The sequence below is a fragment of the Cucurbita pepo genome, chromosome 13, assembly GCF_057944985.1.
Source record: "Cucurbita pepo subsp. pepo isolate OVF chromosome 13, ASM5794498v1, whole genome shotgun sequence".
In the NCBI taxonomy this organism is placed as follows: Eukaryota; Viridiplantae; Streptophyta; class Magnoliopsida; order Cucurbitales; family Cucurbitaceae; genus Cucurbita; species Cucurbita pepo.
In genome coordinates, this window is record NC_141810.1 from 4,273,720 (window position 1) to 4,345,808 (window position 72,089).

At 37.1% G+C, this 72,089-nt stretch overlaps 1 protein-coding gene, 2 non-coding genes and 1 pseudogene across 3 annotated transcripts; 2 read left to right on the forward strand and 2 right to left on the reverse strand.

Annotated features, from left to right (window-relative positions):
- The first annotated feature begins 33,575 nt into the window (after positions 1-33,575).
- LOC147789681 (putative polygalacturonase) lies at positions 33,576-35,636 on the forward strand. Its single transcript, XM_087117021.1, has 5 exons — positions 33,576-33,954; positions 34,081-34,201; positions 34,367-34,541; positions 34,673-34,743; positions 34,826-35,636. Exons 1-5 carry the CDS (start codon positions 33,682-33,684, stop codon positions 35,530-35,532), a joined length of 1,347 nt encoding a protein of 448 aa, XP_086973147.1. The 5' UTR covers positions 33,576-33,681; the 3' UTR covers positions 35,533-35,636.
- A 681-nt stretch (positions 35,637-36,317) lies between these two features.
- Positions 36,318-36,389, reverse strand: TRNAF-AAA (transfer RNA phenylalanine (anticodon AAA)). Its single transcript has one exon. It is a non-coding gene; the product is annotated as a tRNA-Phe (tRNA).
- A 2,212-nt stretch (positions 36,390-38,601) lies between these two features.
- LOC147789683 (putative polygalacturonase) lies at positions 38,602-40,764 on the forward strand (annotated as a pseudogene).
- A 731-nt stretch (positions 40,765-41,495) lies between these two features.
- On the reverse strand, positions 41,496-41,568 carry TRNAF-AAA (transfer RNA phenylalanine (anticodon AAA)). The gene has a single exon. It is a non-coding gene; the product is annotated as a tRNA-Phe (tRNA).
- Between the last annotated feature and the right edge of the window lie 30,521 nt (positions 41,569-72,089).

A 72,089-nucleotide genomic window follows, 5' to 3' on the forward strand; every position in this document is an offset into this window, starting at 1 on the left:
CATGGTCTCCATGGCACCATACCAATTGAGGTTTTGCACAACCTCAATATTCCAACATCAACACATTTTGTCAACATGTTTGCTGGATTCTTTGCACCCTCTATCTTCTCCAAACACATCACCATCTTTCACTAACCTGCAAGTGAAATGGTATCGTCTTCTGTGTTTTCTCTTTAAATGATAGATCGGGTTCCTTTGCCAACTGTATGACACTCTGACTATCTCTATAAAGAATATCTTCGTGCTACTTCTTGCCCATTCTTCCAGATAGTCAGTCATCCATATCGTCTTCTTTCCAGCTTCAACTATTGTCACGTACTCAGCCTCAGCACAACAAATTTTTGAAGCCTAGACGTCCCATCATCCATGGCTTGCTCCTACTTGGTTGTATCCTCCAACTGTAGGGCCTCATCAAAAGGCTCTGGTTCCCTTTCATCAGCAACAGATAGTGTAATGAAGGTACATACATATCTGGTACACTGATAGTACAGGATGATCTTCTCAACACCAGTTCAGGTGTCACTTGCTCCACTGCTGATTCCTCAGCAGCAACCTTAAGAGTTTGTTGAGTATCTGCTACAAGATCACTTGGTGATTTTCTTCGCAACTCAACTTCAACTCTCACTTGGTTTGTTGTCTTGGAACCTTGCTCCACATCTGGTTCCTCAGCAGTAGTCTCAGGAGTTTCTTGAGTATGCTACAACATCACTAGGTGAGTTTCCCTGCAACTCAAGCTCAACTCCCACTTGCTTCGTGGTCTTGGAACCTTGCTCCACATCTGGTTCATCAGCAGTAGTCTCAGGAGTTTCATGAGTATCTGCTACAACATCACTAAGTGAGTTTTCCTGCAACTCAAGCTCAACTCCCACTTGTTTCGTCGAACCTTGCTCCACATATGGTTCCATTTCCAACCGCACTTGCTTCAATTCTCTGGCGGTCCTTGTGAAGCTAACTCGTTTCTGCTTGCTCATAACGTAGTTCTCACAACGACCCACATCAACAGATTTCAGACCTTCTAAAACTCGTTTCGCAGCCAGCCTCTTCATTCCTTTCGCGCTCATAGGTTCAAGTCTATTGTGCCATAGACTTGAATTTGAAGCACTCTCAGCAACAGCAACTATGTTCATACACCCTACAGTGGTGTATAGGGTTCCAGATTTTGAGCCACGTGCTACCACCATAGCACCCTTCATAATCTTCCACGAACTCTTCCCTAACTTTGTTGCATAACCTGTGCTGTCCAACTAACCAATAGAGATCAGATTCTTCTTGAGACTAGGAATATATCTGAAATCCTTTAATGTCCACTGATTTCCTGCCGGAGTTTTTATGCATACATCTTCTTTTCCTTTAATCTCCAAATCTTTGTTGTCGGCAAGATACACCTTCTCAAAATTTCCAGACTTGAAATTCCGAAACAACTCTTTATTTGGAGACGAATGAAAAGATGCACCTGAATCCAAAATCCAGGATTCAATCGAATTGTCCACGTTGAGGACTAGAGCATCTCCAATGTCTTCTGCTGAATTTATAGAATCATCACCATCTCCAGATTTGTGATTCTGCTTCCTCTTTGGTCTTGTACAACCTGTCCGAAAGTGACTTTTTTTTCCACAATTCCAACACGTTACGTTTGGAGATTTTGCTCGGTTCTTTGATTTTGATCGCGTTTTGCTTGGGCCCTTCGATTTACTTCTTCCCCATCGATCAACACTGAGAGCATTGCCTGATGAATATCCAGTTTCCCGTTTGCGAATACTTTCGCTAAGAACTACATCTCGAATTTCACCAAACCTCAGTTTATCAGATCCTCGAGAACTGCTAATTGCGGCAACAACAGTATCCCATGACTCGGGTAAGAATGACATCAAAATCAACGCTTTAATTTCATCTTCAAAATTAATTTCCACCGAACTCAGTTGACTTATGATCATATTGAATTCATTTATATGATCAGCAACAGGTTCACCTTCAGACATCTGTAGATTGAACAATCTCCGCATCAAATACACCTTGTTCATAGCCGATGGTTTTTCATACATATTTGACAGCGCCTTCAATAGATCTGACGTTGTCTTCTCTTTGATGATGTTAAACGCCACGTTTCTGGATAGCGTCAACAGTGGATCAGCCCCAAGGCTTGTTGATCCTTGAGCTTCCACTGTTCCGTGGTCATGGTATCTGGCTTCACCCTCAACAGAGGTTCGTGAAAATCATTCTGGTACAGATAATCTTCAATCTGCATCTTCCAGAAACCGAAATCGGTTCCATCGAACTTCTCAATTCCAATCTTTGAACTTTCCATCTTCACAGATCGTGGTGAATTTCGTCTAGCTCTGATACCAGTTGTTAGGATCGCACAACAACGCACACGCTCGATCTAGATGAACACAAAGAAAAGGGTAGAGAAAAGTGCAAGGAGAACTTTGGCTAAAAGAATTTTTTCTTGATGACTTCTTCAAGTATGTACAGTAAGAGAGAATTACAGAGAATAGAAAGTACATTTCCAAAGCTCTACTGGACGGGATATATATATTATCCAGTTTACTATATATAGTTTTACCAGATTTAACCATCTACTATATATAGCTATTTACTATATATAGCTATTTACTATATATAGCTTTACCCAATTTAACCATCTACTATATATAGTTATTTACGATATATAGCTTTACCGGATATAGCTTTACCAAATATAGCTTTACCAGATAGACCAAGCTATAAATAAGCAGCAGGCTCCATAACCTAACAAGGAGCTCTCAGAGATCCGCTTTAAGGACGGCGAATCCGTCGATGATTTTTCAATGTGGATCACGGGGCTCGTCAACAGCATCACCACTCTCAGTGGCAACATCAGCGAGATAGAAATCGTGAAGAAGATGTTGCAGGTCGTCCCCGATCACCTCGAGCAAGTCGCAATTTCAATCGAGACATTGCTTGACGTGAACGACTTAATAGTGGAAGAGGTGACCGAAAGACTGCGTAACGTCGAGCAGCGGAAGAAAAATACTGCTTCAGCTGTCGACAAGGAGGGCCGTCTACTCCTCACGGAGGAGGAATGGCTTGCACGCCTAAAGCTCCGGGATAACACCGGTGAGAGCAACGGGCCCTCCAGCCGTAAAGGCGGTAAGAAGCCATGGAAGTCCCACGGGCACACGCGCAAAAAAGATGGGGATTAAAAGAAGGAGTCGACTAATGGCAGGCCGATCCAGTGCTCGAACTACGGGAAGAGAGGTCACCTGAGCAACAATTGCTGGAGCAAGCTCAGGAATAAGGAGAATCCCGAGAAGGCCCATGTGGCTCAATCCGAGGAGGACAAGCCAGCTCTTTTCATGGTAAGTGCATACGTCCCCAATTTCGATTCCAAATCCATGGAGGTAAAGGAAATCGATGACGATGTCGAACTCGAGGAAGAGCTCCAGCTGGGCGTAGCAAAGGCGGCACCAGCTGGGGATCCAATTCAACTTAAGGAGGAGCGACTGCTAGCTCAGATCGGCGAGAGGGACGAGCAGCACGAGCAACGACGATGGATCCTCAACACAGGGGCAACAAACCATATGACCGGGGCTAGATCTGCGTTCTTTGAGCTCGACTCGAAGATTCACGGGACGGTGAAATTCGGCGACGGCTCCGTCATCGAGATCGAAGGGCGCGACACCATCCTGTTCGTCAGCAAGGGAGGCGAGCACCGCAAGCTTACCGACGTCTACTTCATCCCGAGGCTCAAGGCTAACCTTGTGAGCCTGGGTCAACTCGTTGAGGCAGGCTGCTTCATTTCCATCGAGTGCGGGCTACTCAAAATCTGCGATGATCGACGACGGCTGCTCATGCATGTTCGGCGCACGTCAAACCGTCTTTACATCCTGGAGTTAGAGATAGAGCAACCTGTCAGGCTCTCGGCCAAGACCGAAGAGGTATCTTGGAGGTGGCACGCAAGGTACGGGCACTTAAACTTTCCTGCTCTAGAAAAGCTACAGAAGGAGGAGATGGTGCATGGTTTGCCGGCAATCAAAGGCGTGAACAAGCTGTGCGACGGGTGCCTCATCGACAAACAGAGGCGCACACTCTTTTTGTCTCGAACATCCTACTGCATCGATGAGCCATTGGAGCTTGTACACGGCGATATCTGCGGGCCCATCAAGCCAGTGACCCCAGGCGGTAAGAGTCTCTTCCTCTTGTTAGTCGATGACAAAAGCCACTTCATGTGGCTGACCCTGCTACAAGCGAAATGTGAGGTGGCAGAGGCGGTTAAGTGCATTAAAGCGCGAGCGAAGGCCGAATGTGAGAAGAAGATGCGAGTGCTGCGCACAGACCGAGGTGGAGAATTCACCTCGGCAAGTTTCGGTAAGTACTGCGACAAGTTCGGCATACAATGGCACCTAACGGCGCCCTACTCCCCCAACAGAACGGAGTGGTGGAGCGCCAAAATCAGACCATCGTCGGGACAGCGTGGTCATTGCTGGTGACGGCTGGGATGCCTGAGAGATTCTGAGGAGAGGCGGTAATGACGACCGTCTATCTCCTCAATCAGTCACCAACCCGAATCCTTGACGGGAAGACGCCATATGAGGCCTGGTACAACAAAAAGCCAGCTGTACATCATCTCCACATGTTCTACTGCGTCGCATACATGAAGGTAACGCGTCCCCACCTCGCCAAGCTCGATCCTAGGGGGCTAAAGGTCGTCTCATCGACTATGAACCTGGGAGCAAGGCGTACAGACTCTATGATCCTGTAGGGGGGCGAGCTCACGTATCTCGTGACGTCATCTTCGACGAAGGCACCTTCTGGCAGTGGAACGACGTGATCGAGGCAGACCACAACCCAAATCAATTCACGGTGGAGTACCTCGTCACCGAGCCGGAAGAAGGAGGATCCCAGCATCAGGAACCGTCACTGCCGCCAGCAGGTGCACCCCCTGAACCAGTGGAGTTCGCAACACCACGGACTGCGGATTCGACGCTGGATGTCGATCATGATGATGATCTGGTGGCCAGGTACCGAAGGATGGACTGGCAGCGCGCGAGCTCGAAGAAGTGGCCAAACTGCATGCCATAAGTGCAGATGAACCGAACACCTTGGCCAAAGCAGAAAGGAACCCGTGCTGGCTGAAGGCAATGCAGGAGGAGATGACATCCATCATCGAGAACCAGACGTGGAGTCTGAAGGATATGCCACTGGGACACCGAGCTATAGGGCTCAAATGAGTCTTCAAACTGAAGCGCAACGAAAAAGGATAAGTTATGAAGCACAAGGCCCGTCTGGTGGCGAAGGCCTATGTCCAAAAGCAAGGAGTGGATTTCGAAGAGGTATTTGCGCTGATGGCAAGGTTAGAATCCGTCCGTCTTTTGCTGGCAATTGCGGCACATTACTCTTGTTAGGTTCACCATATGGACATGAAGTCTGCTTTCCTTAACGGAGAGCTGAAGGAGACCGTCTATGTCCGACAACCACCTGGCTTCCTGGACAACGACAACCCCGGTAAGGTACTGCACCTGCATAAGGCACTCTACGGGCTTCGACAACCCCACGAGTCTGGAACGCAAAGCTCGATAGTACCCTACTGTCACTGAAATTCAAGCGTTGTGCCTTTGAGCATGGCATGTACACGCACGGCCATGGCAAGCAGCGACTGATCTTGGGAGTATACGTCGACGACCTCATAATCACTAGAGGCGACATGGAAGTCCTCGGAAGGTTCAAGAAGGAGATGTCAAAGAACTTCAAGATGAGCGATCTCGGCGTGCTCAGCTACTACCTCGGTATCGAAGTGCAAAAGAATTCTACTGACATCTCCATCTGCCAAAGTGCGTACGCGAAGAAACTGCTGGACACAACTGGACTTGTGGACAGTAATCCTACAAGGACGCCAATGGAGGCCCAGCTCCAACTAAGGAAGGCCGGCACTACGACGACAGTCGACTCCACCAATTACCGCAGCATTTTCGGGAGTCTGCGCTATCTGGTAAACACTCGTCCTGATCTTGCTTATTCTGTTGGATATGTGAGCAGGTTTATGGAAGCACCTAGGGAGGTGCATCTAGTGGCTGTCAAGCGCATCCTGCACTATGTAGCCAGAACTAGAGGCTGGGGTGTAAGATACTGCGCAGGGAGAGGAAAGGAGAAACTCAAGCTGGTCGACTACAGTGATAGTGACATGGCCAGTGACGTTGATGATCGTAAGAGCACCAGCGGAATGATCTACTTCCTCTCAGGCGGCGCGATCTGCTGGCAATCAACAAAACAGAAGGTAGTTGCTTTGTCTTCCTGCGAAGCAAAATACATCGCCGCTTCGATGGCAGCAACATAGGGGGTCTGGCTTGCGCGACTAATGGATGAACTCATCGGGTAAAATTTGAAGAACTACGCTCAAAGATTGGAGTTCAAATAATAAGGTAGATATAGCACAGCTTTTAGAAGGAGATTATTAAATAAAAGCTATGGTCCTCCTTAAATTTAGTTGTTTTGACCTTTCAAAGTTCTGAATTCACGCTAATGGAAGAGTGTAAATTTGGCCGGCCATTTTTGGCTAACTTTGGGAGAAGTTTTAGCCCACTCTTTCTATTTTTGTAATTATGTTTGTTATTTAAAGAATTCAACTGATGAGAAATAAAACATCGAGTCTTCAGCAAATCTCTCCCTCTCTCCTTTTACTTCCGCTATTTTTTCTTTCGAAGAAACCTTCCTTCGGCCAGTTTTTCGTCGACGTTTTTCCTCCGAATTGCCAGAGTCAACAAAATAATCATCAATAAAACTGATGAAATATTCATACCCTCCTCGTGCTTTAACATTCATTGGACCACAGAGATCTATATGCACGAGTTCTAAGGTTTCTTTGGCTCTATAACCTTTTTCGAAAAAGGTCGTTTAGTCATTTTACCCTCAAGACAGGACTCACATGGAGGTAAAAAGTTGTCTTCTAACTCATTTAGAAGTCCTCTTTTAACCAAAGATAGGTATTAGGAGAAATCTTTTGTTGTTGGTTTTGAGTTTTAGCTATTTTCAACATCTCGATATTTAAAATAGCTTTTGTTTTGCTCGGTTTTAACATATTGTTTTCTAGTTTTGCAGAACAAATATGAATACCTCTTTTGAAAATGAATACTTCATTGATTTCAAAAGATATTTTATACAATTGTTCTAATAAACAAGAGATAGATATTAGATTTCTTTTCATTCTAGGAACAAAAAGTACATTATCTAATATAATGAATCTATCTCCGAAAAACAATTTTAAATTTCCTACTGATCTTGCTGAAACAACTTCTCCTGTTCCAACCCTGGTGTTATCTTGCCTTCCGCAAGTATTCTCAAGGAACTAGTTTCCTGAGTGAAAAGAACAAATATGATTAGTGACCCTTGAATCTAGTATCCAAGTTGAGTGATCATACTCTACTAAACATATTTCTACAACTAGTAAATCATATTTACCTTGTTGTGCCTTTTCGGCTTTCTTCTCTGCAAGGTATTTTGGGCAGTGACTTTTCCCGTGCCCGTTTTCATTGCAATGGAAACATTTTCCATTATCTGCATTTTGAACCTTGCATTTTCTGTTAGTAGGAATCTTATCTTTTCCCTTACCCTTTTTGTCATATGCATCCCAAACTGTTCGGTTTGCATTTGAACCAGGGTTTAGGGGACATTCCTCAATTAAATTAACAAACCTCTAATCATCATTTACAAGTATTGTGTTTAGGTTTGATTTCCTTGCGTAATTGTCGCCGTTTAATTACTCAGAAGCAAGTAATTTTACTATTGAGCTTGACATGCTGAGATTTAAAACAAATTCTATTAGTGAATTAACTTAATACTTTTTAATCCAATCAAGTTTGACAAATGTAATAATGTACCCAAAAATTATTAATTTTCAATGATACTTTAGTGAGTTAGAGCAACTGCTACCGAGGGGAAGTCAATCACTCCTTCACTAAACCAAGACATTCTTGACTTAAATACTAATCCCAGAATAACTCTTATTCCTGTAGTGTTTTAGTTATCGCCACTTTGGTCAAGAATATACTAACTCTTAGTAATTCTTCGTAAGTGTGACCCGCCATTTTCAGCCCTCAGAGATCGGCCCCAACAATGTTATCGAATGAATAAGCCAAAGTTGGGAATGGACCTAAGAAATCCTATCCATTTTTGGAGTTTGCGTTGTTTCGGCTCCCATGTTATGACCCTTCGAATGGGTAGTTGCTCTAGGGCAGCATGTAGGTGGAACATGAGAATCTCACGGTGCAACCTAGGGGTGGAGACCATAGAATGTGTTGATATACTTCCTTCTCCCACTTACTATAAATACTTTCTCTATTCACCTTGTTATTGACTCATGCAAATACCTTCTGGATGGAGGCCGCTCCCAGGGCGACACGAGACTGAGCATAAATCTCACGGTGTGAATTTTTCAGAGAGCGTAAAAAGAAAACGATGCATCTCATATATCTTTTTCCTCCCACTAAGTATTTTAGACGGTTGGGTATACTCATTACTTAGGTATATTCCGATTAATTAAATATAACCTAAGTCTATGTGATTTTTCCAAGTATAACATTTATACCGGATTTTTACCTATGATGTTTAGGTGATTTTTCCTTTTTTTTTTTAAAAAAAAAAAAAATTCTTACATTATTCACGCATGCTCATAAAACTGGGCTAACTAAGCTCAAGTATTGGCCCGATCTCCAAGTAGCAGGTGTTCCGTAAACCGTCAACTTAAGTACCTCCAGCCTTAGACAAGATCATGCCAGGTGAGCTTTCTTGTAACCGCAGTTTTACAAGATATCGACCTATTTTAACTATTAAAATTGATCGCGCTTGGTTGTTAACCCTAAGTGAGCATGCATTTATCTTTGTTATAGATTTTAATGTCTATCTCGTTTTATGACATTGAAAATAACCTATAACATGCATCTAACATGCTTTATATAACTATTATATAATCATCCATTCCATGCAATAATATAACAATTTATATCTATCACTCATGGAACCCTATAGCATGCATACTATACATTATAACACTTACAACATACTTGTAATGCATGAAACATGCTTAGCCTATGGTGGGATTTTAAATCTATATGACATACTTTATGCATGTACATTTTCTATTTAATTAAAACATACATTCACAATGCATAATTAATTAAACACACTAAAGTGGATTGGTTTTGGCATTTTTAAAGCAAGCAATTAACTAAATTATTACATTAATAATTAAAAATAACTTGAACCGCTCCCAAGGATCACAAACCGATCGAACCAACCCTTAAAAATGTTGAACTAGACCCCAACCAGTAGAAAAACACCCAAACCGCCTCTTCCATCTTCTTCTTTGGTTCAGCTTGCTTTTGTTTCCATTATCGATCAATTACAACCTCAAATGGACTCTAATGACTCCAAAAAAATTATAGATCTTTCTTCACTCATTAAAGCCGATACACATTATTAGGCCAATTACAATAATTGTATCAAATGGAAGCATAAAAAAAATGCCGAAACCATAAACATCCACTTTAGAAACCACAAAATTTCATTCATGAAATGGTACCCACCATGCTCAAATTAATATAAATAAAGTGCCTAAAACCTGGCTCTGATACCAATTGATGGTGTTAATTATAACAGTGCGGAAACAATTTCGATCTTAGGCACTCTAAGTACATCAATTATAGTAAATTAACTAGCATGTTCATAAGTTAAAACTCAAGGAGTTTGAGTACTAACCTTTTGTAGTTCAAATTCCTTTTTCCTCACGAACCCGTTTCGAACCACCACTAGTGTCTTCCCTACTATTCTCCAGCCTTAGAACGGGATTGTGGAATCCGGTGAATGACTAAACTTAGAAGGGATTTGTCTTAAAATTTTAAAGATTCCCTTAATAATAATTATTTATTGATAAAAAAAAAAAAAAAAAAGCTATATTAGCTAATAAAAAAAAAAGCTAATTCTAGTGATTTTAGAAGTAGTTTATTATAATTTGATTTTTATTTTTTATTCATGTTTTAAAATTTAGTAATAGATCGATATATTATTTATTTTTTATTAAAAAAAATTTTATAAAGAAGAAATATAGAAGAATAAATGGAGTTATATTTAACATGTTTAAAGAGATTTGAGCCTACATTCAACTCAACTCATGAGCTATCCTTAGTGAAAAAATAATTGATTTAATTAAGGGTTAATCAAATCAATATAGAAATATCATTCAAAACTAAACAAACAATTACTTTGGATTCAAAATGTTTAGACCTAATTTAATTTTTTAGATGGTAAACTTTTTCAATCCAATAAACCCTTATCAAATAATGAATTTGCCTAATCTAATCATAAAATATTCACCTTAGGTTGATTCGAGTTGTTCGAGTAATTTAATAAAAATAAATTGATAATTTATTTTTAAATACCAATTTAGATGACTTGGTTCTTCGAGTAACTATTTTAACACTCTAATAAGCATAAAATAATTTTTAAAAAACAAACAACAAAAACAAGATGCCAAATTTACAAAGTTCTCACTACAAGTTATATTTTTCTAAATCCCGCTAATATTCTATGTAAATCCAACCCTTTCATTTACAACCCAAATTTTAACCCTTTAAATAATAATAATAGTTATAAATCCCTTTCCTGTTTTTTATTCCTAAATTATCCTATGAAATCCTTTGTCCCCCAATCTAAAAATCATAAACTCACAAACAAAATTTATCTTCCTCCAAAACCCACCAAACTCAATGTAATTTTTCTTCTTCTTTCTCTTTCAATTTCGTTTTTTTTTCTTTGTTTTTTTTCTATTAATCTTGTGGGCTTGGCTTGTTCTTCGACTTTCATTGGTTTTTGTCTAAGATTACTTCAAATGATTATGGATTTTTGTTCAAAACCCGGAATGGTTTATTGAAGAACTTTTTTTCCGTGGATCCTTACTATTCTCGATAAAATTCGAAAATGTAACCAACAAAAAGATGAACAAAAAGAGATTGAATCATCTTCGATCTTTTTTTGATAGGTTACAGCAGCGAGAATCTCGATCGTGATCGTACTGGCATTGGTGAGCTTAGTCACCGTGGACGCTATGAATCCGCGTCTAAGTTCGAACTCCCTGGAATTTCAGGCGATCAGTTGTCGGAAACACTCGGCGTTGTTAACGAAGTTTGGCAGCTTCGACGACGGAGTAAATTCAAATACTCACGCATTCCGAAAAGTGATTGAACATCTCAGCACGATGGCAGCGGATGGCGGTGCTCAATTGGTTGTCGGGGAAATGGCTGACCGGAAGTTTTAATCTGACTAGCCATTTCACACTTTTTATCGATAAAGAAGCTAAAATTTTTGCATCCCAGGTTCGACCTATCGAGTATTTTATTTTTATAAACCTAACAACTTTGGGAGTGGTGATTTGAATTTTAATCTTTAATCCAAAATAAATGAGTTAGATTTGTTCCTCACAATTTAATGGAGCAGAATGAATCAGAATGGCCACTCGTGTAAGTTCTCCCATCCTATGGGAGGGGAAGAGATGCTCCTAGTGGACGGTAGCAGCCTCATCTTTGGAACTAATCTCACCGATGAGGTTATCACGGGTGATTATTTTTTTTCTTACCTTTTAACATTTTAATTTTTTTTAAATGGTTTGCTATCAGAATTAAATAAAAAAAAATTAAGGTAACTCAAAACAGGTAAGAAAAACATTTATAGAAAAGAAAGTTGGGTTGGTGACATGGCATAGGTAACAATGATACAATGGAACGATAGGGATCTTCTTGGTGGAAAAAGTTTAAGAAAGGGGAGCTCAAGGTAACACGGCCATATGTGATCGAGATCATGTACTCTGATCAAACCCAGATCTCGAATCTCACTTTGATCAACTCACCTTCTTGGTTCGTCCATCCAATTTATAGCAGGTTTGGCTATTTCGGTTTAGTTCCATTATCCTTATTTTTTAGGATTATGCTTCACAAAAAGTATACCATTCAAATTACTCCCGACCAAAAAGAATTTTTAATTATATATGATAATATGGGTGACAATGCAGAAATGTGATTATCCAAGGGATCACCATCTTGGCTCCAGTCACCGTACCCAACACCGACAGAATCAATCCAAGTTCCCTTCTTCTTCTCCTTTAAAACCTTACGGTTCTTTTCTTCCTTAATCCCTCTCCCTAATTGTAACGACCCAGATCCACCGCTAGCAGATATTGTCCTCTTTGGGCTTTCCCTTTCGGGCTTCCCCTCAAGGCTTTAAAACGCGTCTGCTAGGGGAAGGTTTCCACACCCTTATAAAGGGTGATTTGTTCTCCTCCCCAACCAATGTGGGACATCACAATCCACCCCCCTTCGGGGCCCAGCGTCCTCGCTGGCACTCGTTCCTTTATCCAATCAATGTGGGACTCCCCCCAAATCCACCCCCCTTTGGGGCCCAGCGTCCTCGCTGGCACTCGTTCCTTTATCCAATCTATGTGGGACTCCCCCCAAATCCACCCCCCTTTGGGGCCCAGCGTCTTTACTGGCACACCGCCTCGTGTCTACCCCCCTTCGAGGAACAGCGAGAAGGCCGGCACATCGTCCGGTGACTGGCTCTGATACCATTTGTAACGACCCAGATCCACCGCTAGTAGATATTGTCCTCTTTGGGCTTTCCCTTTCGGGCTTCCCCTCAAGGCTTTAAAACGCGTCTGCTAGGGGAAGGTTTCCACACCCTTATAAAGGGTGATTTGTTCTCCTCCCCAACCAATGTGGGACATCACAATCCACCCCCCTTCGGGGCCCAGCGTCCTCGCTGGCACTCGTTCCTTTATCCAATCGATGTGGGACTCCCCCCAAATCAAATAATTGTATGAGTTATGATGATGTGTGGATTATGATGCTTGATGATATGTGCGGTATATTCATATTTTGTTGAGTGATGCTTGATATGTTTGACGCACGTTGTGGCATTATGATGAGCATGATGATTGCATGATTTTTACCTTAATATGATGATGTTTTCCATATTGAGCATGCTTGATGATGATGAGTGCCATATTGCATCATGTCGTTAGATCGACGTAGGACACAACCCTAAGAGCATGAAAATGATATTAATATAAATATCCACGAGTATGCGTTACCTAGAGTAACAAAGAGATGATACTAGAGGGTTGTGTCAGAAGAGACATTACGATGGATTTAGAGGGACCTCATGCATTTTGTATGTTCATAAGCATAGGGCTACTTCCCCTAGAGACGATGAGTGCGGACGCGCACCTTATGATGAGCGCGAATGCGCACAAGTGCGAAAGCACACAGATGAGGGTGTTCATGAGGCGCATGACACTATGGGGTTCCGCTGACCTCCGGACGTCGCTACAGATTAGCTTGACCAGAGGGTCCAGGGGGTGTGCGAGCGCCCTGGGGACTCACACTCGCACGTGTGAGTCGTGTGTAGGGAAGTACTACACATCCAATTTGTCCGAGACTGGAGGCCACCCCTAAGATGATTAGAGATAGGTCCCTAAATCATGATTGCATGTGTTTGCATTTGCATGGCCCCTATAGCGGGGCCACTTACTGAGTATTCTTTGAAATACTCAGGCCGTGTGCCACATCATTTTTCAGGTAAAGGCAAGGCGCACTTGTACGGAGGACGGCGGCATCGCGAGCAGAGACTATGGCACGTGCATAGGGTAGATTCATATTTAAATTTCTAGTCTTAAGTTAGAATAGTTTGTTTTGCATTTCATCGTTTTAAATTATTTTGTATTTGTTTTTGTTTTCTCTAAATTTCAGTATTTCATATTTAAATACGTAAGACCATGGCTGTGTTTTCCAGAGAAGAAGTTGTTTTAAACGTTTTTTTTGAAAGTTTACGTTATCAACTATGTTCATGTAAGAGTTATATTTCCGCATTATAGATGAGCATGAGACGTTAGTAGCGACTCTGAGTATGTGGAAATTTAGGGTCGTTACACTAATTCTCCATTCAATTTATCAAATTCTTGTTCCAACACTTGAATCGAAGACTGCTACATTGTCTCTGGTGACGATTGCATGACATCAAAAGCTGATGGGACCAATACGGTATCAAGTTCAGAATGCCGACCGAGGACCTCGTCATTTGCCGCCTCACTTGCATCTCACCAGATTCTGCTGGTATTGCCCTTGGCAGCGAAATGTCCAGCGGAATCCGCAACGTCAGGATCGAAACGTTACAACAATCAACACACAGTCTGCCGTCAGAATCAAAACCGCTCGCGGACGAAGAGGTTTCGTCAAGGACATTTTCGTCCGAAGAATGTTTCTATCCACGATGAAATACGTCTTCTGGATAACTGGAGACTACAAATCGCATGCGGATGACAAGTTCGATCCCTCGGCATTGCCATTGATTAAGAATATTAATTACACAGACGTGGTGGCCGAGAATGTTAGTATGTCGACAAATTTGGCGGGGATTTCAGGAGATCCATTCACGGATATTTGTGTTTCAAATGTGAAGATTGAATTGTCGGCGACGCCTAAAAAGTTGCAATGGAATTGTACGAACATTGAGGGATTTAGTAGTGATGTGGATCCGTGGCCATGTGCTCCGCTTGCTAAGGCAGCGAAAAGCGGTGGATGTGACTTTCTCGAGGATCAGCTGCCGATTGAGAATGTTCAGTTGAAGTCATGCTCGGTTGAAACTCCTACCTTCTGGTAAAGACTTTGTTTTTTTTTTTTTTTTTTTTTTTTTTTTTTTAATTCTATGGAATGAATGATAATGAAAAATTTAATAAAGATATAGATAAAATGAGAAGTTTTTTATTTTGAAAATAAGCTATTTCAACTATATTCGTAATATTTCACTAAATAATAACTAATTGTAATTCAAAACCATAAAAATAATGGCGTAGGAATTGAATCTTCTGTCTTATTGAAGAGAGTGCATATCAGTTATTGTGAAACTATGGTCATCAGTGGCATTTGTAACCGTAATTAATTCTTCTTTAAGAACTAACCGCTTTTACTTTAGTTGTTTTTAGGAAGCTAATTAATTCTTCTTTAAAAGGATTCTTGGGAAAACCCACTCTATAAGATGGGTAATCACTAACGTTGAACCTCATGGAGTACATAAGGGAGATGAAAAGGAAGGGAAAGCTCTCTCATTCAAGAGTGCTTGCAACTATGCCAATTTTCGGTTCTTCCCCAAGCTGCAAGCTGAAGGGAGTTGGCCTCTACTTTAAAAGGGTGGCCTCTTGTTATATTTCATCCTCCCACATGAATGGTTCAAAGCCAACCATAGAATACATTTTTGAATGCTGGCAGATTCAGCTTGTGTTTGATACGCTACTACCCTTTTCTTTTAGTTTCAACTTTTTAGAAGCGCTTAAGAATAGTATGATTATCTTTAAGGTAGTTTTAATTTTTTGAGTCAAATTTAAATTTATGCAAACTTAGCTAGTTTAAATTATTAATGATTAACTTTAAATTATTTTATACTTAAGATGAGTATAAATAGAGAAAAATATATAATTTAAAATATTTAAATTACTATCCTTTTCTTCTAGCTTCAGCTTTTTAGGAGCCCTCAAGATTAGTATGACTATCTTTGAGCTAGTTTAAATTTTTTTGAGTCAAATTTAAATTTATGCATAATTAAACTTAGCTAGTTTGAATTATTAAGGATTAACTTTTTAGAAGATATTTAAATTACTATTTAATATATTAGATATATTAAACATAGAAAAGAAAAATATATTAGATACACGTGACCTTCAAATCTTCAGTCTAATTCTCTCCCAACTGAGCTATCTTCGCTATTTACTAATGTAAAAAAGCATAAGTAGAGCTATCCCCGCTACAAAGTTTAAATCATTAAGAAATATTTCACAAATGAAACATTCCCTAGATTGCATAGTCAAGTTAGGACTCTCGACACGATTGCGGTGAACATGGATCAAACACATAACACCTTCAGATCTTCAGTCTATCGCTCTCCCAACTAAGCTATCCCCGCTATTTTAACACAATAAAAATGCATAAGTAGAGCTATCTCTTCTATTTAATCACCGCTAATTAGTTGAGTTATGCTTAACTCGACAATTGATTACAATCAAAATTAATGTGTAACTTTCTATCAAAGTTTAATCGCAAAGAAATATTCACTAATTAATAGATGAAATAGTCTAATTAAGACTCCGACACAAATGCGGTGAACGTGAATCAAACACATGACCTTTAGATCTTCAGTCTAACGCCCTCCCAACTGAGCTATCCCCACCATAAGAGAACGGTAAGTGATAAAGCCAAACGAATTTTAGAGTTTTTATGTCTTGTGCAGCTTAGATTGATTGGTAAATCTATTGAGGGAGATTCGGTCAAAGTCAGAGTTGGACTAATACTTCTAGTAGTGATCAAGGAAAGCCTTCTGGACAACGGACTTTCCTATTCAAACTAAACTATCAACCAAGAGAACAGGCTAGAATTAGATTATCTCTTATGACCAAAGATCTACATGCAAGATTTGGAATCTTGTTCTAAATTGAGTCACTCCGCCATCGAACTTGATCAAGGCTTGATTGAATGGCTCAAATGCAATCTACCACAAGAATTGCGTGAAACTTAGAAATGACAAAGATGATACTCGAATTTCTAAGGGTAAAAGTCTCAATTTGATATCTCAATTTCATTCATCCGTAATCTGTCTTTTACATAATAATTTGTTGGTATTTATAGTCTCCCATAAAAGAAAATTTCAATTCTTCAAATGCCTAACCTCCTTATACAAAATTCATATCAATCAAGGGATAAGGCTAGAATTAGATTACCTCTTAAAATCAAAGATCTAGAAGCATGATTTAGAATCTTGTTCTAAATTGAGTCACTCCACAATCAAGGCTTGATTGAATAACTCAGATGCAATCTACCACAAGAATTGCATGAAACTTAGAAATGACAACGATGATGCTCGAATTTGTAAGGGTAAAAGTCTGAATTTGAGATCTCAATTTCATTCATACAAAATCTGACTTTTATATTACAATTTGTTGGTATTTATAGTCTCCCCACAAAAGAAACTTTCAATTCATCAAATGCCTACTAACCTCCTTATACAAAATTTGGATCAACCAAGAGATATATTTCTGGTCTCAAGCAGAACCTGATATGTATTGGTCAGTTGGATAGCACAAGTTATGCAACAAAGTTTGGGAAGTGTTCGTGGAATATTGTGAAGGGTGCTATAGTGGTAGCACATGGCACAGAATATAGAACCTTATACACCACTACAGGTGTAGGAAAATGGCTGCGGTTGCTGAAGTGCTTCAAATTCAAGTCTATGGCATAATAGACTTGGACATATGAGCGTCAAAGGAATGAAGATGCTGGTTGCAAATGGAGTTTTAGAAGGCCGAAAATCTATTGACATAGGTCTTTCTGAGAGATGCGTTATGTGAAACAAAAACGAGTTAGCTTCACAGAGGCTGCAACGAGTTAGCTTCACAAAGGCTGCCAGAGAATCAAAGAATGTACGATTGGAAATGGTCCATGCAGACGTTTGGGGACTATCTCTAGATTCATCACTTGGCGGACCAAAGTTCTAGGTCACCTTCATCGAGATTTCAGCAGGAAGGTATGAGTTTATTTCCTGAAACACAAGTCAAATGTGTTTGTCACCTTCTAAAAGTGGAAAGCTGAAGTTTAAAATCACACCGGCTTGAAGATCAAATGTCTGAGGTCTGACAATGGAGGAGAGTACGACAAGTCAGAGTTTATAACATTTTGTGCAGCTAAGGGAATTAGATTAATGAGGACAGTTCCTGGTAAGGCAAGAAAAAATGGTGTTGCATAAGGAATGAACAGAACATTGAATGATTGGGCAAGAAGCATGAGGATTCATTCTGAATTGCCAAAGACATTCTGGGTCGATGCTGTAAATACAGCAGCCTATTTGATCAATAGAGGACCGTCAATACCCTTGAAGTTCAAGTTGCCGGAAGGAACTCACGTACTCTCACTTGAGAACTTTTGGTTGTACTGCGTATGTTCACTTCAATCTAGAGAAAAGAGACAAGCTTGATGCTAAGGCTGTGAAGTGCTACTTCACAGCCTATGAGTCTGACATGTCCGGGTACAGATTTTGGGATGACAAGAATAGGAAAATCCTAAGACATTGGGACGTAACCTTTGATGAAAAAGTCCTGTACAAGGACAAGGAGAAGATAAACTTTGAGACTATGACGCAAATGGAAGTTAAGCTTGAGTTGCAGAAAAACTCACCCAATAAGCAAAAGCTCGAGAAACTCCTGAGACCTTTACTGATGAACCAGACGTGGAGCAAGTTACACCTGAGCAGGTGTTAAGGAGGTCATCCAAAGCTATCAGAGTACCAGATAGATATTCACCTTTATTACATTATTTATTTCTAATTGACGAAGGAGAACTAGAGTCCCTTGGTGATGACCTACTGTTGGAGGACACAACCAAGTGGGAGAAAGAAATGGATGATAGGATGTCTAGGCTTCAGACATGCGTTGCTCTTTCATCTACTGAAGCCGAGTACGTGGAAATAGCTGAAGCTGGAAAGGAGATGATATGGATGACAGACTATCTAGAAGAATTACGCAAGAAGAAGTGCAAGAAGATTCTTCAGGTGGAAAGTTAGAGTGACATGCAGTTGGTGAGGAACCTGGTCTATCATTCAAGGACAAAACACAAAAGGCGATACCATTTCACTCGGAGGTTAGTGGAAGATGGTGATGTGCTTGGAGAAGATAGAGGGTGTAAAGAATCCAGCAAACATGTTGACAAAATGTGTTGACATGTGAAAGTTGAGGTTGCGCAAAGCCTCAATTGGTACGGTGAAGTGAAGATTGAGAATGAAATTCTTAGTTGGCTGGATCAGTCTCCAAGTGGGAGATTGTTGGGATATGGAGAATGATGCCTATTTATAGTAAATATTTCGTAAAGATCTGGTAGAGATATATATGGTGAATATTTCATAAAGATCGGGTAGAGATATATATCGTAGATATTTTATAAAGATTTAGTAAAGCTTTATTTAGTAAACTGAAACGATCTATACCCCATCACGCAATGCTTTCAAGATGTACTTTTATTCATTCTCTGTATTCTGTTTTGGTGTACATGCCTGAAGTTATCAACAATACCTTTAAACAATATTCCTCCTTGAATTTTCTCTCTTCTTTTCTTTGTGTTCATCTTGATCGAGTATATGTGTCGTTGTGTGTTCCTAACAATTACTTCAATAATAATTTTGTAATTTATAATAACACAGCTAAAAAAATTATTCATAACCTTTCAACTACGTTCATGTTGTTGGGTTTTATGTCCTAAAACTCATAGTTTGTAAACAAAAACTTATTCTATTTTCAATAAAGTTATTATTGATATTTATTCCGTAAATATTGTTATTGAATAAAGTAAATTTTACGATTATTAATCTAAATCCAATAAACTAAGAATACTCTAACGATAGTATGATTACTTGAACTATATGTAGAGATATAAGAGTGGACCAAGTTCGAGTATATAGTCAAAATGATCTATAGTATAGGGATAAGGCTGAGTACCTTATCCTGGGGACACTATGGATGCGGCCCACTTTTATATATGATATAAACAATGTGATCAGTAAATTGTACATGTGGAGACATGTGAGTGGGGGCGTTCTATGCAATGAGTATTGCATAAGATCGGACCATGAAGAAAATCATTCTCACTTTATAATCATGAAATCCTATTTATTCGGAATTATCCTTATATTTGCATGGGTGAGAGTGGCTCGAGTTCACCGAATCAATAGGCCTCCCATTTTAGGGGTAAGACTGGGTGAATGGCTAGGGACGTGGGGTGCAAGATGGAATTCGCTCCTACCCACTTTTAGGGATAGTAGAGAGGTAGTTCCCTTAAGTACTAACTCCACTCCAGGTCTTGAATAAGGGGCCCTACTCTCTCATTTGCCTGAGAGGGATTCGGTTTACTGGTTGAACCACAAATCTATTGTTCATTAGAGGATCAGTGGAACATAAGGAATAAGAAGTAACTTCAGGGGTAAAATGGTAAATTGACCCATCTCTAGTTACGAACAACTTGTGAAGGATCATGTCACGACCCAATATTTTACTACGGACCATGACTAACGACAACACACGAATGCACAAGCGATTTAAATATGAAATAGAGAAAATCCTTTAATTCAAATAATGTTTTTGAACGACAAACAAACAGAACACTTAACAGCTTGGAAATAAATTTCGAAAGAATTCAAATACAAAATAAAGACTTGACTGATGCCTCAGGACAACCCATTCCTCTGTGACAATCCCCGTCTCCATCATGTCCGCCCTTGACCGACGCCTCACGCTCCTGAAAAAGGAAAACATACCAAGGATGAGTATAAAAAATTATACTCGGTAAGCTTCTACTTGTAGGCTCTCTTCGCATCCTAACTTAACAGGTTCCCACGGTCTCCTAATTCGGTTCTAGGACATCTGGTTCTAATCTTAGTCCCTTGGAGCTTGCCCCTTAGGTTTCATAGGTTCATCGTCTTTTCATTAGACACCTAGAGGTTCCTTACGCCAAGCTGATATGGTCGGTATCTCTCTATGAGGCGCTACCTCTACATGGCTATCTGGGACTACATGGTATCTAGCCTAGGGGTGTGCTGAATACCCCTAAGCCCATATAGTCCCCCTATGGGGGGGGGGGGGGGGCGCGACCCAACCCATTCCCATGCAGCTAATGGGCTGTACGACGTGGGGACACATTTCCCATGCGAAAAGGCTAAGAGCAGTAAGGACTGGTCAGGAACCCTTGGTCCTCCCACGAAGCTATAGATATCGTTCTCACCCTAGCAATCTATGAACACTCCTGAGGTACCTCGTTGTCATGGTAATCCGCTAAGTTCCTAGGGGAAGGTTAAGTCTGGCTAGAGCGACTTATCACTCCTAACAGCAATTTCCTAGGCTTATCATATAAATGGGCCCTAGAAAATAACAGAATGTGCATGCAACCGTCTTCTAACATTATAATATATAATTCTTGCAAACTATGCACGCCGACTCAACAGGGCGATGGCCTCCATCAAGTACCTAGAACACGAAGTTCACGCTCAATGGGACGGACTCATCCATCAAGCACCCGGAATGAAGAATACACAATTCTAACATAAATTAAACGCATGCATACGTACGACGGAAGCTTAAAGCATACAAGCAACACTCAGATAATTCACCCAACACACTTATAACAATCAATCTGACTAATCTCATTCATGGAGAGCTAATCTAAGGCAAAGGTACTAGCTTGCATGCAATCCAAGTGAATCCTACAAGTATTTCTTCCTAAATACCGGGTGGTGGCTTACCTGGTTGACGCGTGCCTTTTCGCTAGCGTTTCTATGCCCGTGAGGTGTCCAAAAATATTGATTTTCTTAAATTAGGTCCCTATTCACATAAAACCAGTATTAGAACTAGAACTAGGACAACAATCAGGCAAACAGAGGGCAAGTGGGCCAAAACGGCCGTTTCACGCGCGCTCACGCACCGGCAGTGCGCCGACCGTGCACGGCAGCTTATGCACAGTCGCAAGTCGGCCGGTCCAGTTCGGCTCGGCTAGGCTAGGCTCGGCTCGGCACGGGTTTGCGGTTCAGCTTGAGCTTTGCAGGCAACACGTGTCGTCGTCTCACTAGAGCTGCGTTGCTCCAGCCGACAGTCGACGCGTGTCCAATGCCTGTCGCACTGTCCTTCGCCGCTCGCCGGCCGACTTCTTTTTTTTTTTTTTTTTCATCTCTGTCCTCTGCAATCTGTAACATAAAGTCCCCTTTCCAATTTTCATATCTTTTGATTCGTAGTTCGGATCGATATGATTTCTTTAGCAAAGTTCTAGATCGTGTTACGGGCTACGTCCTGGTATTTTTTCGTAATTTTTTGCTTGACTACCAGGTGAGTTAAGAGTGTCGGAAGTTTGCTTACCGTTCTCGGACGACTCTCGGATCTCCGCCTTCGGATCGATATTTTGGCCAAACTTCTTCACAGATCGTGCGTAGAGTTGTTCCTAGGTGAATATCTCAACATTTTAGGACTCGATTCACATAGGAAAAGCTCAGATATGAAAAATGTCGTTTAAAATCTTACCTCACAAAACATTCTTGGATCTTGATGGAGCGTCGGCCTCGCTAGCCTCTCAGTCCTTGTACAAATCTCATCTGAAGGTGGATTCTGACGGTGGTCCGATGAACTTCGCGGTGACTCTTTTCTGTTTCCTCTCAATTTTCTCTCTAACTTTCTTTTTCTTTTGCACGAGATTTGATGGGTTTTCCTTGAACCCCTATTATGGCTGGAGGGGCAAAATGACATTTTTGCCCCTCGATTGACTTAGCACTTTTTTGTTTTTTCTTTTTGGCATTATAGATCGACTTACTAATTAAGGTTATATCAAATGGACAAAAATATATCTATAGTGAAGAGAGTGCAACTACTAGGCTATAGTGGAGTGTCCTAGTAGTTAACGAACGTTGGTTAACAAGGTTAATGAGTTTAGCTGGTTAATCTCGGATCGTTGGAGCCCGTGATCTATAGGTCCATTAGGTTCTCCTGCTAGCTCATATCGAACTAAACCATAGAACAGTGTGACGAGTGAGTTCGAAGTGTTCAAATTCAAATTAGGGAATATGCGCTAAATATATACGATATATTTAACAGCACTTTTGTTTTATTTACGAATTGAACAAAAAGAGAGAATCAGAGATATTTAAATAAGATTTAAATATTTTAATCAACATGTGTCGGAATTGATTGGGATTGACATTTGAATTAATGTTAAATATTAATTAAATTGTTTAATTAATCATTTAATATTACTCTAATTTGAAACTAATTATTTAAATTAATTGTTGAATTAAAAATGGAGAAAGTCAAAATGTTGACTTCACTTAATGGAAAAATCCATGTTTGAGTTAGTGGAATTTTGAGCGTTAAAATTTGGTTTAACCAAACTTGCATGCTTGCCAAATAAACCCCACAAATTTGAACGGAATTTTGAGGGTCAAAATTTGGTTAACTCAAACTTGCATGCTTGCCACATAATCCCACACATTTGAGTGGAATTTTGAGTGTCAAAATTTGGTAATCTAAAATTTGCATGAACATGCAAATATGACTCTATAAATAAAGTGATCAAGGTACATGTAAAGTTTTCTTGGAAAAACCTTGAGAAAAACCCTCACAAACTCTTTCTTCACCTATAATAAATCCCTTCCAAGTTTAGTCACTCACCGGATTCACAATCCCGTTCTAAGGCGGGAGAATTGTAGGGAAGACACTAGTGATGGTTCGAAACCGATTCATGAGGAAAAAGAAATTTGAACTACAAAAGGTTAGTACTCAAACTCCTTTAGTTTTAATGCTTATGAACATGCTAGCTAATTTACTATAATTGTTGGGTTTTATGTTCTAAAACTCATAATTTGTAAACAAAAACATATTCTATTCTCAATAAAGATATTATTGATTTTTATTCAGTAAACATTGTTATTGAATAAAGTGAATTTTACAATTATTAATCTAAATCCAATAAACTAAGAACACTCTAGCTATAGTATGATTACTTGAACTATATGTAGAGACATAAGAGTGGATCAAGTTCAAGTATATAATCAAAATGATCCATAGTACAGGGATACGGCTGAGTGCAGTCCTAGGGACACTATGGATGCGGCCCACTTTTTTATATGATATAAACAATGTGATAACTAAATTGTACATGCGGAGACATGTGAGTGGAGGCGTCCTATGCAATGAGTATTGCATAAGATCGAACCATGAATCACTCTCACTTTATAATGTAGTTTACTGTTGAGACTGATTTTTTTCATTCGATGACCTAGGTAACTCGATCTTAATCCTGAGCTAATCATGAACTCTTGTTTATTCGAAATTATCCTTAGATTTACACGGGTGAGAGTGACTCGAGTTCGCCGACTTAATAGGCCTCCCATTTCAGGGGTAAGACTGGGTGAATGGCTGGAGACATGGGGTGCAAGATGGAATTCACTCCTACCTACTTTTAGGGATAGTAGAGAGGTAGTTCCCTTAAGCACTGACTCCAGGTCTTGAATAAGGGGCCCCACCCTCTCATTGGCCTGAGAGGGATTCGGTTTACTGGTTGGATCACAAACCAATTTTTCTTTAGAGGATCAGTGGGACATAAGGAACAAGAAGTAACTTCAGGGGTAAAAAAAAAAAATTGACCTAGCTCTAGTTACGAACAACCTGTGAAGGATCGACTTACTAATCAAGGTTATATCAAATGGACAAAAATATATCTATAGTGAGGGAGTGCCACTACTAGGCTATAGTGGAGTGTCCTAGTAGTTAACGAATGTTGGTTAACAAGGTTAATGAGTTTAACCAGTTAATCTCAGATCGTTGGAGCCCATGATCTATAGGTTCATTAGGTCCCCCTGCTAGCTCATATCGGACTAAACCATAGAACAGTGTGACGAGTGAGTTCGAAGTGTTCGGAATCGAATTAGGGAATATGCACTAAATATATACGATATATTTAACTGCATTTTTCTTTTATTTATGAATTAAACAAAAAGAGAGAATCAGAGATAGTTAAATAAGATTGAAATATTTTAATCAATATGTGTCGAAATTGATTGGGATTGACATTTGAATTAATCAAATTGTTTAATTAATCATTCAATATTACTTTAATTTGAAATTAATTATTTAAATTATTGTTGAATTAAAATGGAGAAAGTCAAAATTGAGTCCACCACTTAAATGGATAAATTCATGTTTGAGTTAATGGAATTTTGAGTGTCAAAATTAGGTTTAACGAAAGTTGCATGTTTGCCAAATAAACCCCCCACAAATTTAAACGGAATTTTGAGTGTGAAAATTAGGTTTAACCAAACACTCATGTTTGCCAAATAAACCCCACAAATTGGGGTGAAATTTTGAGTGTCAAAATTTGGTAATCTCAAATTTGCATGCACATGCAAATGTGACTCTATAAATAGAGTGATTAAGGTACATGTAAACTTCCTCTTAGAAAAAAAAATCTTTTGAGAAAGTCCCTCACAAATTCTCTCTTTACATATACTAAATCCCTTCCAAGTTTAGTCACTCACCGGATTCCACAATCCCATTCTAAGGTCGAAGAATAATAGGGAAGACACTAGTGGTGGTTCGAAACTGGTTCGTGAGGAAAAAGGAATTTGAACTACAAAAGGTTAGTACTCAAACTCCTTGAGTTTTAATACTTATGAACATGCTAGTTAATTTACTATAATTGATGTACTTAGAGTGCCTAAGATCCAAATTGCTTCTGCATGTGTTATAACAACACCATCAATTGGTATCAGAGCAAGTTTTAGGCCTTTATTTACATTATTTTGAGCAAGGTGGGTACCATTTCATGAATGAAAAATTGTGGATGCTAAAGTGGTTGAGCAAGGTGGGTACCATTTCATGAATGAAAAATTGTGGATGCTAAAGTGGATGTTTATGGTTTTGGCATTTTTTTTACGCTTCCATTTGATACAATTATTATATTTGGCCTAATGTGTATGAGCTTTCATGAAGAAAGGTCTGTAATTTTTATGGAAATGATGGCAAGCTGAATCGAAGAAGAAGAAAGAAAAACACCCCCGGCAGGCTCGAGGGAGTGGATCACGTTAATTTCAAATTATTAATGTAATAATTTAGTTAACTGCTTGCTTTAAAATGTCAAAACTCATCCACTTTAGTGTGCTTAATTAATTATGCATTGTGAAGGTATGTTTTAATTAAATAGAAAATATATATGCATAAAGTATGCCATATAAATTTAAAATCCCACCATAGGCTAAGCATGTTTCATGCATTACAAGTATGTTGTAAGTGTTATAATGTATAGTATGCATGTTTAGGGTTCCATGAGTGATAGATATAAATTGTTATATTATTGCATGGAATAGATGATTATATAATTGTTATATGAAGCATGTTAGATGCATATTATAGGTTATTTTCAACGTCATAAAATGAGATAGATGTTAAAATCTATAATACAGATAAGTGCATGCTCACTTAGTGTTAAGAACAAAGCACGATCAATTTTAAATAGTTAAAATAGGTCGATATCTTGTAAAATTGCAGTTACAAGAAAGCTCACTCAGCACGATCTTGTCTAAGGCTGTTTGTACATAAGTTGATGGTTTATGGAACACCTGCTACCTGGAAATCGGGCCAGTATTTGAGCTTAGTTAGCCCAGTTTTATGAGCATGCTTGAGTGATGTAAGTTTTTGGAAAAATCACCTAGACTTAGGTTATATTTATTAGTCAGAATATACCTAAGTAATGAGTATACCCAACCATCTAAAATACTTAGTGGGAGGAAAAAGGTATATGAGATACATCGTTTTCTTTTCCACGCTCTCTTGAAAATTCACATCGTGAGATTCATGCTCGGCCTCGTGACGCCCTGGGAGCGGCCTCCATTAAGAAGATATTTGCATGAGTCAATAAAAGGTGAATAGAGAGTATTTATAGTAAGTAGAAGGAAGTATATCAACACATCCTATGGTCTCCACCACTAGGTTACACCGTGAGATTCCCATGTTCTGCCTGCATGTTACCCTAGAGCAACTACCCATTCGGAGGGTCGTAACATGGGAGATGGAACAACGCAAACTCCAAAATAGATAGGATTTCTTAGGTCCATTCCCAACTTTGGCTTTTTTATCGATAGCATTGTTGGTGCCGACCTCTGAGGTCTGAAAATGGCAGGTCACACTTACGAAAAATTATTAAGAGTTAGTATATTCTTGACCAAAGTAGCGATAATTAAAACACTATAGGAATAAAGAGTTATTATAGGATTAGTGTTCCAGTCAAGAATGTCTTGGTTTAGTAAAGGAGTGATTGATTGCCCCTCGGTAGTAGTTACTCTGACTCACTAAAGTATCGTTGCAAATTAATATCTTTTGGGTACATTATTACATTTGCTAAACTTGATTGGATTAAATAGGATTAAGTCAAATCACTAATAGAATTTTCTTTAAATCACAGCATGACAAACTCAATAGTACAATTACTCGCTTCTGAGAAATTAGACGGGGACAATTACAACTTGGAAATCAAACCTAAACACAATACTTGTAATTGATGATTTAAGGTTTGTTTTAACTGAGGAACGTCCTCCAAACCCCAGCTCAAATGCAAACCGAACAGTTCGGGATGCATATGACAGATGGACAAAGGAAAATGACAAAACCCAAGTGTACATTTTAGCCAGCATATCTGATGTTTTGGCTAAGAAACACGATGTTATGGGTACAGCTAAAGAGATTATGGAATCCCTAAAAGGGATGTTTGGACAACCGTCTTTCTCCCTTAGACATGACGCCATAAAATACATTTATAACTGTCGTATGAAAGAAGGTGCCTCAGTTAGAGAACATGCCCTGGACATGATGGTCCATTTCAATGTGGCAGAAGTAAAAGGAGTTGTCATTAATGAGAAGAGTCAAGTCAATTTTACCATGGAGTCTCTTCCGAAGAGCTTCTTCTAGTTTCGCACAAATGCAATGATGAACAAGATAGAATATAACTTGATTGCTCTTCTCAATGAGCTACAGACTTATCAGTCCCTCTTAAAAAGCAAGGGACAAACAGGAGAAGCAAACGTTGTTGTCTCTAAGAAATTACTACGAGGATCGTCCTCCAAAAATAAGTCTGGTCCTTCAACTTCTAAAAATGTTTTGATAAAAGAAGAAGGGTAAGGGGAAAAATAAGATTCCTACTGACCGCAAACACAAGGTTCAAAAAGCAGATAAAGGAAAATGTTTCAATTGCAACGAAAACATGCACTGGAAGAGAAACTGCCCAAAATACCTTGCAGAGAAGAAAGCCGAAGAGACACAACAATGTAAATATGATTTACTAGTTGTAGAAATATGTTTAGTAGAGTATGATAACTCAACTTTGATACTAAATTCATGAGCCACTAATCATATTTGTCCTTTTTACCAGGAAACTAGCTCCTGGAGAATGCTTGCGGACGGCGAGATAACACTCAGGATTGGAACAGGAGAGAACAACTAAGCATGTAAAGTGGCCAGCTAAGCAAACATGTAAATCATTAGTAACAACTCTTTAATAAACTAAAATATCACCGCAAACATACTTAAACTGCATAAAACTCTTCCGCCTCCCCTATAAGGCTTATCTCTCCATGCAAACCGACTTCAACATAGAAATCAACATCCTAATCATGATAGAATAAGAAAAGAGAGGAAATGATTAAGAGTTATCAAGCTTTGTTGGTGTCCTTCAATGGAAGTCCCCCTCCTTTGAGCTCTCTAATCCACCTCTTTGCCTTAGTCTATCCTTCTCGGTTTTCTTTTCCTTCTCCTATCAACAGCTGCTGAATTAGGATTCTTCTTCCTTCTTGGTTTTCTTTTGCCTTCGGTGGACATTAAAGGATGTCAGATATATTTCTGGTCTCAAGAAGAACCTGATATGTATTGGTCAGTTGGATAGCATAGGTTATGCAACAAAGTTTGGGAAGAGTTCGTGGAAGATTGTGAAGGGTGCTATGGTGGTAGCACATGGCACAAAATCTAGAACCTTATACACCACTACAGGGTGTATGAAAATGGTTGCGGTTGCTGGAGTACTTCAAGTTCAAGTCTATGGCATAATAAACTTGGACATATGAGCGTCAAAGGAATGAAGATGCTGGTTGCAAATGGAGTTTTAGAAGGCCTAAAGTCTATTGACATAGGTCTTTCTGAGAGATGCGTTATGTGAAACAGAAACGAGTTAGCTTCTCAAAAGGCTGCCAGAGAATCAAAGAAAGTACGATTGGAAATGGTCCATGCAGACGTTTGGGAACCATCTCCAGTTTCATCACTTGGCGGATCAAAGTTCTAGGTCACCTTCATCAAGATTTCAGCAGGAAGGTATGGGTTTATTTCCTGAAACACAAAGTCAAATGTGTTTGTCACCTTCTAGAAGTGGAAGGCTGAAGTTGAAAATCACACCGGCTTGAAGATCAAATGATTGAGGTCTGACAGTGGAGGAGAATACGACGAGTCAGAGTTTATAACATTTTGTGCAGCGGAGGGAATTAGATTAATGAGGACAGTTCCTAGTAAGGCAAGAAAAAATGGTGTTGCAGAAAGAATGAACAGAACATTGAATGAGCGGGCAAGAAGCATGAGGATTCATTCTGGATTGCCAAAGACATTTTGGGCCGATGCTGTAAATAATGCAGCCTACTTGATGAATAGAGGACCGTCAGTACCCTTGAAGTTCAAGTTGCCGGAAGAAACTCACGTACTCTCACTTGAGAACTTTTGGTTGTACTGCGTATGTTCACGTCAATCCATAGAAAAGAGACAAGCTTGATGCTAAGGCTGTGAAGTGCTACTTCATAGGCTATGACTCTGACATGTTCGGGTACAAATTTTGGGACGACAAGAATAGGAAAATCCTAATACATTGTGATGTAACCTTTGATGAAAAAGTCTTGTACGAGGACAAAGAGAAGAAAAACTTTGAGACCATGAAGCAAGTGGGAGTTGAGCTTGAGTCGCAAGAAAACTCTCCCAATGATGTTAGAGCAGAAGCTCGTGAAACTCCTAAGACCGTTACTGAAGAACCAGACGTAGAGCATGTTACACCTGAGCAGGTGTTGAGGAGATCACCCAAAGCTATAAGAGCACCAGATAGATATTCACCTTCATTACATTATTTCTCGTGGCTGACGAACGAGAACCAGAGTCCCTTGATGACGACCTACAGTTAGAGGATACAACCAAGTGGGAAAAAGCCATGGATGATAGGATGTCTAGGCCTCATAAATGCGTTGCTCTTTCATCTACTGAAGCTGAGTACGCGGAAATAGCTGAAGCTGGAAATGAGATGATATGGATGACAGACTATCTAGAAGAATTACGCAAGAAGCAGTGCAAGAAGATTCTTCAGGTAGATAGTTAGAGTGACAAGCAGTTGGTGAGGAACCCGGTCTATCATTCAAAGACAAAACACAGAAGGCGATACCATTTCACTCGGAGGTCAGTGGAAGATGGTGATGTGTTTGGAGAAGATAGAGGGTGTAAAGAATCCAGCAAACATGTTGACAAAATGTGTTGACGTTGGAAGGTTGAGGTTGTGCAAAGCCTCAATTGGTATGGTGTAGTGAAGATTGAGAATGAAATTCTTAGTTGGCTGGATCGGTCTACAAGTGGGAGATTGTTTAGATATGGAGCCTGATGCCCATTTACAGTAAATATTTACTAAAGATCTGGTAGAGATATATACAGTAGATATTTCGTAAAGATCCGGTAGAGATATATATGGTAGATATTTCGTAAAGATTTAGTAAAGCTTTATTTAGTAAACTGAAACGATATATACCCCATCAAGCAATGCTTTCAAGATGTACTTTTATTCATTCTCTGTATTCTGTTTTGGTGTACATACCTGAAAAGTCATCAATAAAACCTTTAGCCAACATTCCTCCTTGAATTTTCTCTCTCCTGTTCTTTGTGTTCGTCTTGATCGAGGATATGTGTTGTTGTGCGATTCTAACAATTACTTCAATAATAATTTTGTAATTTCTAATAACAGGGCTAAAAAATTATTTATAACCCTTCAACTACGTTCATGTATCCTCGCAATGGAACTAGAGTATTAAAGATAATTCCCTTCTCCACTCTTCTTTCGAACAAGAGAACAATAAGAGAACAACTATGCATGTAAAGTGGCCAACTAAGCAAACATGTAAATCATTAGTAACAACTCTTTAATAAAATAAAATTACACCGTCAACATACTTAAACTACATAAAACTCTTCCACCTCCCCTGTAAGGCTTAGCTCTCCATACAAAATGATTTCAACGTAGGAATCAACATCTTAATCGTGAGAGAATAAGAAAAGAGAGAAACTGATTAAGAGTTATCAAGCTTTGTTTCTGTCCTTCGATGGAAGTCCCCCTACTTTGAGCTCTCTCTCTCATCCACCTCTTTGCCTTAATCTATCCTTCTTGGTTTCCTTTTCCTTCTCCTATCAACAGCTGCTGAATTAGGGTTCTTCTTCCTTTTTGGTTTTCTATTCCGTTCGGTGGCCCTCTTCTCTTTAGGTAATCTTCCTGATAAGACAACCCTAATCCTCAGCCCGATGATCCAAGCTTTTGTTGAAGCAAGAACCCTTGAATCAAAGAAATCAACGCCAACTTATACAAAATTCGGATCAATCAAGAGATAAGGCTAGAATTAGATTACCCTCTTAAGATAAAAGATATAGAAGCAAGATTTGGAATCTTCTTTTAAATTAAGTCAGTCCACAATAGAACTTGATGAATGCTTGATTGAATGGCTCAGATGCAAATCTACCACAAGAATTGCATGAAACTTAGAAATGGCAAAGATGATGCTCGAATTTCTAAGGGTAAAAGTCTCAATTTCAGATCAAAATTTCATTCATCCGAAATCTGCCTTTTGCATAATAATTTGTTGGTATTTAAGTCTTCCCACAAAAGAAACTTTCAATTCTTCAAATGCCACTAACATTTATCCCGATCCCCTTAAATATCCACAAAAGAAGAAGTCAATTTGACCCATAACTTCCACCCTTTTGCGCATTACAAAAATTATAAAATTAAAAATAATAAATCGCAATTTATAGCAACTTCATCCGCTACTTCAACCGTGCAAATATTCACTTCTGAAGCTCCAAATGGTCCTTCCTCAACCGAATCAGCTTGTAACACATGAAATGATGGTTGAACCGAGCCTATCTAATTTTGTAGATGAAGAATGAATACTTGTTGACTCTTGTTAGCCTTGGATTCTGTAATAGGTCTTGTTGGAACATTTGGAACACCGTGATTCTTATCAAGAACCATAATATTCCTAGACCATATATGGTATCATGTGTGGTGATGATTCAGTGCTGCCATAAGGCCTTTGTTTCATAGACTAGTCTTTGGGTGGTCGAGAGATCATATAGATACATTATGAGATGAGAGAAACGAGTGCGACATGATGTTATAGTCCTACTTTAGAATTGTCATCTATTCTTTGGTATGTATGCACCCAGATAGGATCAAAACCATACCATCTACAGGGTATCAGTGTCGCTCAAATGTGGGTCGTGCCTCACCATGACATGCATGGATCACTATATTGTCGTGCCTCATCATGTGCATATACATGTATGTATCACGCAACACACACTTACACACATATAATAAATACATATATACATGCATAAATACATACATACCTATACATATACATAAACAGACAGACAGACACACACACACACATATATATATATATGTGTGTGTGTGTGTATTATATTATGTATTTGTATATAGCACATATTTATACATTTTTATAATTTTCATCATTTTTATTTTTAAATGTGCAAAATTTACCATATATTCATTCTATATTCTTTTATTAAACAAGATTTGCCGAAAAATTTTAAAGATCCACTCAACCATAATTATTTATCGATAAAAAAAATAGTTAATTTCTATATTAGCTAATAGACTTCCAATTAAATAGTCTAGTTATTTTATAAGTAGTTTATTACAATTTTATTTTGATTTTTTATTTTTCATGTTTTAAACTTTAGCAATGGATCGATACATTATTCATTTTTTATTGAGAAAAATTTTTAATAAAGAAGAAATATAAAAGAAGAAATGGAGTTATACTTACCATGTTTGAAGAGATTTGAGCATATATTCAACTCAACTCATGTGCTGCAATTAGTGAAAAATATATGATCGGATTAAAAGTCAATCAAATCAATATAGAAATATCATTTAAAACTAAACAAACAATTACTTTGGATTCAACATGTTTTAGACCTAATTTAATTTTTTAGATGGTAAACTTTTTCAATCCAATAAATCCTTATCAAATAATGAATTCGCCTAATCTAATATTAAAATATTCACCTTACGGTTGATTCGAGTTGTTCGAGTAATTTAATAAAAATTAATTGATAATTTGTTTTTAAATACCCATTTAGATGATGTGGTTCTTGGAGTAACTATTTTAACACTCTAATACACATAAAATAATTTTTAAAAAACAAACAACAAAAACAACATGCCAAATTTAAAAAGTTCTCACTACAGGTTATATTTTTCTAAACTGTGCTAATATTCTATGTAAATCCAACCATTTCATTTACAACCCAAAATTTAACCCTTGAAATAATAACAATAATAGTAATAAATCCCTTTCCTATTTTTGATTCCTAAATTATCCTATAAAATCGTTTGTCCCCCAATCTAAAAATCATAAACTCGCAAACAAAATTCATCATGGATCTTCCTCCAAAACTCACAAAAATCAATGTAATGTTTCTTCTTCTTTCTCTTTGAATTTCATTTTCTTTTTCTTTGTTTTCTTTCCATTGATCTTGTGGGCCTCGCTTGTTCTTCTACTTTCATTGGTTTTTGTCTGGAATCACTTCAAATGATTGTGGGTTTTTGTTCAAAACCCCGAATGGTTTATTGAAGAACTTTTTTTCCCGTGGATCCTTACTATTCTCGATCAAATTCAAAAATGTAACCAACAAAAAGAGATTGAATCATCTTTGATTTTTTTCGGTAGGTTACAGCAGCGAGAATCTCGGTCGTGATCGTACTGGCATTGGTGAGCTTAGCCACCGTGGACGCTATGAATCCGCGTCTAAGTTCGAACTCCCTGGAATTTCAGGCGATCAATTGTCGGAAACACTCAGCGTTGTTAACGGAGTTTGGCGGCGTCGGCGACGGAGTAACTTCAAATACTCACGCGTTCCGAAAAGCGATTGAACATCTCAGCACAATGGCGGCAGATGGCGGAGCTCAATTGGTCGTGCCGCCGGGAAAATGGCTGACCGGAAGTTTTAATCTGACTAGCCATTTCACACTTTTTATCGATAAAGAAGCTAAAATTCTTGCATCCCAGGTTCGACCTATCGAGTATTTTATTTTTATAAACCTAACACCTTTGGGAGTGGTGATTTGAATTTTAATCTTTAATCCAAAATAAATGAGTTAGATTTGTTCCTCATAATTTAATTTAATGGTGCAGAATGAATCAGAATGGCCACTCGTGAAAGTTCTCCCATCTTATGGGAGGGGAAGAGATGCTCCTGGTGGACGGTACAGCAGCCTCATCTTTGGAACTAATCTCACCGATGTGGTTATCACGGGTGATTATTTTTTCTTACCTTTTAACATTCTAATTTTTTTTAAATGGATTGCAAAATTATAACACGCTTCCGTGCTATCAGAATTAAATAAAAAAGAACTAAGGTAACTGAAAACATAAAAAGAACTTTTATAGAAAATAAAGTTGGGTCGGTGACATGGTGTAGGTAACAACGGTACAATCGACGGGCAGGGATCTTCTTGGTGGGAAAAGTTTAAGAAAGGGGAGCTCAAGGTAACACGGCCATATGTGATCGAGATCATGTACTCTGATCAAATCCAGATCTCGAATCTCACTTTGATCAACTCACCTTCTTGGTTCGTCCATCCGATTTATAGCAGGTTTGGCTATTTCGCTTCCGTCCAATTATCCTTGTATTTTAGGATTATGCTTCGAAAAAAGTATACCATTCAAATTCCTCCCGACCAAAAAGAATTTTTAATTATATATCATAATATGGGTGAAAATGCAGAAATGTGATTATCCAAGGGCTCACCATCTTGGCTCCAGTCACCGTACCCAACACCGACGGAATCAATCCAGGTTCCCTTCTTCTTCTCCTTTAAAACCTTAGGGTTATTTTCTTCCTCAATCCCTCTCCCTAAATCTCCGTTCAATTTATCAGATTCTTGTTCCAACACTCGAATCGAAGACTGCTACATTGTCTCCGGTGACGATTGCATCGCCATCAAGAGCGGATGGGACCAATACGGTATCAAGTTCGGAATGCCGACCGAGGACCTCGTCATTCGCCGCCTCACTTGCATCTCACCAGATTCTGCAGGTATTGCCCTTGGCAGCGAAATGTCCGACGGAATCCGCAACGTCAGGATCGAAAACGTTACAGCAATCAACACACAGTCTGCCGTCAGAATCAAAACCGCTCGCGGACGAGGCGGTTTCGTCAAGGACATTTTCGTCCGAAGAATGTTTCTATCCACGATGAAATACGTCTTCTGGATAACTGGAGACTACAAATCGCATGCGGATGACAAGTTCGATCCCTCGGCATTGCCATTGATTAAGAACATTAATTACAGAGACGTGGTGGCCGAGAATGTTAATATGTCGGCTAATTTGGCAGGGATTTCAGGAGATCCATTCACGGATATTTGTGTTTCAAATGTGAAGATTGGATTGTCGGCGACGCCTAAAAAGTTGCAGTGGAACTGTACGAACATTGAGGGATTTAGTAGCGATGTGGATCCGCCGCCATGTGCTCCGCTGGCTAAGGCAGCGAAAAGCGGTGGATGTGACTTTCCCGAGGATCAGCTGCCGATTGAGAATGTTCAGTTGAAGTCATGCTCGGTTGAAATTCCTACCTTCTCGTAAAGACTTTGTTTTTTTTTTTTTTTTTTTAATTCTATGGAATAAATGATAATGAAAAATTTAATGAACATATAGATAAATTGAGAAGTTTTTAAATTTGAAACTAACCTATTTCAACTAGATTTGTAATATATCACTAAACAATAACTAATTGTAACTCAAAACCATCAAAATAATACTCTAAAATTGAAAAAAAAAAAAGAGAATAAAACTTCTTATATCCAAATATGTATGGATCCACCATGAAGTTTTTATATGGTATGATTTAAGACACCTTATATTTCGTATCATAATCAAGTTATGCCTCTTTTATAGACCATTGCGATGAACGTGGATCGAACACGTGACCTTCAAATCTTCAGTCTGACGCTCTCCCAACGGAGCTATCCCCGCTATTTGCTAATGTAAAAATGCATAAGTAGAGTTATCCCCGCTACAAAGTTTAAATCATTACGAAATATTTCACAAATGAAACATTCCCTAGATTGCACAGTCAAGTTAGGACTCTCGACACCATTGCGGTGAACATGGATCAAACACATAACACCTTCAAATCTTCAGTCTAACGCTCTCCCAACTAAGCTATCCCCGCTATTTTAACATAATAAAAATGCATAAGTAGAGCTATCTCTTCTATTTAATCACCGCTAATTAGTTGAGTTATGCTTAACTTGACAATTGATTACAATCAAAATTAATATGTGTAACTTTCTATCAAAGTTTAAATCGCAAATAAATATTCACTCATTAATTGATGAAATAGTCTAATTAAGACACCGGTTCAAATGAGGTGAACGTGAATCAAACACGTGACCTTTAGATCTTTAGTCTAACACTCTCCCAACTGAGCTATCCCCACCATAAGAGAACGGTAAGTGACAAAGCCCAACGAAGTTTAGAGTTGTTATGTCTTGTGCGGCTTAGATTGATTGTTATTATATGGATTGTTATATGGATGTTGTTGTTTGTTGTCATGCCTATTGATTACGAAAATAATTACTTTGGTGTCGCATTTGTGCATGTTATGATTTTTTAATGAAATAAATGTGATAAGGGTTACATCCTTTGTGTATCGGGTAACCAGCCACCATTGGTCACATGGGTGATTGATGAAATTTATAAACGTGGTAAGGGTTACACATTGTGTGTATAGTGTAGCCAACCACTATTGGTCACCAAGCATTGGATGCTGAAAGCTATTCTAGGTGAGTAGATTACATGCTATGTGTTATGAGTAATCAACCACCAAGGTCCCTTCATTTTGATTGATGAAACTATACGATGGTTTGCTTGTCTAACCACACTAGGGGAGTTAATGAGTTTTTTCGTACTTACCCTATTTTCAAATGATTTTCGAGTAAGGTTGTAGCATGGGAGTGACTGATGACTCGTGAATGTATAGAGAAAAATGGTGTAAAATTCACAAGAATACATGTAAATATACAATATCACAAATAGTAAATAACAAGTATATTGTCGTTTCGATAGAGAGCCTATTTTTTTGTTCCTTTCGTTGCTGGAAATTAAGTGAGTTTTTGGTCTTATTCAAATGGATGGGGGTGAACTTAAACTAATTAAAAAAATTTGAATGAGAGTATCAATTGTTCTCAAACGACGGAGAACAGTTAAGGAAGCTTTGGCTAGAACTGATAAAATAGACAGGTTGTTGAATTTTGTGGTGGCTTTTAGCTCATTTTAATTGATTTGCAAACCCACGGCGCACTTTCAAGGGTCATGTAGGGTGATTACTTCCATAATAGTTTTGTAATCTCTCATAACAGGGCTAAAAAATTTATTCATAACCCTTCGACTATGTTTAAATATCCTCGCAATGGAACTAGAGTATTAAAGATAATTTCCTTGCTCCCCTCTTCTTTCGATCAAGAGAACAATAAGAGAACAACTAAGCATGTAAAGTGGCCAACTAAGCAAACATGTAAATCATTAGTAACAACTCTTTAATAAACTAAAATCACACCGCAAACATACTTAAACTGCATAAAACTCTTCCGCCTCCCCTATAAGGCTTATCTCTCCATACAAACCGATTTCAACATAGAAATCAACATCCTAATCATGATAGAATAAGAAAAGAGAGGAAATGATTAAGAGTTATCAAGCTTTGTTGGTGTCCTTCAATGGAAGCCCCCCTCCTTTGAGCTCTCTCATCCACCTCTTTGCCTTAGTCTATCCTTCTCTTTTCCTTCTCCTATCAACGGCTGCTGAATTAGGATTCTTCTTCCTTCTTGGTTTTCTTTTGCCTTCGGTAGACATTAAAGGATGTCAGATATATTTCTGGTCTCAAGAAGAACCATGTTTGAAGAGATTTGAGCATATATTCAACTCAACTCATGTGCTGCAATTAGTGAAAAATATATGATCGGATTAAAAGTCAATCAAATCAATATAGAAATATCATTTAAAACTAAACAAACAATTACTTTGGATTCAACATGTTTTAGACCTAATTTAATTTTTTAGATGGTAAACTTTTTCAATCCAATAAATCCTTATCAAATAATGAATTCGCCTAATCTAATATTAAAATATTCACCTTACGGTTGATTCGAGTTGTTCGAGTAATTTAATAAAAATTAATTGATAATTTGTTTTTAAATACCCATTTAGATGATGTGGTTCTTGGAGTAACTATTTTAACACTCTAATACACATAAAATAATTTTTAAAAAACAAACAACAAAAACAACATGCCAAATTTAAAAAGTTCTCACTACAGGTTATATTTTTCTAAACTGTGCTAATATTCTATGTAAATCCAACCATTTCATTTACAACCCAAAATTTAACCCTTGAAATAATAACAATAATAGTAATAAATCTCTTTCCTATTTTTGATTCCTAAATTATCCTATAAAATCCTTTGTCCCCCAATCTAAAAATCATAAACTCGCAAACAAAATTCATCATGGATCTTCCTCCAAAACCCACAAAACTCAATATAATATTTCTTCTTCTTTCTCTTTGAATTTCATTTTCTTTTTCTTTGTTTTCTTTCCATTGATCTTGTAGGCCTCGCTTGTTCTTCTACTTTCATTGGTTTTTGTTTGGAATCACTTCAAATGATTGTGGGTTTTTGTTCAAAACCCCGAATGGTTTATTGAAGAACTTTTTTTCCCGTGGATCCTTACTATTCTCGATCAAATTCGAAAATGTAACCAACAAAAAGAGATTGAATCATCTTTGATTTTTTTCGGTAGGTTACAGCAGCGAGAATCTCGGTCGTGATCGTACTGGCATTGGTGAGCTTAGCCACCGTGGACGCTATGAATCCGCGTCTAAGTTCGAACTCCCTGGAATTTCAGGCGATCAATTGTCGGAAACACTCAGCGTTGTAAACGGAGTTTGGCGGCGTCGGCGACGGAGTAACTTCAAATACTCACGCGTTCCGAAAAGCGATTGAACATCTCAGCACAATGGCGGCAGATGGCGGAGCTCAATTGGTCGTGCCGCCGGGAAAATGGCTGACCGGAAGTTTTAATCTGACTAGCCATTTCACACTTTTTATCGATAAAGAAGCTAAAATTCTTGCATCCCAGGTTCGACCTATCGAGTATTTTATTTTTATAAACCTAACACCTTTGGGAGTGGTGATTTGAATTTTAATCTTTAATCCAAAATAAATGAGTTAGATTTGTTCCTCATAATTTAATTTAATGGTGCAGAATGAATCAGAATGGCCACTCGTGAAAGTTCTCCCATCTTATGGGAGGGGAAGAGATGCTCCTGGTGGACGGTACAGCAGCCTCATCTTTGGAACTAATCTCACCGATGTGGTTATCACGGGTGATTATTTTTTCTTACCTTTTAACATTCTAATTTTTTTTAAATGGATTGCAAAATTATAACACGCTTCCGTGCTATCAGAATTAAATAAAAAAGAACTAAGGTAACTGAAAACATAAAAAGAACTTTTATAGAAAATAAAGTTGGGTCGGTGACATGGTGTAGGTAACAACGGTACAATCGACGGGCAAGGATCTTCTTGGTGGGAAAAGTTTAAGAAAGGGGAGCTCAAGGTAACACGGCCATATGTGATCGAGATCATGTACTCTGATCAAATCCAGATCTCGAATCTCACTTTGATCAACTCACCTTCTTGGTTCGTCCATCCGATTTATAGCAGGTTTGGCTATTTCGCTTCCGTCCCATTATCCTTGTATTTTAGGATTATGCTTTGAAAAAAGTATGTCATTCAAATTCCTCCCGACCAAAAAGAATTTTTAATTATATATCATAATATGGGTGAAAATGCAGAAACGTGATTATCCAAGGGCTCACCATCTTGGCTCCAGTCACCGTACCCAACACCGACGGAATCAATCCAGGTTCCCTTCTTCTTCTCCTTTAAAACCTTAGGGTTCTTTTCTTCCTCAATCCCTCTCCCTAAATCTCCGTTCAATTTATCAGATTCTTGTTCCAACACTCGAATCGAAGACTGCTACATTGTCTCCGGTGACGATTGCATCGCCATCAAGAGCGGATGGGACCAATACGGTATCAAGTTCGGAATGCCGACCGAGGACCTCGTCATTCGCCGCCTCACTTGCATCTCACTAGATTCTGCAGGTATTGCCCTTGGCAGCGAAATGTCCGGCGGAATCCGCAACGTCAGGATCGAAAATGTTACAGCAATCACACACAGTCTTTCGTCAGAATCAAAACCGCTCGCGGACTAGGCGGTTTCGTCAAGGACATTTTCGTTCGAAGAATGTTTCTATCCACGATGAAATACGTCTTTTGGATAACTGGAGACTACAAATCGCATGCGGATGACAAGTTCGATCCCTCGGCATTGCCATTGATTAAGAACATTAATTACAGAGACGTGGTGGCCGAGAATGTTAATATGTCGGCAAATTTTGCCGGGATTTCAGGAGATCCATTCACGGATATTTGTGTTTCAAATGTGAAGATTGGATTGTCGGCGACGCCTAAAAAGTTGCAGTGGAACTGTACGAACATTGAGGGATTTAGTAGCGATGTGGATCCACCGCCATGTGCTCCGCTGGCTAAGGCAGCGAAAAGCGGTGGATGTGACTTTCCCGAGGATCAGCTGCCGATTGAGAATGTTCAGTTGAAGTCATGCTCGGTTGAAATTCCTACCTTCTCGTAAAGACTTTGTTTTTTTTTTTTTTTTAATTCTGTGGAATAAATGATAATGAAAAATTTAATGAACATATAGATAAAATGAGAAGTTTTTAAATTTGAAACTAACCTATTTCAACTAGATTTGTAATATATCACTAAACAATAACTAATTGTAACTCAAAACCATCAAAATAATAATCTAAAATTGAAAAAAAGAGAATAAAAACAATTCTATTTCAACTAGATTTGTAATATATCACTAAACAATAACTAATTGTAACTCAAAACCATCAAAATAATAATCTAAAATTGAAAAAAAGAGAATAAAAACAATTCTTATATATCCAAATATGTATGGATCCACCATGAAGTTTTTATATGGTATGATTACCATAGTGAACATGGATCAAACACGTGACCTTCAAATCTTCAGTCTGACGCTCTCCCAACTGAGCTATCCCCGCTATTTGCTAATGTAAAAATGCATAAGTAGAATTATCCCCGCTACAAAGTTTAAATCATTACGAAATATTTCACAAATGAAACATTCCCGAGATTGCACAGTCAAGTTAGGACTCTCGACACCATTGCGGTGAACATGGATCAAACACATAACACCTTCAAATCTTCAGTCTAACGCTCTCCCAACTAAGCTATCCCCGCTATTTTAACATAATAAAAATGCATAAGTAGAGCTATCTCTTCTATTTAATCACCGCTAATTAGTTGAGTTATACTTAACTTGACAATTGATTACAATCAAAATTAATATGTGTAACTTTCTATCAAAGTTTAAATCGCAAATAAATATTCACTCATTAATAGATGAAATAGTCTAATTAAGACTCCGGTTCAAATGCGGTGAACGTGAATCAAACACGTGACCTTTAGATCTTTAGTCTAACGCTCTCCCAACTGAGCTATCCCCACCATAAGAGAACGGTAAGTGATAAAGCCCAACGAAGTTTAGAGTTGTTATGTCTTGTGCGGCTTAGATTGATTGTTATTATATGGATTGTTATATGGATGTTGTTGTTTGTTGTCATGCCTATTGATTACGAAAATAATTACTTTGGTATCGCATTTGTGCATGTTATGATTTTTGAATGAAATAAATGTGATAAAGGTTACACCCTTTGTGTATCGGGTAACCAGCCACCATTGGTGACATGGGTGATTGATGAAATTTATAAACGTGGTAAGGGTTACACGTTGTGTGCATTGGATGCTGAAAGCTATTCTAGGTGAGTAGATTACATGCTATGTGTTATGAGTAATCAACCACCAAGGTTCTTTCATTTTGTTTGATGAAACTATACGATGGTTTGCTTGTTGAACCACACTAGGGGAGTTAACGAGTTTTTTCGTACTTACCCTATTTTCAAATGATTTTCAAGTAAGGTTGTAGCATGGTAGTGACTGATGACTCGTGAATGTATAGAGAAAAATGGTGTAAAATTCACAAGAATACATGAAAATATACAATATCACAAATAGTAAATAATAAGTATATTGTCGTTTCGATAGAGAGCCTATTTTTTTTGTTCCTTTCCTTGCTGGAAATGAAGTGAGTTTTTGGTCTTATTCAAATGGATGGGGTGAACTTAAACTAATTAAAATAATTTGATTGAGAGTATCAATTGTTCTCGAACAACGAAGAACAGCTAGTGATATGAACAACGACCAAGGAATTTCCATACCTCAAGGTCCAATTACAAGAACGAGAGCCAAGAAGCTACAACAAACCTTATACAGTTATATTCAAGCTATGGTGAGCTCATCAAAGGAAATTCTAGAAGACGTTGGTGACCTCCCTTATATGTTATACAAAGTTGAGCTTCAAGACAGAGATGAATTAAATGCACTTTAAGTTGCATTTAATGAACTCCGCTGAATATCAAATAGTCCAAGGATGACTAATAAGCACATTTTATTATTTGCATTATTTAATTATAGTTTAACTATTTGTTTTCATATTTAAGCTAGTTTTAAATATAGGAGTTAAGGTTATATTGTAACCCACATAGGTTACTATATTCCACCATTAACTAGGGTATTTCTCATTTACTAGCCCATTTAATTTTGGAGTTATGTATCACATAGGTTAAGGTTTGTAAAGGCTATATAAAGCCTTCTTTTCTTTGATTAGACATCAGATTTTGGAATTGAGAATAGAATTTCTATTTTAGCTTTGTTGAGAGCTAAACTTTCTTTGCAAATTCTTGTGTTTAGAACTTGCATGTAGAGTCATTCAAGTGGTAATGATCAAACCTCTTGTGGAGTGATTCGAATCACGAGTTCAGAAACGAGTTTTCTTTACTCTTGATCTTGATCATCAAGGTAATCCGTTCCATACTTTCCCTTGGGTTGATTTCCATATCATTTTGGTATCAGAGCTTTAGGCTCAAGATCGGATATATGTTTCATTGCGCTTATCTCTTTTAATTCTCTTATTATTTTTTTTTTCTTAGTTTGTGTAGAATGTTCATATTCTATCACAAAAATATATAAAAAAAAAAATACATTTTTTTTTTTTTCTGTTCTTTAAAGTGTTAGATCTGGATCTTATCAACACTTTATTCTTCTTTAAGATCTTCTAAATCAATTTTCTGGTTGGTAAATTGATTAGATTTTGCCAATAAGGAAAAAAAAAAAAAAAAAAAAAACCATTGAAAGAAAGAAAGCATATTGATGTTAAATGTCTTTCTTTTTTCCTCTTGATTATTATATGTAACTCTCATATGTTTCTACGTCTCAATTAGTCCTTAATCATTTTCTTTCTTTAATTCGTTTCTTTGTCGTTATTCGGATTGCTCCTTCAATACCCTTGTTTATGTATTGAGTGTGCTGTCTATTCACATTGAATTGCACTTAGCTCTATAACATAGCTTGTCTCACATCCCAATTTGTTTTTTGGAGTGTGATTTGTGTGTGCTCAATTGTGAGGGTGAGTTTGTAAGGGAGTGACACATTAATTCGAGTGTTGAGTGCTAAACACGAGTGAACTACATTTACGAGTGAATACACGTGAGGGAGCGCTTGTGAGGTCCTTTTTTTTCTTTTACCTTTCTTTTGTAGCATGGAAAATCCAGACGACAATACTAACATTACTGATGCACGATTGAGAGAAGCACAACAACGAACCATGGAAAGACTAATTCGAGGAATAGAAGAGTTGACTGATCGAATAGGAAGATTGGAGATTCAAAATCAAGCACGACAGAGGATTCCACAACCTACGCCCTCAACCGATACATATGAGGGCGACAATTCTGATCACCACGAGGATAATCCACATGCGGTTGGTCATGGCTTGATGCGAGGGCGAGACCATGGAAGAAGGTATCATAATTTACAACAACGAGTTCCTTATGATGATAGAATTGATCGTAACGTGGGGAGCATCAAATTAAAACTTCCCAAGTTTTATGGCAAAACCGATCCAGAGGAGTACCTTCAATGGGAGAAAACGGTGGAGTCGGTGTTCAACTGTCATAATTTTAGTGATAAAAAGAAGGTACTGTTATGCATTGCTCAATTCAAACAATATGCTCAAATTTGGTGGGATAAATTGATGTCAAGTAGGAGAAGAAACCTTGAAGCACCAATTGATTCATGGTACGAGTTCAAAGAGTCCATGAGGAAGCGTTTTGTTCCACAATATTTTCAACGGGACATGGCGCAAAAGCTTCAAGCATTGAAACAAGGACGCAAGTCTGTGGAAGATTACTACAAGGAGATGGATACATTGATGGATCGACTTGATCTCGATGAGGACATGGAGGCTCTCATGGCGCGGTTTCTTAATGGGTTAAACACAGAGATTGCAGACAAGACTGATTTACAGCCTTATTCTAATATTGAGGAGTTGTTGCACATTGCAATTAAGATCGAGAGGCAAATCCAAAGAAGATCTCAACGGTATTCTTCTAAAACTTTTCCCAATTCTACTTCTACATGGAAAAAGGATAGTAAGAACATTGATTATAAGCATAGAAATCAAGAGATTAATGAGAAGCCTCAAGCTAAATTTGAGAAAGGGGAGAGTTCTAGAACAGGGAAAGAAAAAGTAGAAAAGTCTAATGTTCGAAATAGGGATTTAAAGTGTTGGAGATGTCAAGGGGTAGGACACTATAGTAGAGATTGCCCAAATGCAAGAATTATGACCATCAAGGAGGGAGAAATTGTTACGGATGACGAGGCACATGACGACATAAATGAGGAAACTGATGAGAGTGAGGAGTTTAGCGAAGAGGACCCTACACATATATCTTTGGTTACTCGACGAGCTCTAAACACCCACATTAAGGAGGACGGCCTAGACCAAAGAGAGAACTTGTTTCAAACTCGTTGTCTTGTTCAATCTGTACCTTGTAGTGTTGTCATTGATAGCGGTAGTTGCACCAATGTTGTGAGTTCCATTCTGGTCAAAAGACTTAATTTAAAGACACAACCACATCCAAGACCCTACAAGCTTCAATGGTTGAATGATTGTGGGGAAGTACGGGTAACTCAACAAACTCTTGTTTCATTTACTATTGGAAAATATGTTGATGATGTTTTATGTGATGTTGTATCCATGCATGTTGGAGATTTACTACTGGGGAGGCCATGGCAATTTGATCGTCGGGTAATGTATGATGGGTATGCAAATCGATACTCTTTTACTCACAATGGTAGAAAAACTACTCTTGTTCCATTGTCTCCAAAAGATGTATTTATTGATCATTGTAAACTTGAAAAGAAAAGGCAAGAGGCTGATGCAAAAGCAGAGATTGAAAAAGAATCAGGTGAAAAAATGAGCTTGAGTGAAAAGCAAGAGAGTAACACTCAGCCTAGAGAAAAAAAAGAGAGAAAAGCCAAATCAGTAAGCTTGTATGTTAGATCAAGTGAGGCTAGGAATGTTTTGCTCTCTAACCAGACTATTCTTGTACTTATGTGCAAGGGGTCTTGTTACTTTACTAACATGCTTAACCCTTCTTTGCCTAGTGATTTTGTTGTGCTTTTGCAAGAGTTTGAAGATTTATTTTCTGAGGAGATGCCTAGTAGTTTGCCACCACTTAGAGGGATTGAACACAAGATTGACTTCATTCCTGGCGCGCCCATTCCAAACCGACCAGCATATAGGACTAATCCAAAGGAGGCTGAAGAGATACAAAGGCAAGTAAGTGAACTCCTTGCTAAAGGGTATGTACGTGAAAGTTTGAGTCCTTGTTCTGTTCCAGTTATTCTTGTACCTAAGAAAGATGGTTCTTGGCGTATGTGTGTTGATTGTAGGGCTATAAACAAGATAACTATAAAGTATAGGCATCCAATTCCTAGATTAGATGATATGCTTGATGAATTGCATGGATGTAGTCTTTTTACTAAGATTGATTTAAAATCGGGTTATCATCAAATTCGCATGCATATTGGGGATGAGTGGAAAACAGCTTTTAAAACCAAGTATGGTCTTTATGAATGGTTGGTTATGCCTTTTGGATTAACTAATGCACCTAGTACATTCATGAGACTAATGAACCATGTCTTACGAGAATACTTAGGTAAGTTTGTGGTTGTTTATTTTGATGACATCCTTGTTTACTCTAAATCTTTAGATGATCATATTACCCATGTACGCAATGTTTTGACTACTTTAACAAATGAATGTTTGTATGTAAATTTAAAGAAATGTAGCTTTTGCATGGAAAAAGTTAACTTTCTTGGGTTTGTAGTTTCATCTAATGGTGTTGAGGTTGATGAGGAGAAAGTGAAGGCTATAAAAGAGTGGCCTACACCTAAAAATGTAAGTGAGGTAAGAAGTTTTCATGGTCTTGCAAGTTTCTACCGTAGGTTCATTAAGAATTTTAGTACAATTGCTTCACCCTTGAATGAACTTGTTAAGAAAAATGTATCCTTTATATGGGAAAAAGATCAAGAACTTGCTTTTAATACTTTGAAAGAAAAATTGAGTTCTGCTCCTTTGCTTGCATTACCTAATTTTGAGTCTACTTTTGAAATTGAATGTGATGCTAGTGGAGTAGGGATAGGTGCTGTATTAATGCAAAATCAAAGACCTTTAATGTTCTTTAGTGAGAAGTTGACTGGTGCATCTTTGAGGTATCCAACTTATGACAAAGAGCTTTATGCTTTGGTTCGTGCATTGCAAACCTGGCAACATTATCTTTGGCCTAAGGAGTTCATTATTCATACGGATCATGAAAGTTTAAAGCATTTGAGAGTACAAAATAAACTCAACAGACGACATGCTAAGTGGTTAGAATTTATTGAAACATTCCCTTATGTCATAAGATATAAACAAGGTAAGGAGAACATTGTTGCCGATGCTTTATCACGAAGGTATGTCCTCCTCAATACTTTGAATGCTAGGTTGTTGGGTTTTGAACACATAAAGGATTTGTATCAACATGACATGTTCTTTGCTCCTTTTGTTGAATCTTGTGAAAAAGGACTCATTGTGGATAATTACTTGTTGTTAGATGGATTTTTGTTCCGAAAAGGCAAACTTTGCATACCATCTTGTTCCATACGTGAGCTACTTGTGAGGGAAGCTCATGGAGGTGGTTTAATGGCACACCATGGAGTTTCTAAAACTTATGATATGCTGTCTGAACATTTTTTTTGGCCTAAAATGAGACATGATGTTCATAAAGTTTGTGCTCGTTGCATAGCATGTAAACAAGCTAAGTCTAGGCTTCAACCACATGGTTTATACTCCCCATTACCAGTTCCTAATGGTCCTTGGATTGATATATCAATGGATTTTGTTTTAGGTTTACCTAGGACTAGGAAAGGTTATGATAGCATCTTTGTTGTGGTTGATCGATTTAGTAAAATGGCTCATTTTATTCCTTGTCACAAAACTGATGATGCAAAACATATTGCAGACCTGTTCTTTAGGGAAGTTGTACGATTGCATGGCATTCCTAAAAGCATCGTTAGTGATCGTGATGTCAAATTTTTAAGCCACTTTTGGCGTGTTTTATGGGGTAAGTTAGGAACTAAGCTCGTATATTCAACTACTTGTCATCCTCAAACGGATGGACAAACTGAAGTTGTTAACAGAACCATGACTACTATGCTTAGGGCTATTATTGATAAGAATCTTAAGACTTGGGAGGATTGTTTGCCATTTATAGAATTTGCATATAATAGGGTTGTTCATAGCACTACTAAATGCACACCTTTTGAAATTGTTTATGGCTTTAACCCTTTAACCCCCATTGACTTGTTACCTATACCGTCAAAAGAATTTGTGAATTTTGATGCAAATGCCAAGGTTGAGTTTGTTCATAAATTGCACAAGCAAGTAAAAGAACAAATTGAGAAACAAAATTCCAAGGTTGCCACCCGAATTAATAAAGGACGTAAGATTGTCATCTTCAAGCCAGGAGATTGGGTTTGGGTGCATTTTCGAAAAGAAAGATTTCCTACTCAAAGAAAATCTAAGCTTTTACCACGAGGAGATGGACCTTTTCAAGTTCTTGAGCGCATCAATGACAATGCTTATAAAATTGATTTACCAGGTAAGTACGGTGTTAGTGCAACTTTTAATGTTGCTGATTTGAGTCCTTTTGATATAGGTGATGGCTTGGATTCGAGGACGAATCCTTCTCAAGAGGGGGAGAATGATATGAACAACGACCAAGGAATTTCCATACCTCAAGGTCCAATTACAAGAACGAGAGCCAAGAAGCTACAACAAACCTTATACAGTTATATTCAAGCTATGGTGAGCTCATCAAAGGAAATTCTAGAAGACGTTGGTGACCTCCCTTATATGTTATACAAAGTTGAGCTTCAAGACAGAGATGAATTAAATGCACTTTAAGTTGCATTTAATGAACTCCGCTGAATATCAAATAGTCCAAGGATGACTAATAAGCACATTTTATTATTTGCATTATTTAATTATAGTTTAACTATTTGTTTTCATATTTAAGCTAGTTTTAAATATAGGAGTTAAGGTTATATTGTAACCCACATAGGTTACTATATTCCACCATTAACTAGGGTATTTCTCATTTACTAGCCCATTTAATTTTGGAGTTATGTATCACATAGGTTAAGGTTTGTAAAGGCTATATAAAGCCTTCTTTTCTTTGATTAGACATCAGATTTTGGAATTGAGAATAGAATTTCTATTTTAGCTTTGTTGAGAGCTAAACTTTCTTTGCAAATTCTTGTGTTTAGAACTTGCATGTAGAGTCATTCAAGTGGTAATGATCAAACCTCTTGTGGAGTGATTCGAATCACGAGTTCAGAAACGAGTTTTCTTTACTCTTGATCTTGATCATCAAGGTAATCCGTTCCATACTTTCCCTTGGGTTGATTTCCATATCAGCTAGAAAAATTAAGGAAGTTTTGGCTAGAACTAATAAAATAGACAGGTTGTTGAATTTTGTGGTGGCTTTTAGCTCATTTTAACTTATTTGCAAACCCACAAAGCACATTCAACGGTCATGTAGGGTGATTACTTCCATAATAGTTTTGTAATCTTTTATAAGAGGGGAAAAAAATTTATTGATAACCCTTCGACTATGTTTAAATATCCTCGCAATGGAACTATAGTATTAAAGATAATTTTCTTGCTCCCCTCTTCTTTCCATCAAGAGAACAATAAGAGAACAACTAAGCATGTAAAGTGGCCAACTAAGGAAACATGTAAATCATTAGTGACAACTCTTTAATAAACTAAAATCACTCCGCAAACATACTTAAACTGCATAAAACTCTTCCGCCTCCCCTATAAGGCTTATCTCTCCATACAAACCGATTTCAACATAGAAATCAACATCCTAATCATGATAGAATAAGAAAATAGAGGAAATGATTAAGAGTTATCAAGCTTTGTTGGTGTTTTAATTTTCAATTGTTTTGTTTTAAAGACTTTTTATTAAACATTAAGTCTATGACAATGTTTTATGAATATATTTCAAATGATTATTTCCGCACAAAATGGTTACATTACATATACGGTAACGATTTTAGGTTTATAAAAATCTACCGTTGTGACATTTTGGATGTTGGGCTAGCTTACAAGTGTGCAAACAAGAAAGTTTAGTACTTGAAAGCATGTAAAACGGTGAAATTCCAGCAAGTTTACAAAGAGTTTGAATGGAAGATGTGATGAAGATCAAGCCTGATTTGTTTTCCTTCTTGGCTTAATGTGCTCTCAATCCTTGAATGTCGAGACCTACACACTACCAACACCATTCGAGAAATGAACCAGCTCTAGAAATGTGCCAAAGTGCTAACATTTTGGTGTTGTAGTGTAGTTTCGATAAGTAGTGTGTTGAGAAAGACATCAATCTTTTTTAAGTAATGAACAGGACTTCGACATTTCTTTTGAATTCAGGTCCTTGCAAAATGTGAGCTCTCATGAGAAAGTTAGGTGCCCTGCTAAAAAGTCTTCCTATGGTATATGATGGAGTGTAACAGCCCTATATTACTACTAACCTAAAGTTGTTACCGTCATCATAACATACTCTCTTGTGCGGAAATAAACATTTAAAACTTCATCATAAAACATTGTTATGGACTTACATGTTCGAAACCATATTTAAAACAACATAACGAAATATTAAAAAAAAATAAACATTAAAGGTAAAAACACCCTACACTAATCTAAAATCTAAGAAATGAAATACCACTTATCATATGCAAGTGTCATGGTCTTTACATGTGATATCGTCGTCAACCGTACAGGGGTGCCTTATCTTTATCTGAAATAGAATTAGCACACAACTTGAGTATTTTAAGAAATACTCGGTAAGTTACCCCACTATTGGGGTCAGGAAATGCAAACACATGCAACTTATGATTTGGGACCTATCGTTAAAACCATCATAGAGGTGGCCTTCTGTCCGGAAAAAATTGGATGTGTAGTATTTCTTTACATATAACTCACACGTGCGAGCATGAGTCCCCATGCGATTCTCATCCCCTAGTTCCATCATAGTTAGGCTAGTTGTCCGTAGCCGAATGTCCGGAGGTTAGCAAACTTTCGAGTATCATGCGAGACATGATGCTCATCATCATCATCATATTGTATGTGTCCGTACTCATCATCATAAATGGGAAAGTAATCCGATGTATATGAACACACAGTATGCATGAGGTCCCTATAGTTTCATCTTTAAATCATTCTTATGACACAACCTTATACATCATTCACACATTACCCTAGGTAACATGCATGCATTGACCTTCATACGTTCATCGTCATTAACATCAATTAGGGTTGTGTCTTAAAAAAGACCATCATAATGTATCATGACATTTATTTAATACATGCACTTCATCTTAAGTCATCTCATCATCATATGAAGAAAAAAAAAAGCAAGCCTCTTTATATTTGCTTGATTCTAAGCATCGTTGGGGTTCTGTAAAATGCTATACATCCTTGCGTCTAGGTTTCGTTTCAAGAATTTAGTAGAGTAATGAAAACTAATCGTTAAATCTTGATATGATAACCCTTCGACTCCGAATGTGGTGTCTACTGATTGGGTCTTGAATTAGGGAATCGAATTTCATTTTGAGTTACGGAAAGGAGGAACATGCATCATCATCATCATGTCATCATATCATGTACATCATCATATAACATCATCATATCATCATATAACGTCATCTCATCATCACACACGTCATCATATTATCATATAACATCATGATATCATCATATAACATAATTACATTACATATAACATCATCACATTATCATATAACATAATTACATTACATTACATTACATATAACATCATCACATCATAATACAACATCATTACATCATCATTTAACATAAAACATAAATGACACGTGCAAGGGCACTAGGCACGTGTCGTCATACAAAGTTATATCTTGGTTGGCCTTAGCCAAAGTTATATCTTGTTCCAAATTTGCTTGTTTTCGTCCTTCAAATTCATTCTCACTTATGTAAAGGTTTCACCTATTTTGAATACTCATTTAATTGCCTCGGTTAAAATCGAAGTTCATGCTTTCACTGTTTCTCAATTGTGTTTGGTGGTAAGACTTAGATTAAAAAAAAATATATGTCAATATTATTTCATGGGGCGTAGATCCTAGACAATTTAAGAAAACGGTTTAACCATATCTAATTTTCTAGAACTCATATAAAATTTAGCGTTTAAGTTTTAACTTAAAGCTAAATAATTGCGACAAAATTAGTGAAGATCTCATACATACATATATAAATATATATATATCTATATCCACTAATTTTGTCGCAATTATTTATTTATATATATATATATATGTAAAATATAATTTTTTAAAATGAAATTAGGATGACAGTGGAAGAAGGTCTAAGATAGAACTTACTTAACAATCTCCAACATCTATATCAGTTAAATCTGCCACATCTATCCCTAAATTTGAAGGCCATTTTCGTTTTTTCTCTATCCTCCAAGTAAATATATAGTTTTTGTTTTTATGTTTCTTGTTTCTTTTTGTTGTAACTCTGACACACGGGTGACTGACCTATTTTTGGGGAGAAGGTGTGAGAAGTACGTGGAGAGATGGGACATCAATTACTTTCTTGTTTATTGGTGTTACTATCATATACATCTCAAACAAACTTTTGTCCTCGAAAGTGTTCTGATCTTGGAATAACTTGGGTTGTCTATCTAAAGGGGTTCGTGTTCAAGAATATGCGTCAAGTCAATCAAGTATTTGTGAAGCATGGATACATGATATGTCATATATTGCAGAGGGACTGTGCCAAGGCAATATATCATTGGTCTAATCCAACCTACAATATTGAAAGGTCGGATGAAGCATGGACTTAGCTTGTCGTTCATCCGAACCTTAGTATGTCGTTTATCGAGACTACATTCAAGCATATCTTAATTACTTCCTTATATTCAATAATTATCCGCATGGTCGGATCATACCCTCCAATCAAAGTTAATGCGCTCAATATAAAATGTTAAGGTGTTCATATTAATGCTAGAAAACCTCGAATACTTAATTAAACCTTAATTCCCAACTTTCCCACTTCCCTCAAGGTGGCTGGCTTTCTTCTTTTTACACATTTTTATAAGGTGACCCCTTGTTTGGTACCTAGTTTTGCCGTGAAGATCTTGGTCTAGAGTTTTGAGTTATTATTCCTTAGACTTTCCCCCTGAGCGTCTTGTGGGTCCTATGCTCAGTGAACAACTCAATCCTGACCTATGCTCGAGGCTTCATGTGTTCCCTGCAACATAGTCTAATACTTGCATCCAAGGATTCATGTGTTCCGTGCGATACAATTTGCGAACCTAAGTCCAAGGCTTCATGTGTTCCTTGCAACATAGTTTGAGTACCTACGTCGAAGGTTTCTTGCATTCCCTACGACAAAATCTGTGTCATAAAGCCATGTTTCACTGCTCATCGGGAAGTCTTTAGAACATCTCAAGTTCTCATTTTGAAAGTTCTTTGTTAAGTCTTGAAGCACAACTAAGGAAAAAATCTTAGCAAGTACACCCTAATCCATATGAGTCATAAACTTTTCTTTGCATGTATATATCTTTCATAAGCATGTTGTCACTTGGTATTCATAAAAACCTTATTTCTTATTAGGTGTCTTGAGGGGTATTTACGTATTTTTCCTCTTAGTTCATATCCCAAAGTTGTCATAATGATATTTCATACTTACCCTTAATATTGTATATCAGTCTATTTTAAATTTGCTTAGTATTTTGAGTCTTTTAAAGTCTTGAAGGTGTTAGAATTCTCATAAGAATATTTTGGTCATCTACCACCCCAAATATTTGTTTAAATCCTCGTCATATTTCAATGAGCTTGTAACTTTGTATAATCACTTTAAACCATGAAATAAGGCTTTTCATCAAATTTCATGTCATTTAGAGGTCGCCTTGGTCATAAGCCAACGATACATAAATACAGGGACATTTTAGTCATTTTACACCTATCCTTGGTTTATCCTCTTATCATAATCTAATGATCCCCAAATTTCATACATAACCTTATCATGTCATATTGAGTCTTCTCCTAAAATTTCATGAGCAACATAATCTATTTAGTACGTTCCTAACTCACGCGCTTTATTGAAATCAACATTCATGTGACACTAATGTTGAAAAACCTTAAATACTTGAAACTCCTTTGTAACACCAAGAAAGGAGCTTAACAAAATTCTCCTCTAAAATTGATATTATATAACCCTAGTGAATATTCTTACCTTTAATAAAACTTGGGATACTTAAAAATCCAACTTAAAATTGGAGTCTTGAAATCTTAGTTATGATAATAACTTTGAAACAGCTTGACATTACTCGAAAAATTCATCATTAATTTTTGACAAAAGTGGGTTTATATTGAGATTTTGCAATGCATTCGTGTAGGGGTATAAGGAAGATTACCACGAAACTTCTAGTTGATTTAGAGACAATGTCACACCTTTGTAATCATTGTGAATCTCCACCAAAGTCCATTTTAAATCATGGTTTCTTAAATTTAAGACATCTTGACAATCTCATACCGTAGTCCATCTTCATATATACCTATAAAACTTTGACCATGATCGTAATACCTCATCCAAATTGTGGCTCGATGCTTTTAATTCACCTCATAACTTTCATACTTGCTCATACGAAGCGGGAACAGGAATCATTAAATTCCATTCACTATAAATAAGGAATTTGGCTCTGAAAGTCGTAGGAACTGACCTAAATTGTGAGATCCCACATCGGTTGGAGAGGGGAACGAAGCATTCCCAATGTGAAAACCTCTCCTTAGCAGACACGTTTTAAGACCTTGAGGGAAAGTCCACAAGTAAAAGTCCAAAGAGGACAATATCTACCAGCGGTGGACTTGGGCTATTACATGAGTGTTCCCTCTGATCTCGAGAGCGGGTTCTCTTCTCCCCAATATCAACTTTATAAATCTCTTGATTGGGTTACTAAATTTTTATTTATACTCATTCTTGTTACTTTAATTGATTGAGCAAGAATTAGGAGGCGAATGGCACGGAGCATACCAAACCTGTGCAGATACAAAGGGAGCACTAATTCTAAGTCGGAAATCATTTTCATTGTATTCGAGTTTCAAATAATTTGATTTTTTGTAAGGTCGTTATCTTTGTAATTATAAGTTTTAAGTTTGCTTTAAGATCTTTTACTTGTATTTAATTTTAATGTCGCCAAACTCCTCCCTTTATTTTATTTTCAAATGATACCATATCTTTCAAAACCCTCTAATGGTAATAGTTTGTGATTTAAAACCTCAAAAAAATGAATCGTTATAATATACTAAAATTCTACCCAATTGTCTCAAATTTAGAAAGGTTGTCTATACGCGAGGCAGTTATATATCATAAAAGGCTTTCAGGCTTCCTGTGGCTATGCACCATTCTTTTTCATTTCTTATGTTTAGATTTGCATGCTAGAACTATCTTGTGAGGTGATTCGAATCACAAGTTTAGAAACAATTTTAGAACTATTCTACTGATTAGACCGTTCATCCAGCAATGGATTAAACAATTTTGTGTGGAGTAATGATGAATTTTTCATAAAGTTTAGCAGCACATGCCTAGTTTATTAATAATGTTCTTGAACTTTCATGTGAACACCAAAATCCAACATCGACTGTGACTATAACACAGTTTTCTCTTTTCCAACCAAACAGTATGTTCCCTCAGACAGGGACGGCTCCTTCGACGAAGAGATGCTGCTCCTGTTTTGTTCTTCACACTTGACCAAGCACACCATATTCTAAACTCATCTCCTTTCCCACCACATTCTAAATCCACCCCAGAATTCAATACTTTTACTCTAAACAGTCAATTCCATATCGATTCAATTCTAAACTTAGATAAGTGTTAGCAATTTTTGTGTTATGTCAATTCCATCTCTTTGTCTATTGATTCACTGCCAGAATTTAAAGAAACTATACCATTTTTAGATTTAATACAAGTCCGGCGACTCGAGAACACGACGAGCTTGGATGTGCAGCGCTGTTAATCTTGTTGAGATTTGATTCAAAGTATTCAAAATGAAGATATGATTCAAAGTAGCTGAGATATGATTCAAATATTCAAACTACCAAGGTTTTAGGAGATTGTTAGTAGATTTGAATTTTTCTAGATTTGGATGATTTACTATTTCTGGTCCAATGTATAAGCTATAAATACTGGAATTGTGTAACCTTTGAGTATTAAGTCAGTAGACAATAATAAAGCACTGCAGCTTTCATCTCTTTTATCTATTCCTATATCCCTTTTTTCCAACAATTTTGGTATCAGAGCCAAGTTCGTTCGACAAGAGGGCGAGTGATTATTTTCTTTCACAAAACAAAAATGGCAGTAGCTGGTTTTTCTTCCTCTGCACCGTTGTTACCAATCTTTAATGGTGAGAAATATGAGTGGTGGAGCATCAAGATGAAGACCTTGCTAAGATCGCAGGAGCTATGGGACTTGGTGGAGCACGGGTTTGTTGATCTATTAGAACCCACAATAGAAGAAAATGAGAGACTAAGAGAAACCAAGAAAAACGATGCCAAGGCTCTATTCATTATTCAGCAAGCAGTTCATGAGACTATCTTTTCACGAATTGCAGCAGCAACCACATCAAAGCAGGCATGGTCAATTCTACAGAAGGAGTTTCTAGGAGATTCAAAGGTCATGACAGTGAAATTGCAATCTCTAAGACGTGATTTTGAAACTCTACTCATGACGAATGGCGAATCAGTTGCTGATTTTTTGTCAAGATCAATGGCAATAGTCAGTCAGATGCGTACCTATGGAGAGAAAATTTCAAACGAAACAATTGTTGCAAAGGTGTTGAGAAGCTTGACTCCAAAGTTTGACCATGTGGTGGCCGCCATAGAAGAAGCTAAGGATCTATCCATACTCTCCGTTGATGAACTGATGGGCTCGCTTCAGGCTCATGAGGCAAGAATCAATAGAGCATCAGAAAGGAACGAAAAAAAGGCACTACAAGTGAAGGAGACAACTAACAACGAAAGAGAAAATATTCATTTAGGAGGTAGAAGTCGTGGAAGAGGAGGATTTCGCAGCTTCCATGGTGGTCGTGATAACAGGGGTAGATGGAGAAGTGATGGACAGAGACAATTCAATGAACAAAGGAATGTCATACAATGTTACCATTGTAGAAGGTATGGGCACACAAAATCTGATTGTTGGTATAAAAATCAACGAATGAATTTTGCAGCAGAGAATGAAGAAGAAGAAGAAAAGCTGTTTGTGGCGTGCATGGATACTAATTCGAAAAAAGGTGACTTATGGTTTGTTGATAGCGGATGCTCGAACCATATGACAGGCACCAAATCCTTATTCAAAGAGCTTGATGAGACGCAAAAGATTAATGTGCAACTTGGAAATACAAAAGAGATGCAAGTTGAAGGAAAAGGTACGGTGAAAGTGGAAACTAGTCATGGTAAGATAAAACAATTAGATAATGTTCAATTTGTACCTGATTTAGGGTACAATTTATTGAGTGTTGGACAATTGGTGACCAGAGGACACTCAGTTCTATTGGATGATAACACATGTGTCATTACACATACGAAATCAGGCCATAAAGTTCAAATTGCCATGACTTCAAATAAGATGTTTCCCCTTGATGTTTCTAACATGGAGAATTTTGCTCTTACTGCTAGCATGAAAGATGACTCAACATTATGGCATCTCAGATATGGACATCTTCATATGAACGGCCTGAAAATACTCAGGGATAAAGGTATGGTTTTTGGATTACCAAGAATTGACTCAACTAATTTATGTGAAGGATGCATTTATGGCAAGCAGACTAGGAAGTCCTTTCCTGTTGGAAAAGCTAAACGAGCTTCACATTATCTAGAACTAATTCATGTTGATTTATGTGGGCCAATGCAAACGAAGTCCTTGGGTGGGAGTATATATTTTTTACTATTCATTGATGACTATAGTCGCATGAGCTGGGTTTACTTCCTACAACATAAGTCAGAAACTTTTCAGAAGTTCCAGATTTTTAAAGCTATGGTAGAGAATCAAAGTGGCTGTCACATTAAAGTTCTTCGCACAGACAGAGATGGCGAGTTCATATCTAAAGAGTTCAATCTATTTTGTGAAGAAGAGGGCATCCAAAGGGAATTAACAGCTCCCTACACTCCAGAACAAAATGGAATCGCTGAACGAAAAAATCGAACTATTGTGGAGATGGCAAGAAGTATGTTACAAGCAAGGAGACTTCCAAACCAATTTTGGGCAGAAGCCGTATCAACATCTGTTTATCTATTAAACATCTCACCAACAAAGGCGGTTATGAATCGAACTCCTTATGAAGCATGGCATGGAAGGAAACCATCTGTAAGTCATTTACGAATCTTTGGTTGTGTTGCTTATGCTTTGAAACATCCTCAAACTCGTCAAAAGCTTGATGAAAAATTTGAAAAATGCATTTTCATTGGCTATTGTACTCAATCAAAGGCATATAAATTATACAACCCCGTTAGTGAAAAGATTTTAGTTAGAAGGGATGTAATATTTAATGAAAACGTGAGTTGGGATTGGAGTAAAGAACAGGAGCAGCAAAAGATTACAGTTGAAGTTTCCCCAAATGAAGAGACAAGGTCAACTCCAGTGCATCTCCTAGTGCATCCACTGCAACACAAAGTGTGTCAAATTCATCATCTTCAGCATCACTGAACAGTAATTCTTCTCTTGAAGAACTTTCGGATGAGACACCTCCAAGGAAGTATAAATCTTTAGCTGACATATATGCATCATGTCAGTTTGCTCTTACTATTTCAGACCCTATGAAATATGAAGAAGCAACTGAAAAAGAAGACGGGAAGGAAGCCATGGCAGTAGAGATGCAGTCCGTTAAGAAAGATGGAACATGGGATATGGTTGACCTACCAAACGAAAAGTTTTATGGAGATTTACAAGAAGAGGTTTATGTAACACCGCCAGAGGGATTCATAGGGGAAGACAAAGAAACAAAGGTATACAAGCTGAGACAGACATTGTACGGGTTAAAGCAGACATACTTACGAAGGCCTTGTCAAAAGAAAAGCTCTGTAGTTGACATCTGCAACTTTGAATCAAGGGGGAGTGTTGAGATATGATTCAAAGTATTCAAAATGAAGATATGATTCAAAGTAGTTGAGATATGATTCAAATATTCAAACTACTAAGATTTTAGGAGATTGTTAATAGATTTGAATTTTTCTAGATTTCGATGATTTACTATTTCTGGTCCAATGTATAAGCTATAAATACTGGAATTGTGTAATCTTTGAGTATTAAGTCAGTAGACAATAATAAAGCACGGCAGCTTTCATCTCTTTTATCTATTCCTATATCCCTTTTTTCCAACAAATCTCTGCTCTGGATCAAGCATGTAGCCGAGTTGGCTGGCTGCCCATATCAAGGAGGCTGATTTCTCTCCCAGAAGTTGCCTTATGTCTTCATGTATGGTTGCTAGAGGAGGCCTTCCCCTCCCATTTACATGTCCAAAAAGAAGCCGTAAGAATTCACCACATTTCAACCTAACCATAAGAAAAGTTAAATGGGGGACAAAAATTAGATAGGAAAATTAAGGAAATACATTGTACTGATAGGCTTATAAAAGGACTATCTCTCTCCCCTCTTGGTGGAGTCCCCCGAGGACAGAATAGCACAAACAACCCTGTAGTTCTGCTTCTGACTCGAAAAATGAAGAAAGACTTGTGGGGAATCATCAGTTGGGTTGGTCCAAATTAATAAGGATCACGGTGTTCCAAATTTTCTAACTAGATCTATTACACGATCCAAGGCAAAAAAGATTTAACAACCATTCATTCTTCATTTACAAAATTGGATAGGCTCGGTTCAACCATCCTTTCATATGTTACAAATTGATTCGATTGAGGAAGGATCATTATTGTGTAAAGATTCTTTTGTGGGGAGACTATAAATACCCCTGAATTATGGGAGACTATAAATACCCCTGAATTATTATGTAAAAATCAAATTTGTGAGGAAGGATGAAATCAAGATCTCAATTGAGACTTTCACCTTTAGAAATCCGAACATCATTCTTCAAGAAATGCAAAGATTCTGCCATTCCTCAAGAAATTTTTCAATTTGCACAGCTCACTTACAAGAGTTTGCTTCTTGTACCAAGAATGCATCGTTTATCCCCACGGTATATAAATAAACCAAAGTCCACTCCACATTTTATATTGCAGAAATATAACATTAATGTAACGGCCCAAATCCACCGCTAGCCTTCGGACTTCCCCTCAAGGCTTTAAAATGCGTATGCTAGGAAGAAGTTTCCTCACCCTTACAAAAGATGTTTCGTTCCAGAAATATAACATTAATGTAATGACCGTTGAAATAGAACTGGAACCACTGTCACATGACCAAAATGGAGAAAGAACAACAACATTTTATTGCACACACGAGAAATAGTTTCAGCAATCCACACATGATATTTGGAGCTTGGTTTCAAACCAAAAAAGCTACAGAGATCCGTAATTTTATATAATTCAGTAAGGTTTCCAAAGTTTGTAATCCAGTGTGCCATATATCTTCAAAACCGAATGTATTAGACATTACGCGAGATACAAAAATGCAGTCGACTCAATCTTCTCCTTATTTCAACCATAGCAGACGAATAGTTCAATTGAACCTGTCAAATCGAACTGGTTCCTGTTTTCTTTATAGTTTAACCATTTTTAACCCAATTTTCATCTTGATTTTCATTATTCTCATATATTTTTCCCTCCATCTATGACCTATTTGAGAAATTTGAAGAATTTATAATTTTTGAAAAGTCTAAACCATCCCCAAGCTCAAGAAACTCAAGAAGCTGACCGACCAAGTAGGTAATCACCCAAGCTTCCAACAAAAAATACTTTTGACTAGGACTTGGGCATAAGGACTGTTAGCATGTTTTATGACCAATTTGAGCATGAAAATGGGTATCTCGGCCTAAGAATTTGAATATTTAAATGGTTTAGCTATATTGCACGTTTTAGGGCTGCTAGGACTCTGGCATGATGTGGCCTAATGTACTCTGCTTGATATCCATGATTATAGTGATTTAATGTTATTTGTATTTCCTTAGGAGGTTGGAATATCTATTTATGTTCTAATTTATATATGGACACATATGTTATGTGTCCAAGAGGATATGCGTAATGTTCTAGTGAGCGTAAGCCTATGATTTGTGTTTCCTTTGTCCTTGAGTCACATTTATATTCTGTTATGACGATATGAGTCAACTAGGTTTACGTGTGGATGGTTAGAGCGCAGTCCCTAATTGTGGCATCGCCTCAACATGTGATAGTCTACTTTGTAGGAATATGACATCGCCCGCTTAAGGCCTGTGTCACATTGTTGGGTATTATTGAGAGAGCTCTAGTTGTGCTTAGTGGAGAGACTACCTTGTACCATCTAAGAGCCTAAAACTACATGAGAATAAGGAGCTTATTAGGCACCATCGGTTGAGCTTCTGGCTAGCGTTCAATAGTAGACACATGTGGAGTTATAGGGAGACTAATAGGTTACCTGTAGTGAGTGGCGGCTCCTACCTTTTAGACTCACCCTAGAGCACAACAAATGAGGGCACCCGACTTATGCATAGGAAGCGCGATGACTAGATGGACCATAGAGAGTAGGAAATGAGAGGCTAAATACACCTAGAAACTGGAACAAACCCTAATGGGTGACTTGCACCCTCGGACTAGGAGTAAGTAAGGTATATAAACCTTAAGAGCTTATAGGCTAGAGAAAACTCAAGCTATGGAAACGGCTAACTCTAGAACCCTAAATGAGCACATGGCATACGAAACACTGAATATGAGATATTTCAAAGATAGTTTACAAACAAGTTGCTTACTGAGTATTTTTATACTTATTCCTATTATTCTTTGTTTGTAGGTAAAATTAGGGTTTGAGATCCTTCCCTAGGTAAAATTAGGGTTTGAGATCTTTCCCGGTAAAATTAGGGTTTCAGATCTTTCCCCAAGCAAAAATTAGGGTTTGAGATCTTTCCTTAGGCAAAAATTAGGGTTTGAGATCTTTCCCTAAGCAAAAATTAGGGGTTGAGATCTTTCCCTAGGAAAAAATTCGTGTTTGAGATCTTTCCCAAGGTAAAAATCAGGGTTTGAGATTTTTTCCTAGGTAAAATTAGGGTTGAAGATCTTTCCCTAGGTAAAATTAGGGTTTGAGATCTTTCCCTAGGTAAAATGATGGTTTGAGATCTTTCTCGAGGTAAAATGAAGGTAAAATTAGGGTTGAGATCTTTCCCAAGGTAAAGTTAGGGTTTGAGATCTTTCCCGAGGTAAAATTAGCGTTTGAGATCTTTCCCGAGGTAAAATTAGGGTTTGAGATCTTTCCCCAGATAAAATTAGGGTTTGAGATCTTTCCTTAGGTAAAAATTAGGGTTTGAGATCTTTCCCCACGTAAAATGAAGGTAAAATTAAAGTTAGGGTTTGAGATCTTTCCTCGTTTGAGATCTTTCCCTAGGTAAAATTAGGGTTTGAGATCTTTCCCTTCAAAATTAGGGTTTGAGATCTTTCCGAGGTAAAATGAAGGTAAAATTAAAGTTAGGGTTTGAGATCTTTCCCTAGTAAAATTTGGGTTTGAGATCTTTCCCTAGTAAAATTTGGGTTTGAGATCTTTCCCTAGTAAAATTTAGGGGTTGAGATCTTTCCCTAGCTAAAATTTAGGGTTGAGATCTTTCCCTAAGTAAAATTAGGGTTGGAGATCTTTCCGAGGTAAAATTCGGATTTGAGATATTTCCCTAGCTAAAATTTAGGGTTGAGATCTTTCCCTAGCTAAAATTAGGGTTTGAGATCTTTCCCAGGTAAAATTAGGGTTTGAGATATTTCCCAGGTAAATTAAGGTTTGAGATATTTCCCCAAGTAAAATTTGAGATCTTTCCCCAGGTAAAAATAGGGTTGAGATCTTTCCCTACGTAAAATGAAGGTAAAGTTAGGGTTTGAGATCTTTCTTTAGGTATAATTTGTTGGCTTTTTCGCCTTAATCTCAAATTAATTAATTGATGTTTTGACGATAACAAACCTATCTTCATTTATTAACAATTCTTAGTATTTTGTCCTTAGTGTAAGATTGGGAATATAACGATTTCAACGTCTTTTTTGGTTCACTCAAATTAGAGATAAAACGAAGAAGTTTCAGTCAAAACAAGATACCTGACGTGATGATGTGGAGGCAAAATTGACATCATGGACCAATCAAATTCAAAACAAGATACCTGACGTGATGATGTGGTGACAAAATTGACATCATGGACCAAGCGGCAAAATTGACATCATAGACCAATCGAAGTATAACATTTACAAATTTGGTAGAGTAACAATGATGTAAAAGTTTTCCGTTACTTTTAAATTAAAAGAGGAGTATTTAAATTATAAAATTATTTCAATAACATTTATAAAAGTTTTCGATCACTTTTAAATAGAAAGAAATTATAAAGATTTTATTTACATTTATGAAAACTAGTCGTTACTTTTAAATAAAAAAGATTATAATCATTTCATTTATGAAAACGAGTTATTACTTTTAAATGAAAAGAAATTATAATAATTTCATTTAGTTTTCATAAAGATAATTATTTGAATTACAAAATCATTTCACTTATAAGGATTTCATTTACGTTTATTTTAATTATTTTTAAAGTGGTTCATTAACATTGTTTTTATATTATTACATTTAAATATGTTATATATATATATATATTATATATATATATATATATATATATATATTTATATATATATAATAAAAATGAATTTAAAATGTTTTTAATATTTATTTAAAATAATATATATATATATATATATATATATATATATATATATATATATATATATATATATATATATATTTATTTATTTATTTATTTATTTATTTAAATTTAAATGAAACATGTCTATAATTTTTTACGATAAATTTAAAAATAAATAAATATTATTTTTCGTGGTCCACGTTTCGGTTCACGTTTTAGTGGTCCGTATCAATTTCTATTTTTACAACTTGATCGGTATTTAAACTCATCACCTCTTCGTATTTTTTCACAACACAAAACACAGAACATTTGTTTCCTCGATCTAATTTTTTTTTAAAAGCCTCCATTATTGCTCTCTCCAAAGTTTCCAATTCTTTTTTTTTTATCTTATTCCTGAGAGAGATGTCTATTACTTCAGAGTATTGTGTGTTTTTGTAAGATTTCAGACAATTGTACCGGTTTGATCCTGAGCCGTGGAAAGGATTGAGTTTACTCTTGAACTCGTAAAAAGAGCAGTGTACCGGTTTGATCCTAAGCCGTGAAAAGGATTGAGTTTGCTCTTGCACTCGTAAAAAGAGCAGTGTAGCGGTTTGGCTCTGATCCGAGGAAAGAGTCATAAAGTTTTATTCAAATTCCCAAGAGGCGCTTGGGGAGTAGAGTAGGTCGAGTTTGACCGAACCACTATAAAACTACGGTGTTATATTTTCTAACCCTTTTCCTATTTAAGTTCTAAATTATTGTTAAGTTTTATTGCATGGTATCAAGTTTGATTGTTATTAAAAAAAAAAAAAAAAAATTGAATAATTACATTGTTGAAACCCTATTCACCCCCCTCTAGGGTTGTCATATCGATCCAACAAAATTTGGGTTTGAGATCTTTTCCTCGGTAAAATTAGGGTTTCAGATCTTTCCCTCGGTAAAATTAGGGTTTCAGATCTTTCCCTAGGTAAAATTAGGGTTTGAGATCTTTCCCTAGGTAAAATTTGGGATTGAGATCTTTCCCTGTGGAAAAAAATTAGGGTTTGAGATCTTTCCCAAGGTAAAATTAGGGTTTGAGATCTTTCCCTAGGTAAAATTAGGGCTTGAGATCTTTCCTTAGGTAAAATTAGGGTTTGAGATCTTTCCCTAGGTAAAATTAGGGTTTGAGATCTTTCCCTAGGTAAAATTAGGGTTTGAGATCTTTCCCTCGGTAAAATTAGGGTTTGAGATCTTTCCCAGGTAAAATTAGGGTTTGAGATATTTCCCTCGGTAAAATTAGGGTTTGAGATCTTTCCCTAGATCTTTCCCTAGGTAAAATTAGGGTTTGAGATCTTTCCCTAGGTAAAATTAGGGCTTGAGATCTTTCCCTAGGTAAAATTAGGGTTTGAGATCTTTCCCTAGGTAAAATTAGGGTTTGAGATCTTTCCCTAGGTAAAATTAGGGTTTGAGATCTTTCCCTAGGTAAAATTAGGGTTTGAGATCTTTCCCTAGGTAAAATTAGGGTTTGAGATCTTTCCCTAGGTAAAATTAGGGTTTGAGATCTTTCCCTAGGTAAAATTAGGGCTTGAGATCTTTCCCTACGTAAAATTAGGGTTTGAGATCTTTCCCTAGGTAAAATTAGGGTTTGAGATCTTTCCCTCGGTAAAATTAGGGTTTGAGATCTTTCCTTCGGTAAAATTAGGGTTTGAGATCTTTCCTTCGGTAAAATTAGGGTTTGAGATATTTCCCTAGATCTTTCCCTAGGTAAAATTTTGGTTTGAGATCTTTCCCTATGAAAAATTTGGGTTTGAGATCTTTCCTTGTGGAAAAAAAATTAGGGTTTGAGATCTTTCCTTCGGTAAAATGAGGGTTTAGATCTTTCCCTCGCTAAAATTAGGGTTTGAGATCTTTCCCTCGGTAAAATTAGGGTTTTAGATCTTTCCCTAGATCTTTCCCTAGGTAAAATTTGGGATTGAGATCTTTCCTTGTGGAAAAAAAATTAGGGTTTGAGATCTTTCCCTAGGTTAAATAGGGGTTTAGATCTTTCCATATGAAAAATTTGGATTTGAGATCTTTCCAGATGAAAAATTTGGATTTGAGATCTTTCCATATGAAAAATTTGGGTTTGAGATCTTTCCCTATGAAAAATTTGGGTTTGAGATCTTTCCGTCAAATTTGGGTTTGAGATCATACTAATTAAAGGGAATGAACTTTTCATCTACGTAACGAAAGCATTGGGAATCGTTATGATTTTTTATTGAGAATTAAAACAAAATAAATAAAAGAGTAAGAACTCTACCTTTATAAAAACCTTAGCTTGCAAGACTCCTTAGGACTATTCTAAGGATGCTGAAGTTCTTCAACATTCCACAAGATCTTTATTCCAACCACTTTAACATTCTATAAGATCTTCATTGGAGTATGACTTAAACACATGGCCGCCAAGGGTTGTGGGAGCCTCTTGAAAGAAAATCCTAAAGGGATTGGAGAAGAAGAAAGAGTTTCGAGAATTCTCAAGAGATTAATTTCATTCTTGGAAGAAATTAGTACATTTTTTGCCCGAGGGTCCTATTTATATGGACTTTTGGCAAATCTTTGCCAAATAATATATCTAATATATTAAGATATAATATCTTATAAAAGTCATATTTAAATATTATAGGATATCCTAACATATTTAACATATTTAGCTGAGTTGAATCTCATTCAAATTTCAAATATAATTTTATTTAATATACATTAATTAATTTAATATTTAATGGTATCAAATACAATAAATATATTTTTCTTTTAATATATCTAATATATTAAATATTAATTTGAACCATTTAAATTAAATATATTTTATCTATTTATTTAATATATTTATATATTAAATATTTTAATTTAAAATTTCAAATTAAATTTATCCGGTTCTTCATTTATATTTATCCTATCTAATATATTAAATATTAATTTGAACATTTCAAATTAAAAATATATATTTATTTATTTAATATATCTAATATATTAAATATTAATTTAACATTTCAAATTAAATTTATTTTGTCATTTATATTTAATATATTAAATATCAATTTGAACCCTCCAAATTTTCTTTCAAATAGATTGAACCTTTTAGCGTTACTGTGAGCTAGCAAATGGACCTTATAGACCTACAAGTAATAAGCTCCAATGATATAAAATTAATTAATTAAAATCTTTAATTAATCAATTTTCATTCATTAACTATAGGTCACTTCACTATAGACCTAGAGTTGCATTCTTTTGCCACGACAAGTTATGTCCATTGATATAATCATTACAAGCAAGTTGTGTGCTGGACATCTCCAAATTCATAAGTGACGTAAACTACATTTACGCCCTTTCCATAACTCATAAGGTGTTTCTAAAACACTCTTAGTAGGAACCATGTTCAAAATGTATGTAGCAGTCTCCACTGCATATCCCAAAACGGATCGGGTAATTGAGCGAAACTCATCATAGACCGAACCATGTCTAACAATGTTCTATTTCTCCTTTCTGATACACCATTTTGTTGAGGCATACTAGGGGCTGAGAGTTGAGACCTTATTCTTTGTTCTATCATATAGTCCTGAAATCTTAAGTCCATGTACTCTCCTCCTCGATCTGATCAAAGTGTTTTAATAGTTTTACCTAATAGATTCTCAACCTCAGTCTTATACTCTCTGAATTTTTCAAGAGCTTCGAACTTTGACGCATTAGGTAAAGATAGCCATACCTTGAATAATCATCAATAAAACTGATGAAATATTCATACCCTCCTCGTGCTTTGACATTCATTGGACCACATAGATCTGTATGCACGAGTTCTAAGGTTTCTTTGGCTCTATAACCTTTTTCGGAAAACGATCGTTTAGTCATTTTACCCTCAAGACAAGACTCACATGGAGGTAAAGAGTTGTCTTCTAACTCATTTAGAAGTCCTCTTTTAATCAATCTCTCAATCCTATTGAGATTAATGTGGCCTAGTCTTAAGTGCCAAAGATAGGTATTAGGAGAAATCTTTTGTCGTTTATTTTGAGTTTAAGCTGTTTTAAACATCTCGAAATTTAAAATAGCTTTTGTTTCGCTCGGTTTTAACATATATAAGTTGTTTTCTAGTTTTGCAGAACAAATATGAATACCTCTTTTGCAAATGGACATTTCAAAAGATACTTTATACAATTGTTCTAATAAACAAGAGATAGATATTAGATTTCTTTTCATTTCAGGAACAAAAAGTACATTATCTAATATAATGAATCTATCTCCAAAAAACAACTTTAATATTCCTACTGATCTTGCTGAGACAACCTCTCCTGTTCCAACCCTGAGTGTTATCTCACCGTCCGCAAGCATTCTCCAGGAGCTAGTTTCCTGGTAAAGAGAACAAATATGATTAGTCGCCCCTGAATCTAGTATCCAAGTTGAGTTGTCATACTCTACTAAACATATTTCTACAACGAGTAAATCATATTTACCTTGTTGTGTCTTTTCGGCTTTCTTCTCTGCAAGGTATTTTGGGCAGTTTCTCTTCTAGTGCTCGTTTTCGTTGCAATGGAAACATTTTCCTTTATCTACTTTTTGAACCTTGTGTTTGCGGTTAGTAGGAATGTTATTTTTCCCTTTACCCTTCTTCTTCATCAAAACACTTTTAGAAGTTGAAGGTCCAGACTTATTTTTGGAGGACGATCCTCGTAGTAATTTCTTGGAGATAGCAACATTTGCTTCTCCTGTTTGTCCCTTGTTCGTTAAGAGGGACTGATAAGTCTGTAGCTCATTGAGAAGAGCAGTCAAGTTATATTCTATTTTGTTCATTACCACATTTGTGCGGAACTGGAAGAAGCTCTTCGGAAGAGACATCATGATAAAACTGACTTGACTCTTCTCATCAATGACAACTTCATTTTCTTCTGCCACATTGAAATGGACCATCATGTCCAGGACATGTTCTCTAACTGAGGTCCCTTCTTTCATATGGCAGTTATAAATGTATTTTATGGCTTCATGTCTAAGGGATAAGGACGGTTGTCCAAACATCCCTTTTAGAGATTCCATAATCACTTTAGCAGTACCCATAATATCGTGTTTCTTAGCCAAAACATTAGATATGCTGGCTAGAATGTACACTCGGGCTTTGTCATTTGCCTTTATCCATCTGTCATACGCATCCCGAACTGTTCGGTTTGCATTTGAGCTGGGGTTTGGAGGACACTCCTCAGTTAAAACAAACCTTAAATCATCAATTACCAGTATTGTGTTTAGGTTTGATTTCCAAGTTGCGTAATTGTCGCCGTTTAATTTTTCAGAAGCGAGTAATTGTACTATTGAGTTTGTCATGCTCTGATATAAAGAAAATTCTATTAGTGATTTGACTTAATCCTATTTAATCCAATCAGTTTTAGCAAATGCAATAATGTACCCAAAAATTATTAATTTGCAACGATACTTTAGTGAGTTAGAGCAACTGCTACCGAGGAGCAGTCAATCACTCATTCACTAAACCAAGACATTCTTGATTTAAACACTAATCCCAGAATAACTCTTGTTCCTATAGTGTTTTTAGTTATCGCTATTTTGGTCAAGAATATACTAACTCTTAGTAATTCTTCGTAAGTGTGACCCACCATTTTCAGATCTCAGAGATCGGTCCCAACAATGCTATCGAATGAAAAAGTCAAAGTTGGGAACGAACCTAAGAAATCCTATCCATTTCTGGAGTTTGCGTTGTTTCGACTCCCATGTTACGACCCTCCGAATGGGTAGTTGCTCTAGGGCAACATGCAGGTGGAAGATGGGAATCTCACGGTGCAACCTAGTGGTGGAGACCATAGGACGTATTTAATATACTTCCTTTTCCCACTTACTATAAATACTTTCTCTATTCACCTTGTTATTGACTCATGCAAATACCTTCCGAATGGAGGACGCTCCCAGGGCGACACGAGGTCGAGCATGAATCTCACTGTGTGAATTTTACAAAGAGCGTGAAAAGAAAACGATGTATCTTATACATCTTTTTCCTCCCACTAAGTATTTTAAATAGTTGGGTATACTCATTACTTAAGTATATTCCGGCTAATTAAATATAACTTAAGTCTAGGTGATTTTTCTAAATCTTACATCACTTAAGCATGCTCATAAAACTGGGCTAACTAAGCTCAAGTACTGGTCCGATCTCCAGGTAGTAGGTGTTCCGTAAACCGTCAACTTAAGTACCTCCAGCCTTAGACAAGATCGTGCCGGTGAGCTTTCTCGTAACTGCAATTTTGTAAGACATCGACCTATTTTAACTATTAAAATTGATCGTGCTCGATTCTTAACCCTAAGTGAGCATGCACTTATCTTTATTATATATTTTAACATCTATCTCGTTTTATGACGTTGAAAATAATCTATAACATGCATCTAACATGCTTTATATAACAATTACATAATCATCCATTCCATGCAATAATATAACAATTTATATCTATCACTCATGGAACCCTAAACATGCATACTATACATTATAACACTTATAACATACTTGGAATGCATGAAACATGCTTAGCCTATGGTGGGATTTTGAATCTATATGACATACTTTATGCATATACATTTTCTATTTAATTAAAACATACATTCATAATGCATAATTAATTAAACACGCTGAAGTGGATTGGTTTTGGCATTTTAAAACAAGCAATTAACTAAATTATTACATTAATAACTAAAATAACTTGAACCGCTCCCGAGGTCCACGAACTGGGCGAACCAACCCTTAAAAACGTTGAACCGGACCCCAAAGGCAGGAAAACACCCGAACCACCTCTTCCATCTTCTTCTTCGGTTCAGCTTGCTATCTCTTCCTTTTTCGATCAATTACAACCTAAAATAGACTCTAATGACTCTATAAAAATTATAAACCTTTCTTCATTAAAACCCATACACATTAGTCTTATTCCAATAATTGTATCAAATGGAAGCATAAGAAAAAAGCCAAAACCAAAACCATCCACTTTAGCAACCACAAAATTTCATTCATGAAATAGTACCCACCACGATCAAATTAATGTAAATAAAGTGCCTAAAACTTGCTCTGATACCAATTGATGGTGTTAATATAACACATGCGGAAGCAATTTGGATCTTAGGCACTTTTAGAACATCAATTATAGTAAATAATTAGCATGTTCATAAGTATTAAAACTTAATGAGTTTGAATACTAACCTTTTGTAGTTCAAATTTCTTTTTCCTCATGAACCGGTTTCGAACCACCACTAGTGTCTTCTCCACTATCCTCCGGCCTTAGAACTGGATTGTGGAAACCAGTGAGTGACTAAACTTGGAAGAGATTTTGTATATATGAAGAGAGTGTTTGTGAGAGGTTTTTCTCAAGGTTTTTCACCATGAAGACCTTTCATGTTGCATGATCACTCTATTTATAGAGTCATGTTTGCATGTTCATGCAAATTTGAGATCACCAAATTTTGACACTCAAAATCCAAAATCCACTCAAATGTTTGGGATTTTGTGGCAAACATGCATGTTTGAGTTACTAAATTTTGACACTCAAAATTCCACTCAAACTTGTAGGGTTTATTTGGCAAACATGCAAGTTTGGTTAAACCAAATTTTGACACCTCAAAATTCGACTAACATGGATTTTTCCATTAAATGAAGTCAACATTTTGACTTTCTTCATTTTAATTCAACAATTAATTTGAATAATTAATTTCAAATTAAAGTAATATTAAATGATTAATTAAACTGTTTAATTAATATTTAATATTAATTCAAATGCCAATCTCAATCAATTCCGACACATATTTGATTAAGATATTTAAATCTTTTTTAAATATCTCAGATTCTCTCTTTTTGTTTAATTCGTAAATAAAACAAAAATGCGGTTAAATATATCGTATATATGTAGCGCATATTTCCTAATTTGAATTCGAACACTTCGAACTCACTTGTCACACTGTTCTATGGGTTAGTCCGTTATGAGCTAGCAGAGGGACCTAATGGACCTATAGATCATGGGCTCCAACGATCCAAGATTAACCGGTTAAACTCATTAACCTTGTTAACCAACATTCGTTAACTACTAGAACACTCCACTATAGCCTAGTAGTTGCACTCCCCTCACTATAGATATATTTTTGTCCATTTGATATAACCATGATTAGTAAGTCGATCCTTCACAGGTTGTTCGTAACTAGAGCTGGGTCAATTTACCGTTTTACCCCTGAAGTTTCTTCTTGTTCCTTAGTCTCACTGATCCTCTAATGAACAATTGGTTTGTGGTCCAACCAGTAAACCAAATCCCTCTAAGACCAATGAGAGGGTGGGGCCCCTTGTTCAAGACCTGGAGTCAGTGCTTAAGGGAACTACCTCTCTTCTATCCCTAAAAGTGGGTAGGAGTGAATTCCATCTTGCACCCCACGTCCCCAGCCATTCACCCAGTCTTACCCCTGAAATGGGAGGCCTATTGAGTCGACGAACAAGAGCCACTCTCACCCATGCAAATCTAAGGATAATTCCGAATAAACAGGAGTTCATGGTTAGCTTAGGATTAAAATCGAGTTACCTAGGTTATCGAATGAAAAGAAAATCAGTCTCAACAGTAAACGGCATTATAAAGTGAGAGTGATTTTCTTCATGGTCCAATCTTATGCAATGCTCATTGCATAGGACGCCCCCACTCACATGTCTCCGCATGTACAATTTAGTGATCACAT

Bases quoted from the DNA above. Each gene is read 5' to 3' on its own strand.
- LOC147789681 (XM_087117021.1), top strand. From the start codon at position 33,682: ATGAATCCGCGTCTAAGTTCGAACTCCCTGGAATTTCAGGCGATCAAT. The intron at 33,955-34,080 runs GTTCGACCTATC...TTAATGGTGCAG, and splicing joins CTAAAATTCTTGCATCCCAG to AATGAATCAGAATGGCCACT. The intron at 34,542-34,672 runs GTTTGGCTATTT...GTGAAAATGCAG, and splicing joins GTCCATCCGATTTATAGCAG to AAATGTGATTATCCAAGGGC.